Genomic DNA, 72,089 nt, shown 5'->3' on the forward strand with positions numbered 1-72,089 from the left:
TGAGTCATGCAAGGGAACTCATAAACACGTATAATTAGTAGTAAATAATAATGTTCCCAAAAACATAGGATTTTACATATCTCGTAAGCATCAATTGTGGGTAACATTACAGATGGTGATGTGATATTCGGACATTCCTGGCATTGTAAGATGGAATCTGATTATGCTTGGAGAGAATGATTCTTTACCGAATCATCCCAATTTTTATATCATGTTGTACAAGAATGAGACGTATCTTGCATCCACAACGATTTTCCATACTTGACATTTCCAACACCTTCAATGACCTTAGGGGCGAGCCTTGGTGTGTTTAGAACCAATTGATGCTTACGAGATAGGACAAGATGAAGCCGTTCTTACGACGATAGATCGTGAAAAGATCTATCCGGTGGTTTCAGTTTGAGCTAAATTCGAGTTGTCTAGGTCTAGATATGGCCAAATGTGCATGAATGCATTAATTAATTAGTTTCTCTCAAGTGAGGGGGTAGAGTGATTTATTAATAAAAATTGTGTAAGTTATTGGCCAATTAAATAATTGACCTAAAACTAAAAAGTCAGAATTGGTAAATAACTAATTTTAGATCTAAAAAGTGCTTTTGCTAAAAATAGTTGCTTTTCATGCTTTTGCTCTCAGATTTTCATAATTTTTACTGTTTTTCTCTCCCTATCTATTCCTAGGCACCTATCCTTTTCTCATTTCTGAGGCTGGGCGACTTGGCTATCATGTCTCTCCATTGTCTTCATCACCATGTGTTCATCATATGCTACCCGAATCATCATCGCGTATCTATTTCATAAGTTCCTTCTCTGTTCTATCAATTGGTCGATTTCCTCTTGATCCATGCTCACATCTTTCCCTTGTTTTGCTCCTGAAATCTGTAATTTTCTGTGCTGATCAGTCTCCTTATCTCCCAACCTAATTTCGCAGCTCTTCTTGGCCTTTCCCTACTAAATCATATTTTAAGTCCTCTCTACAGTCATGAGCAAATATTTTCCCATGTATAATGTTGCCATGTTTTCAATTTTTCATGCGTGGGATGCTCCTTTGATCGATTTCTCCAACTGGTTCTCTGTTGTTGTTGCTGATTTTTAGTTTCGTTTTCATACCTAATTTGGCCGTGGAATCAACCTTAAAGATATCTTTTTCGGTATTTCTATAGCTTAAAGTGTTGGAAATTATATATATATATACCTCTAGTACTACTTCCTTGAGAATTTATGTTATTATGGGCTAATTACTAACCGTGGATGGCATGTGGGTGCTATTTTGTAGATTTTCACCCAAGATGGAGTTTTTGTTGAAGGCATCCACTACCAGGGGTTACTTCCTTGGGATTGATACTGTCATCCTTGGGATTGATACTGTCATACATTGTATCTAGATTTTGTCTGCCAACTTTGACCCAAAATTACCTTGTAACTATCTCGAATAAGCATCAATATTGATATTCAAATATGGCTGTCCGTGTATTCTTTAAAACTTGGCACTGCGGGGGAATTATGCCCATTCACATGCAGACGGTGTACATGCATGTTATTTGTCTTATCTCGTGATTGTCATTGATTATATGCTATGGATGAATGTCTTGCTATGGTTGTCTTGAGTGTTTAAGTATTTCAATTGGAATTTACGTTCTCGCATAAGCACAACTCTTGATAGGTATCAAAGCTTAATTGTCCATTCCAATTGATTGCTTGATTTCAACCTACATCATCCTAGCAGATTCAATGTGACTTGTGTGTTTGCTTGGAGTCATCATGATCAATACCAGAGGAAGATCGGCAGTATCCCTAAGGAACTAGCTAAGGAAGTACCCCTGGAAGCATGAAAGAAAGTGACAACTGAAAGACGGGGATCGAGATGCAAAGAACCAACACCAACACCAGTGATTCCAGCCAATGAGCCATGGCAAGAGATGCAGATGCTAGCTGCCCTTACAGAAAGAATGGCATCTTTTGAAAAGAGATTACATGTCCCAAGTAGAGGTGATCAAGAACGAAGTGAAATATCTCCAATGCGTACTCGATGAACCACAGGACCCTTAGTATTCACAAGGATCAAAAATATCTTGGAAGATGTAGCAGAGCGGAAGTGGAAGCAAAAAGGCAAGCAGTAGCTGAGACAAAGAGAAGAATTGAATTAGAAGAGAATAGAAGGGAGGAAGAGGAAGGAGAAAGAAAGTTTATTAAAGTCTTCGGGAGACCGTGAAGGTCTACGAGACCAAAGATAACTGATACAATGCGCATGACAGTGGTGTCTCAAACGAACCAACCAGACCGTATGTACCGAAAAAATGTATCAAGGACAATGTGTCTAGTCCTAATACTGATACTGATACAAAAAATGTCTATCTAGCTCCAGATGATACAAAAATGGTACAAAAAAGAGCTGATGCTACAAAAATAAGGGGTGATAGGGCGATCGTTAGAGGCTAATCACAGAGGGGCCATCGGGTAGGTCGGAAAAAATCTTATGATGGATGATTGGCCTCTGACGTTGTGTTGCCTAGTAGCGGTCACTCGTCAGGGGCGGCAGGTGGCCCTATGGCAAATGACTGCGACATTGACCCCAGTAGGGCAATCTGATAGCTTGGACAGAAGGTCACAAACTCAAATGTCTGAGTCTGTCCTCGGTCATAACTGTCGTGGCTCGGGCTCTCGCTCACATCTGTGCCATCTGCTAGACTGAGGAGAGGTATCCTATGACTAGAAGAAGTCGGTGATGATCCGCTGGGAGGTATCTAACAATGTAGGCTAGGCGCGCTGTCGTACTATGAGAGATGTATCTCGAAGGCAGGTTATCTCATGTACAAACGCTGCTAGGCACCGCTGGTCTGGGTACTACAGAGTCTGCGAGAGGGGACCAAATCCATCATAGAAAGGCAATGGTATCAGCCTCGGATGGCATAATAGATAGGGCATCTAAGGGCAAAGTGCTTCTCCGACTCGATCTCCTATAGGTCGCAAAGTGTACATATGCGGCCCTCCTGAGGGATACCCTCTGCGCATCCACTCTCAATCCGCAGTTTTTGTCATGACACCCTGAACTGGCCCAAGGCGATCCGAAGCGCATGTGGTAGATGAACCTGTGACACCCAGGGGAATATTGCAAAATATGGACGCAGTACCGGTGGTAGAAATTGAGCTTCAAATGAAGCTCGAGGGGGAGAAGCCATGTCCTGAAGGTGTGGACTTGGAGCAGATCCTCTCGTATAATCCGGTTGACCTCCTACTCAATGGGAGAGGCATAGGATGAGGGAGCATCGAGACTACTAAAAGGGAGGCAACCGATCCATGCCGAGGCCTAGCCATGTAAACCAACTGGTGAGGTGATTGTATCAACATCTCTGGTCCCCCTCGGCAGATAAAGCCATGGAGAAGGATAGGGCTAACCATGGTAGTCGAAGGCAGCCATCACATTAAGAGCCGAAATCTCTAACACTATGTAGATAGGTGATAGCCTGGAAGGCCACATCTAGCTGCAGTGGTGAGGCGCCAAACTCTGCTAGTAGGATCTGATGGGGTACAAAGGGTTTGTTGCGAATCATTCGAGCAACATCAATATCTGTAGGTGCTCCACACGTGCCCACTCCATATCTTAGAGATCAGGGCTCCCAACAAGGGCTGTCGTACATGCCTACTAGGCGGACCAAAGAATCAAAGAGAAGAGACTCAGTCCGCAAGTCTTGAAAGTGTGAGTGGTAACACTGTTGCTCCGGCCTAGCAAGTGCTGCACTAGCCTCTCTGGAGTTGGAGGGTTCCAGGATCGGAGTCCTCAACATTTATGCACCCACAAACCTCTAGAGGAGAGCTACGTTTTGGAGGACACTGGCTGATGCAATCCCGGATTTGGACTCATGGATTGTTGGAGGGGACTTCAACAGCCTGGAGACTATGGAGGACCAGCAGGGCAAAGGGCCAAAGTTCATTGGCATCTCAAATGCGGAGCAGACCATGTTGGAGACATTATTGTTCGCAATGGGAGGTTGGGACAGTTGGAGGGACCCTTCCTTCTGTCGGTAGCCAGAGAGTCTGAATTATTCTTGGGGCTTTTGGCGCAAAGGAGGCCGACTGTTGGAGCAACTTGACAGGTTTTATGTCAATGATTGGGCTATTAGTAGAGGAGGACAGGTGGGAGTTGTGCCTGGGACAACACTCTTAGACCACCCTCTAGTGATCCTGACACTGGACTCGATGGCACAGTCATTGCCCCCCGGTCGTGCAAGATTCTGGATTCCATCTTTACCAGAGAGAAGGTACACAACCACCTCACTAGTTTGTGGGACAGAGAGTGGGATGCTTGCGGGGACATGGTAAGTAAGGTAGCACAAACTTTGACAGAGACCAGTCATATATGCTAGGAAGCGGCCTTACAGGTGCGGTAGGAGTGGTGTGAGGGAGAGAGCCCTTCGCAAAGACTTATCAACATCTACAGCAAACAACGCCTAGCTCGGAGGAGCTCCGGCTTCAGGCTCTTCGGGTCAAAGTTCTCTTTCCATACTTCCTCGTCCTACTGGGCTAGGAAAGGCGATAGAATGAGCATAGAGTTCTTTCACACCCACGGCCAGAGGGCAGCAGGGAACCAAGTTCACAGCCTTAGGACAGCAGAGGGGCGTATTTGCACGAGCCAAGAGGAGTTCATGCGTATTTTGCAGGTATGATTTGTCTCATCTCGAAAGGGGGAGACTGGCAAGAGATTCAGTGGTGGCGCCCGATCACTCTCCTCTCCAAAGCTTACAAAATTCTCGCCAAAATGATCAGTGCTCGAGTACGGCCACTTCTCCTGGACCTGATTCACAACACACAAACAGAATTCGTCCAGGATTGCAGTATCTTGGACAATGTCTTCACCTTCTCCGAGGCGACGGAGTGGGCGCAACACAATGGGCAGCACCTGGCAATCCTACTTCTCAACTTCAAGAAGGCATATGACAGAGTTGACTGGTCGTTTCTCGAGGGCACCCTCGCAAGACTTGGCTTTCCACCAACTTGGATCAAGGGCATCTCAGCCTTGTAAAAGACGGCCTCTAGCAGGGTCATCATTGGCGGGCGGATGGGGGAGCGATTTCACTTAGAGCGGTCAGTGAGATAGGGCTGCCCACTCGCCCCTTACCTGTTCCTATTTTTTGCCAAGGCGATGGCTCACTTCCCCCCTGCCCATACAACCGGGCTTTGTGGAGTCCACCTACCCATCAGGGATGAGACCGAGCTCTTGGACTCTGAGTATGCAGACGACACGGCATTGTATGTTCAGGACAACGACATGACACTGGAGAGGGTGAGGCTGGCGCTGGAGGTTTTTTGTTTGGCTGCAGGTGCAAAAATCAATTGGCATAAGTCAGCTGGCTTTCTCACAAATCCAGGGGCCAGTTCTCAGTGGGGGATCTTCCTTGGCTTCAGATGGATCTCACGGGGACAGACTATGCGATATCTTGGGTTCCAAGTGGGCTTGGACGTCACCCTAGCCCAGCAGTTTCTCTCTGTGCTTGATTCCATTCGGCAGAAGCTTGCATTTTTGAGCACTGCGCGGCTTTCACTGGCAAGGCGGGCCCTAGTGGTCAATCAGGTTCTAATTGCCACGTGTTGGTGCTTCTCTTGTTCCTACGTGGCAGAGCTCATGAGACTAGTTTGGAACTTTCTATGGTCAGGGTCGGACAGCACCAGAGATATCAAAGCTACGGTAGCTTGGCAAATAGTCATCCTTCCACAATCATAGGGTGGCCTGGGCATCATTGATATGAAGCTCCAAAGTTAGGCCCTGTTCAGCAAGCTCGTTATCTGCTGTCTGACCCCAAGGGGCAAACGTGGAAGCTCTTGCTTCAACAAGGTATTAGCACTTGCATCCCAAGGAGAGGAGGTGAGTGGCTGCCTTCGGTTCGGTGGATCTTCAGAGTTGCCCTGCTCATTCAACCTCACTCGCCTTTCCTTCACAGTCTTCTTGCGGTCTAGAGACAGCTGCAGCTTAGCCTCACTCAGACACCCCCAGTAGTCGGGAGGAGATTGATCAGCAGCCACTCATCTGGAATGGCAAGGTGGTGGATAGTATAGGGCAGCAGCTAGGAGAGCAGTCACACATAGAGTGGGATGACTAGGCGCGGGGACCATCGCGATCCCTACGGGTTTGGAGAGATACTTTCAGGCACTTGGAGACGGCAGTGCTAGCGACAGCAGCAAGCGGGGTTCAAGGTGCTCAGGCCCGACGGACAGAGATCGACAAGGCAATTCTTGCAGGGTGGATGATGCTGCCAGTGGTGATGAAGCGCATGCCAGGAGATGAGCAGTGGCTAGGACAATTCACCCTACGTGGCATCCTGCTAGTGATGGCAAGGCAACTAGCAGACTCTACAACCTTCTTCTTCGCAGTCGCCAAGGATAGCTGGCTTAAGAGGGATGGAGTGGTGATAGACCCCCTTCTCCCCTGGCAGGGGATTCCGGTGGTTGGTCTTTAGGGGAAGGCTCGGCAAGTCGACCCTGTGATCGAGCAAGCACAGGTGCAGCTGTGGCAGCTATGGTTATGGGAGGGGTGGGCCCTGACAGAGGTAGACTGGTGACCACCAATAGATCCATCTCAAGGGTTTAGGGTTTAGGGTTTAGGAGTGGTGGTGACCACCAATAGATCCATCTCAAAGTTTCTCCTACAGTGAGAGACTTGGCAGGCGGATTCTTGGGATGATGCAGAGTAGACCGCTACCCAGCGGCTGAGGTGGTACGCCCAAGGGATCTCCAAGATGTTCTTGCAGGCGTTCTGGAAGGCCCTATGGGCAAGCTGGCATCCGCGACGGATTTCCTACTTTCTCTGGCTGCTAGCCCATAGGGGCCTTCCAGTTGGGAGCTGGCTGTGGCAAATAGGACAAGAGGGGTTGTGCCAGGTTTGTCAGGAAACAAAGGAGACACCGAAGCATTGCCTCTGGGGTTGTGCACGCACCCCAAAAGTGTGGAGGTGGCTCTTGGGATTCTGGCTAGCACGGCACCCGATCTGGGTCTGGTCACTTGGGGTGCATTCTATTGGTTTACCACGACGGTTGTATACCACCAGTTCTTCAGGGAAGAGCCCCAGAACCCTGTTTATTTCATCACACAGGGGACTTGGGGACCTATTGAGGGTCTACCGCAGCACATGGTAGAGATGGACACAGGCTCACAGGAGTGACCTCCAACCTAGGAGATTATTGGCAGCATAGTGGGTTGGCACATCTGGATGTTGCGCTGTGCGCAGGTCCTTCGAGTCACCACCCCCTCAGTTGCCCACATCAAAGATCAATGAAAGTGCATGTTTCTCTGACTCTGAATAGCAGTGCTCTATGTCGAGCATCTGACGAGAGGCATAGCATACCGATCTTCTCCTTGTTGAAGAAGAACGCTAGCCAATGTGTGCGTACCAAATCCAGGGTTGATGTAGAATTCCTTTAACCAATCTGGGTTGCGGAGAATGGGTTTTGAAGCTAAAGCATCTTTAACTTGTGTGAACCCACGGTCACACTCTTCATTCCAGCAGAATACAGTGTTGTCTTTCAACAACAAGGTAATAGGTCGAGTCATAGCAGCATACTCATCCATAAAGCATCGATAATACTGAGATAGGTTGACAAAGCAGCGAACCTGGCACTTAGTGGAGGGAGGAGTTAGCTTGAAAATGGCATCTACTTTTTCAAGATCAGGGCATATACCATTTGCAGATACAATATGCCCAAGAAGTTGTCCATGTGTGGCCCTGATCATACACTTCTCTGGGTTGAGGCTGCCCTTGGCCTCATCAATTTTGTGGAAGGCCATGCGAACCTTGGTGAGGTGCTCTTGCCGTATAGAGTAGATACAAAAATCATCAAGGAAGACTTCAATAAAAAGTCATAAGTATGGAGCAAACACCATCTGCATGAAATGTTGAAAACTGGCAGGAGCGTTAGTGAGCCCAAATGGCATCACCTTCAAAGCAAATGTACCCCACAGTGTAGTGAAAGTGGTTTTGATGACATCTTCCTCATCCTTTTTTGGAGTGACAACGATCGGTGACACCCATTCGGTGTTGTGAACGGGTACGATGAACCCAACATCCACCAACTTTGTGATCTCTAGTCTCAAAGCATATGTTTGTACTAGTCTTCAGCATCTGTAGCATTGTACCATGACCTTGCATCTGGTTTGAGCTCTATCTGGTGCTCAATGGCTCTCACATGTCTCAAATCATGATAGCTTGTAGCAAAGAGATTTGGGAGATCTTTGAACAATTCGAGGAACTCATCCTTTTTCTTGGAACTAAGGTCATTAGAAAGCATAGATTGGAGTTGTTGGGAAGTAGCAGTTAAAATTTCTTTAGGTGGATTGGTAGCATTCAGAACAAATACCTCCTCATCAGTGAAGTCCTCCCTCCCGTCTGTGTCTCCAGTTGATTCAAATGAGGGTGAGGGTGAAGGAGAGGACATTGAAGAGGAACTTTCTTCGTCCATAAGGGGATCATCTTTTGGTTGTACTGGGATCTTCTCTTTAGATGACCCAAAAGACATGTGTCCCATTTTCCAATAGCTAACGGCATCACTTCACCGCAACCATGGTCTCCCAAGTATTGCCGAATTGTTCTTCCCAGTATTCTCAATGTCTACCACATAGAAGTTCATCGTGGTTGTAACACCATTAACTATGATGGGTAGGTCCTCAATAACACCATGTGTGTGCAACCTTCGTTCGTCTGCTACTTTGATTTAGGTCGATGACTTCCGAGTGCACTTGAGGTTGAGTACATTCATAATCTAGGTACCATTACATTGCATGCAGCACCACCATCCACATACACATTCTTTACCCAAAAATTATTGATAATCATATCAACCGTATGAGGGTAGCGGTTGATATCTTCAGAGATGGCAGAAATATCACGTACCTTTCCACTTCTCTTGGACTTCCGGGTGGATATGCTTTGTTGTAATTCTCTTCGGACTCGTGGACTGAGTGCGACAAGTTGAGATAAAGTGATATTCATGGTGCGATGTGCAAGATCATCTACTATTGAGTAGTCTTCTTGTCCTTCTCTAAGAGGAAAGTGAGAAGGTTTCCACTTACTTCTTCACGTCTTCGGCACCTTAGGGATGGTAGAATATTCGGCCATCTCCACTTCTTTGGCTATGGGCAGATTAGCAATCGTCACCCTTTTCTTTGGACGACCAGATTTTCGACTTGAAGCTTCCTCATCATGTGCCCTTTTACCATGGTTCAGTACCTCTATGTTTGAATCTTCAACATCTATTCACCAAGTAGATTCAATCGTGGACCATTTGGGCATTCATTTTTGTAATGCCCTTTTTGATTACATCCATGGCGAATCACATTGGCATGATCTTGAGGAGATCGATTGGCATGATTCATCATGTTCACCACTTTTAATTGTAGATCATTGAGAGCTTTAACAATCCCATTAATAGCTGGGTCTCTGGGGATGTATGATGGGGGGGGATGGGAAGTATTGGAGCCTGGGGATGAGGTTGGGAAAAAGGAGCTTGGGAAAAAGAGGATTGGAGTTGAGATTGCATTGCAAGTGGAGGGGGCGGTTGGGAATATGGAGGGGAGGTCTAGCTGATGAAGAAGGATAAGGATGAGCAGATGGATGAGGGAAGGGTGGCATAAAGCTCTTCTTAGAAGCGGGGTCAAAAAGCACCTTATCAACCTTTTGAGCAATATCTTGTGCTTGTGCCATAGTAATAGGCTCCTTATACTTGAGCTTCAATCGAAACTCATCCGATGCTCCATTTGTCAAGCAACTTAGCAAATAAGTGGTCATTCTTGCTTGGAATACTTTGTTATCTAGTTGCAAGGTAGTTAGACGATCAAGTAGCTCAGTCGCATGGTCCACATACCATCGTGCTGACTCTCCCTATGACTGTCCTAAGTTTGCCACCAACTGAACATTCTCGCATTCCACCTCTGTTTAGAAATGCTCCACCATTGCTGCAGATAGCGGGCAAACTTTGTTGTGTAGCCTCTGATTACTTCTCATACCAAACTTGTGTAAAGCCCTTCAAAAAGGTTGGTAAGATCACTAACCAACGATCTTCAGTCAAGAAATTCAAAGAGACACATTTGCGTTTAAATGCAACCAAGTACCTTTTTTGGGTTCTCATCCATCCTCCCACAAAATACAGGGATGTCTGCCATCGAAAAGGAAGGAGAAAAAATGAGAGAAAGGGGAGGTGAAGTTTTATCTACCGGCAAACAATCGAAAGAGGTAGCTTCAATTGAAAATCAGGTGAAGATACATCCACAAAACACACATAGGTAGGGACTAGCCTATTATGATATACTGTACGAGAAGAGTTTTCAGCAAAGAGTAGCTCATAAACCACCTTGAAAGGACCAACCCTTATTGGTTGAGGCACTGTATTCATTTCAGACTGGTCTTCATATGTGAGGATTAGGGGCACGATGTTGCATAAGGTTGTTCATCAAAGTAAACAAGAATGCCATTACAAATGTCAACAAGTGAAGAGCTTGCACATCACCTTCAGCTTCCTCCAGCTCTTCGAGCCGCCAGGTTATTTCTTCAAGGGGTGTGTGGTTTGGCATTCTTCTTTTGAGCAATTCCATGAGGACTTTCCTAATGATCGTCTGAAGACTAACAATGCATTGTTGATGGTTAATCTTCAATCCAAAAAGAATTACAACATGAAGTTCAAAATGTGGTTGGAAAGGTTGGTTGGGTACAAATGGATTTCTTGGACGGAACATCACCAACCATATCCAATTCCTAAGAATGGTTGAAGTGAAGTTGAAAAGAAATCATCCAACATAAGCTTGTCCACAGGAACTAACAAGCATATACACAAGATTTCACTCTAGTTTTTTGGGTCATTCCAGCCTTTGAAGGTTATCCGTTTGATTACTTCAGATGCCGCAAGAACCTCGATGACGGTGCAATGTGTAGACATGAAGTCAAAGTCCTCCCAATGTATCACGAGCTCACCACCATGAACCATCCATGGCGAATAATCCCATCCATCATCTCCTCGATAAATGTGCTCAATTATAAATTGCTGGAGGTTGATGTGGAGATTTAGGAACAAATCATGCCAATTGGTTCCATCGACATGCTGGGGCCCAAGTACCAAGTCTTTGAATTTGGCGAGAACTGACATGAAATTTCACCCTCCTCGTGTTGCATGCATTGAAGCAATGATCTTGAAAATTTTCAAAATATATGTCAACATTTGAAGAAAGCACATAAAATGAAGCACTTTTTCTTTTTACATCAAGAGGAAATTCCTCATGGTTAAAAAGTTACGGTTCCAAGAGCTTCACCATATAAGGAATATCCTCCCAATTAAATCACCAACATCTAGCTAGCTTAGTGATAATGTAGGCTTTTGGCATTTGGGAGGTCATGGGTTTAAATCCGACTCCACTTCAGATCCTACTGCTTTAATATATATTTAGTTATATATATAAAAGGAGAGGAAAGGAGAGGAGAGGAGAGGAGAAGAGAGGAGAGAAGAAGAAGAAGAAGATAGTAGGGCGAAAGGTGTGGAGAAATCAGTCAAAATTTTTTTCTATAGTAGATCTGCACGCGCCTCGCCACACAAGATAGTAGGGCAAAAGGTGTGGAGAAATTGGCCAAAATTTTTTTCTACAACAGATCCACACGCACCTCGCCACACAGTCGTGTGATGCAAAATAGTTTTGAACACGCAGGCAGAGTTGTAGTTGTAGCACGAGCGCGAAAGACCAAGGTGAATGAGATTGTTTCTGTGCCTGAGTTTGATGTTGATATGCCTCCTGGACCATCTAATTTTGGTTATGATTCTTCTGGCAATGACAGTTTGGATAGTGAATTGAGTATTCCATCCATTTCTACACCTAGTGTGAAGAGTGTGAAAAGTAGTATGTATGTGCCTCCTCATGAGAGAGGAGAGTCTGAGAAGCTTGTGAGAAGGTCTCAGAGGGTTAGATACCCTATGGACATATTGACATATAGTGGAATTACTACAAAATACTTTGCATACATGGCAAAAGTTGTGGGAGATACAAAGCCATCGAGATTTGATGATGTTGTGCAAGATGAGCAATGGCGGATAGCCATGGATGAAGAAATGGATGCACTTACTTTAAATCAGACTTGGGATTTGGTTAAGTTTCCTACAGGAAAGACATCCATTGGATGTAAATGGGTTTACAAAGCGAAATGCAAGTTTGATGGTTCAGTAGAATGGTACAAAGCAAGGCTGGTTGCAAAGGGTTATGCACAGAAATATGGCTTGGATTATGAGGAAACCTTTAGTCCTGTTGCAAAGATGGCTACTATGAGGACTATGATTGCTTTGGCGGCTACAAAAGGCTAGAAATTACAGCAAATGGATGTTAAGAATGCCTTCCTCAATGGTGATTTGCAAGAAGAGGTATATATGTCGTAGCCAGATGGTTATGTCCATCCTAACTTTCTGTAATATGTTTGTAGATTGAAGAAAGCTTTGTATGGGCTTAAACAAGCTCCACGAGCTTGGAATGAGAGGATCAGTCAATACTTACAAAGTGTTGGTTTTGTGGTTGGTAAGGCTGATCATTCATTATTTGTGAAGAAGGCTGATACCGATTATGTGGTGATTGTTATCTATGTGGATGATTTGATCTTGACAGGCAGTGATGAGAGCATGGCATTGCTGATATAAAAGCTAAGTTGAAGAATGAGTTTGACATGAAAGATCTTGGAGATCTTAAGTTCTTTCTTTGGATTGAAGTGATGATTACACCTATAGGTATATGGCTTGTGCAAAGGCAGTATGCATTGAATATGCTTGAGAAGTTTGGCATGAAGGCATGTAAGCCTATGGATACACCTCTAGATCAGAATTTGAAACTCATGGCTAATTCTGGATTTGAAGAAGAGGATGTCACTATGTACCGACAAATGGTTGGTAGTCTCATATATCTCACCATTACTAGGCCTGACTTGGCTTATGCAGTTGGCTTGATTAGTCAGTTTATGCAAAAACCACGAAAATCGTATTTGGATGCTGTAAGACAGATTATGCGGTATGTTAACGCTACTTATGAGCATGGATTGTTTTATGAGTATGGCAGAGATATTGAGCTGGTAGGATATACAGATGCTGATTGGGCAGGTTGTGCTTATGACAGATGATCTACCAATGGATATGCTTTTAGTCTTGGTAGTGGTATGGTGAGTTGGAGCAGTAAGAAGCAACCTATTGTTGCACTATCTAGTACAAAGGCTACGTACAGGGGTGCTGCATTAGCTGCTTGTGAGATTTCATGGCTTATGAAGTTATTGGTTGATTTGGGCATTGAAGTATGCTATCCTATCAAGTTGTTTTGTGATAATATGAGCAGTGTGCAGCTTGCTCATAATCCTATTTACCATGCTGGCACCAAACATATTGAGGTGCATTATCATTTCATCAAAGAGGTGGTGTTGATGAGGTGGATTGACCTCATACATGTGAAGACTGAAGACCAAATTGCTGATATTTTTACCATGTCACTGGATAGAGATAAGTTTACATCCTTCAAAGAGCTTCTTGGAGTTATGCTCCCTGCTTAAGCTTGAGGGGGAGTGTTGAGAGTCAAGCTTAGATATTTCATGGATATCTGGATATGATTATCATTATTGTGATTGGTTAGACCATTCATACTATGGTTAGTTCTTATCTCATCAGTTAGGATTTATGTATGGCTTGAGTTCATTTGGTTAGAACTAGAGGAAAGTTATGTTCATGTACTACTTCTTCTTCATGAGGGAATAGATTGTGTGTTGGAGGTTGCTTGCTCTCCTAGTGTTCTTTATCATTCCTAGTTTGCTTCCGTTCTTTTGACACTTGTCAGATCTATTATGAGTGGATGCATTACATTTGTACCCTTTGCTCTCTCTAACAAACAATCCAGTTTGCTTGTTCCATGTGCATTAATGGGTTGAAATAGGTTATTTGTAGATGTCCATTAACTTGTGTGATGGCAGTCAAACAAACGACCGTGCCTATCCTCACAAAACAAGATGGTTACACCACTTTCATGTCACATCATTGGCTCTCCAATTGTGAGCCAAGATAGATCCTCACATCATTCACACCATTGGACTCACCCCCTACCATTTGAAGAGGGATGCAGGTAACTAGAATGAGAGAGAGAGAGAGAGAGAGAGAGAGAGAGTTTATTAAAGTCTTCAGGAGACCATAAAAGGCCTATGAGACCAAAGTGAATCCAGTACAATGCACTAGGTGGGTGTGGTCTCAAAACGGACCCACAATCTCACAACATAAGATAACTGAAAAAAGCAAATAATATCATAAAGGATAGAACTATCCATGTACATCCATATGTTTATAAATCATAGAATCAAATCCCTAGATAGCCTGATACAAGAGATAGCTAGATATCAGTGATCCTCTGGCATGGAATAGGGGTGCAGAAAAGAGAGAGAGAGAGAGAGAGAGAGAGAGAGAGAGAGGAGTTTAGGGTTTAGAGATGGAAGAGGAGGAGGAGGAGGAGGAGGAGGAGTAAGGTGGAGGAGGAGGAGGAGGAGTAAGGTGGAGGAGAAGGAGGCAGAGAGAGAGAGAGAGAGAGAGAGAGAGAGAGAGTTTTGTGGGGGGTGAGGTGGGGATACTTATATAGATAAATCTCTCACATCATGCATTTAATGCAATATTACAGGATCAAATCATGGCTCATGCAAAATTTTCACTTTAGTCGTGTCAAATTGAGATATTAATTTCATTACTGAGATTATTGATGTGTTAAATGAGATATATCAACTAGATTCAAAGTCTATAGACCAAGGTGTATGATGCCTTCATGTCATACCTCTCTTTATAGAAACATCATTTTGTTGTCTTCCTATGCTCACCCAAGGGAAATGAATGCCACGGAAGGCAAAGGGAGTAGAGAGGGAATGGGGAAGACTGGAAGGAGAAGGGATTCATCACATGGCCTTGACCCTATATTATTTACTAGAGTCCAATGAGAATACTTCACACATAGCATTTAATGACCGTTTGATAAAGTTCAAATGGAACAACAAGCAACATAGTTGCCACTAAATACAATTTATGACTCCATTGATTCTAACACTACCATTTCCACTGAGTGATGAACTCTTTAGTGAGATTATGTGTTGAATAGTTAGTGTTTGTGATTGCTAAGGCATTGTAAGTGTCTAATCCATAAGGAACATAAAATATGGAGATTTTTTGTTCGAAATGTCATTCAGTTGTCACAACCACAATGGTGTTGCGACCTCCAAATCACTTCATTTCTATGTGTAAAATGGGGAATAGACTTCATGGGACCCATTAGCCCCACTGTAAAATCCATATGAATTGTCTATGACAATGTATTGAAAAAATTTGCGCCTCTTGAGGTACTGTTCTTGAGGTACTGTGGATGCGCAGCGATGTGGTGGCATTGTTGCGTGCATACACATTGGGGATGCCGTAATACATCAAGGCGTATGTGGAGCCGTCAATTTTGAGTTGCAATGGAAGAGGAAGAAAGGGAAGAAACATGATACACATGTAAAAATAGGAAGTGACTCAAAGGATATTCACATCAAGTTGAAGCCTAGACTTGATGTTCAACATCAAGTTGAAGCTTAAACTTGATGCTGAACATCGAGTTTAAGCTTCAACTTGATGTTGAACATTAATTTAAAGCTTCAACTTCATAATAAACACGAGATTGATGCTTTAATATGATATTCAACATCAACTTGAGTCTTCAATCCATTCATCATCATATGCATGTCATGTCACTACTTACAGTCATAGCCCATATGAGACACTATACACCCACATCACTGAGCTCTCCAGACAAGGTGAGATCCTATTCTTAGGGATTTCAATGCCTGCACCAGTGATAGACAAGTGGGATTGCTAGACTTTGATGATGATTCTCTCATTGTACCTGAGCTAGATGCTGCAAAGCTTGGGATCTTAAGATACTCAGATGATGCACATGCACATGTCACAAGATATGGACACCATCTACTGGAGTTGGGGGCTGTACATGACTTGATTATTTATAATGGGCTCTCTAGATGGCCACTGTCTAGAGGACTCACATGCTTCCCACATGGTGGTGGCAGTAGCACAGTAGACTACCTGATGGAGGACAAGGCTTCCTTTCGAAACAATTAGAAATAGGATATACATTCAATACATCCACCAACAGTAGCCCGAAGTCCCCCAATGATGCTTGGGAGGATTGAAGATGATAAAGAGGACAAAGAGGAGAACGAGCTTGCAGAACCACAATGGCAGCAAGCCAATCCTAAAATGGGTAATGTAGTTTTTAGATGGCAAAGAACCCCTAGCTATTGAGGAGGTACCATATGAACACCATTGGTCTAAGTGATTGGAGGAGCAACAAAGGGCACAGAAGCACTTGGTCAACCAGACTTTGATGACTGAGGTGATGCACACTGAAGAACCCAAAAGCCTTGAAGAGGCATAGGGTGATCATAGGTGGATGGAGGCCATGCACTCACAGTATGGCTCCATAATAAACAACACTTGGGACCTTGTGGATCATCCACCAAAATGCAAGGTAATCAGCGAAAAAAGGGTCTACAAAGTCAAGTACAAGTTTGACATCATGTTTGATAAGTACAATGCTCGTGGTGAATGGTTCCACATAGGTACATGGTTTTGATTATCAAGACAACTTTGCTCCCACATCTAGAGTAACCACAATTCATAGTGTGTTGGCCTTTATAGCATAGGAAGGTTGGCCCATTTTTCAGATGGATATCAAATCTACCTTTCTAAATGGAGATCTCAAGGAGGAGGTATAAGTGGTACCAACCACCATGATTTGTAATCCTTGGTTTAGAAGGTAAAGTTTGCAAACTCAAGAAAGCACTTTATGGGATAAAACAGGCTACATGTGAGTGGTACCAATGGATTGACACTCTACCAAATGGGTTCAAGAGGATCCCATCTGATGCAAGCTTGTGTATCTATAGAGAAGGAGGCATGTGTATCATCATGGTTCTTTATGTCAACAACCTTGTCATGACATGGAACCATGCAGAGAAGATCTCATGGAGACAAAGCACGTGCTAGGAGGAGAGTTTGAAATGACAGAACTTTTGACTCATGCATTTCTATTTAGGGATTGAGGTTTGGCAAGAGTCATATTAGATCTTCATCTTGCAGCAGAAGTATGCTAGAAAGATACCAAAGGCATTTAGCATGGTTGAGTGTAAGTCAGTTTTGGAACCCCCATGGAGGATAGAGTGAAGCTCTTAATAGAGGATTCATCACCATTGGTGGAAAAAGCAAAGTATACAAGGCTTGTGGATAGTTTGAGTTACTTGTGCAACACACGACCAGACATCAGTAATGCAAGTGTTGTGCTAAGTAGTTTTTCCAATAATCCCCAAATGAATAGTGGAGGGTAGGCATGCAAGTGCTGAAGTACATCAAAGACACAATATAGTATGGAATCACCTATACCAAGGGAAAAAACCTTGACCAAATTTTATGATTTTGTAAAACGGGAGATTCACTAAATCTTTTTACTTATGTTGTGTCTAATATTAAGAATTTCAAATGCTTAAAAGTATTTGTCTTCTTTGATAAAACAATTTGCATGTTCATAAAATAAACTATAAGTGCATACAACAATTTATGTGTTGATGTTATATGTAGCATCTTTCAGCCTGCATTCGCATAGTACATCTAAAAGTGTTATGTCTACCTCTTGCATTCATCATTAGATGTGGTGTTTGCATCCAACACGTTGCACATTGCACATTGCGATAGCATTTTGCATCTTACATTACAAAATATAACAAGGATCATTGAGGAAATCTTTTAGAATCATAGTCTACAACATAACATACATCTTAGTATGTAAAACAAAAGGCATATTGATGTAAGGAATTGATTTGTGGACATGCCTTTGACACATGATGATCCCAATTTAAAATAAGAAACAAGTCTCATGGAGAGGCAATGATGATTCCTTTTGCATAGCATGGTTGAAAGCTACATGAACATTGTACACTACAAATGAACATAAGATTTTGTAGCTAGCAGGGATTTCACTGACGTAAACGAGAACATGTGAACATGTTAATAACATATGTTAATAACACAAAAAATCTTGTGATCACATGTTATATTCACAAAGCTTTCACAAGGGCCTAAAAAAATTATCTTTGTCGGGCATAAAAAATCTTCTTAGGTGGCCACTGACCTGCTATTATGTGAAGATGGTAACATGAGAACATGTGAATAGCTTATTCCCATGTGTAGCCAAGCTTTTAAGGGGTTCCCAAATGGCAAGTGACCTGTTATTTTGTGAACGGTAACATGAGAACATGTGAATAACTTGTTCACATGTGTTATTATCACAAAAAATATTGTGATCACATGAATATTAAATCCCTGGTAGCTAGACTTAACTTTAACATTTCTTCTTTAAGTTTAACATTTCTTCCTGAAGTCAATTCATCAATCCATTTAACCCCATGGTGGGCTCCCAAAGGGGCCTAATCCTCTAATCAAGTGTGTTAAGCCTACAATTGAGCCCACCACCTATCACCTTTACACCTCAGCAAGGGAGGGAGCCAATTGTTTGAAATTTCAAATTTCAAATTTCACTCTCCCTCTTCACCCCTCCTCCATCTGTCCCTCCATGGCTGCTCCTCCCACCCTCCTTCCTTGTCCTCCCACCAACCTCCATGCCTCCTCCTTGCTTGCTCATCCTGCCTTCCTCCTCCATGCCCCATTCTCCTCTCTCCCTCCTCCTCCATTCCTACTCCTCCTCCTTGGATCCTCCATGCACCTCCTCCTCCCCCCCAACTTGCTTGCTCCTCCTTCTCCTCTTCCTTTCCCTACTTGCTCCTATCTATCATGTTTGTCCTGCCCTAACTTGCTCCTCCACCTTCCTCTCTTCCTTCTCATTCTTTATCATTCTTGTTGTTCGTCCATCTTTCTTATACTTGCAAGCATGTTCTCCCTATTTTTAATGCATAATTGTAGCTCATTTTTAAACCTTAATATCGTGTGCTCCTTCATATTTCCACTTGATCCTTCTCTATTCCATATTGTCTCCCTACAGTCTCTAACTACTCATGGTACCATTTGAGGACACCTCCAACAAGAGCTATTGCTGAAGGCTCAATATGCAAGCACATGCATTTTGTGATTGAAAGGGACTGCTCTACGGACTTCTTTTGCAAGTAAAGAATCATGTAGACTCTTGGGTAAATAAATTCTATCAAACTTCCACTTATAATTGCTTACTATAGGATATCAGCAATCTTATGTTGAGATATCAAGCTCCACCCTTGATGTATATCTTGGGTGACTCTTATTTATGTCACAATCTTTTGTTAGCTATACTTGTGGCATAGTTAGATAGCCACGTATGCTTGGATTGGGCTCACATATGAATCGTGTACTCTAGGGTTACACATGTAGTGTATACCCATCTCTCATTGTATTGTTGTTGTGTGCTAAGTGAAGATAGGCTTCAGCCTCCAACCTTATGTCCTCTCTCTTTTGTGAGTTGTGAAGAAAGCTGTAGTTGAAGTCTCCTCCCTCTCTCCCTACTTCTTTACATGGTATCAGAGCTTGGTTCGTGGTGAGTAGCTCATGCCATAAGTAGAGGCAAGCGAAGATCGTGATACCCTGGTAAGAGAATCAACATCCCCTTTCTTTCGAGCTTTTGCACTCATGATTGTGGTACCTATAGATAGATATATGATTCTCAAAATAGAAACGAAAGAGACTGAAGTCCTTACAACTTGAGTTCTTTGCTACTTATGGTTTTCACAAGAGACGTTCTTACACAAACCAAAGGGGAGAGACATGAGACAAGAGAGTGCGATTTGTGAAATTATTACTCCAAAATCCACACAACACAATACACCTAAAAAGGATGTAGACACTATATCTCTATCTATTCTATTAGCCCTAGATTACATCTTGCACATATCCTCAACAACTTTTGTCTTTTAAGTAATGCTAATACGATTTTCTAAAAGCCCAATATAAATCAGAATCGAGGTTGCACTAGTATATTGTTCAAGTCTGATTACCCATACTATTATATTTCAAATGGCACAACATTTACACATAATGTGGTGTTACACTCCAAACTACTAAAAAACATTATAGAAAATTACAGAGTGCCATGGTTACCCCTACTTATGTAGTAGTGTAGGGTCTCCCTAAACCATTCACACCAAAACCACGATCTCTTAGAAATCAATAACTTGGAATGAGCAAAGAAAGGATTTAAATTGTAGCATGCCACATGCAAAATCATCATCACAAGATGGCACATTTTACATGTGATTGCAAGCACAATTGCCATTGGCTTAGAAGTAAATTTTAATATTTTGCACTACACATGGCCAATTCTAGTAATCTTCATCATCACTATCCATTGCCTATGAAAGAAGCCCTTTAGAATGACCTGCATTCCCTTGTCTCTTTTGTACATTACATCCTCATTTTGATCTACATGTGTAGAAGAGGATACATCATCCATGGATAAGTCAACAATCTCCTAGGATCCTAAAATCATTTTCGCAACTCTGGCCTTCTTTGGTTGTGGTTTTACCCTAACCAAACTTGTTAGAGGATTTGGTGGTGCATATCGTTTCTCCTTATGAGGAGCCTTTACTTGTAAAACACAATCATCCTATATTAAACATGCTTCCATATCAAGATCACTTGTGAATTTCATATATTTATGTACTCAAAACATTTGCATACACCCCTTACTCTCACACCTATGTCTACAAGCATGAATGCTCAAATGCAGTGCTTAGTCTATGTCAAAAATGAGAGACTAGTCTATTAAAAAAGGAAAAAGAGCAAGAGGTGTATATGCATCCTTGACACCTAATAATGCAAACTACAAGAGACTAGAGTAGAAAACATATGCAAGATTCAAGCTACACCTGAGAGCTTACTAGTGGAGGTACAATCCAGGTAGTAATAGTCTATATGGAAATGAAGATGACATACGAGTTACTAATTGGTGAGCATTCTAGCTAGGTCAAGCATATAGGGCCCACTAGGTGATGTATGGTGGGAGAGGCCCACTCATAAATTGATGTGTTGTGAAGCATGCAAGTTGGAGTGGTCTAAAATGGGTCACTAATCTACGAGGCATAAGCACAAACCCAATTCAAAAATCTTGAGTACTTTAGGACATGTAACTAGTACAAAATGAAGCTATTAGTCACTTTCAATCTTGCAAGCTCATTCTCTAATTTGTCGAGCCAAAAACCTAAAATCAATACCTACTTAGGGATCCACACTAAACTGAGATTTAGCTAGCTTATTGCACAAGTCCTAAAATGCAAGAGGTTGCACTAAAACTCTTAGAGTGTACATGGATGTGATGATCCATAATTATGATGTAGGATCTCTCAAGGACATGCTTCTTTTACTTCAAGATGGAGCTAGAGAATCCAAGGAAGGGTGTTGCATGCTGAGCTGAGACTTCAAGGTCATGGAGTTACTGGGCATCTATGCCAAGTACACCATAGACCACATCAAATTTCCACAAGTGCCTACACTAAGATTGAACCCATGGCCATTGTGTAGATGGTGAATGGATGTGGCTCAAAGAAACAAAATCAACTACTTCATTAAATCCATTATGACAATGCTACTAAAAATGAGCCCATGGCCATTGTGTAAATGGTGAGTGGATGTGGTGAAAAGAAATAACAACACGCAACACCAACTACTTCATTAAAATCCATTATCATAATGCAATAAAGAATCTAAGAGAAAAAGCATGGGAACCCCTTGAGAACCTTTCCTCAACCTTGTATAGCTTAATCTAGAAAAATATATTGGTGCAAGGATTTGAAAAATAGATTTAATACATGGTTATTTATGGTGTATACATGTTCCAGAGAAGACCCATTTTTAAAATCTCTTAGCTGCTTGAGGTGGGCTGCTATTCTGGGTAACAATCTTAGCATTTTTCAAGCTACCCCATTACATATAAGAGACGATTTGACCCCAAGCAACACAAAAAATGCATAGAATTTTGGGCTTCAAAGAAGCTTGAGGAATAAAGGTAAGGCCATCCAAAGTTCACAGGGCAACATCAATTGTAGAGCGCATAAGAGATGGGGCATTTACATTCCAATGAGTCAAGGACACATGTAGTGAATTGCATGTCCAGTTTTTACAAAACAAGCTCAAGCACCTATATGTGTGTTCCCTCGATCATGCCCCTATATTTGGCCTCATAAAGGACATGACCACGTTTCAAAGGAGTTTCACACTACGAGAGGTTTAGGGAATACCGACATTAGAACGACGCAAATGTCGAACGTCAGTATGTACGTCCTAAACTTGGAGACGAAAAGTCGGGCGGGTAATTTTCAAAAGTTCGTATACCGACGCTTATACCGACGGGTATACCAACGGATATACCAATGGATATACCGACACATATACCGATGGATATACCAATGCCCGTAAGTTTTTTACAGCCGAGAACCTATTGTTCTCTGTTTTGCGCGGCATCGAATTACATCCAGAGAATGTATGCATCCATCTCCCTCAAGCGTTCGCCTTCTTCCATTCAACCCACTCTTGTTGTGTGTGTGTGTGTGTGGAGAGACTTCGTAAAGTTTGTGTGTAGATCTCCCTCTCTCTCTCTCTCCTTGGACGGTTTGCCTCTCCCCATCTCCTCATCTTCTTATGGCGTTTTGCCTCTCCCTCTCTCCTCATCTTCTTATGTGTGTGTGTGTGTGTGTGGAGAGATTAGGGTAAATGGAGATTAGGTTAAATGTGTGATGTGTGTGTATATCTCATTCCCCTCTCTTCATCCTTCTTCTTACCTTCTTAATTATGTATGGAAGAAGATTTGTATGTGTGTGTTGTGAGAGATGTAGAGAGTGAGAGAGCTTGTGTATGTGAATCTATTACTAATGTATGCAATGTGTGTGTAGGTTTGTTTCTTCCACGTGTGTCCTATCTTGCAGATCTGCTTCGAACACGCACTATCCAATCCACATTTGAGAGGTAAGCATATTACCAATTATGTTGTTTTATTAATATTACTTCTCTTTTTGTTTTAGGCAAGCTCCATATGCACCAAGGGAGTTTCACAAGTTTCACCCTTAGCCTAAAGTTTGAGAGCAATTTCTCCGAATTTTGAGGGGTTTTCAAGATGTTCCTAGTCCAATTGATGGAGTTTTAAAGGGTTTCTAGATAGTAGAGGAAAGTTTTAAAGGGTTTCTAGATAGTAGAGGGGTTTTCAAGATGTTCCTAGTCCAATTGATGGAGTTTTAAAGGGTTTCTAGATAGTAGAGGAAAGTTTGAGGGATAAAAGAAGAGTTAACTTTTTTTTCAAAACAAGCTCATTTCAAGCAAAACATTTTGTCTATGAAATATTTTGAGCTTTCACTTTGACGAAAATGTGTTTGCGTGTGGCTTAGGGACATGTTGGACATGGCACATGGAGTAATAGCTCAATAATCACCATGGGGTTGAAGCTACACTATAAAAAGCTCTAAATAGTGCCAAGCAAGTTGAGGGAAAACTTGGGACACGTGATAAAGGCAGGTCACTTTTGCAAGTGCAAGATCTTTGCAAGATTATACAATATTGTGCTAGAAGAGACTGAGAGAAGTTTTTCCATTCAAACAAAGGTTTGACAAGAAAAATAGGAGGCCCATAGCAAGGTAAACCGAATCCATAAAGTGAGCTAATTTTGACAAAAGTATACCACCTGTTGGAAATTGAATTTTCAACATGCATCCGTGCTAGTTGATTTGATTTTTCCCTCCCTCTATATGCTAATCCTTCTCTCTCACTACCTTTAAAATTATTTTTTCCTTAATCCTAATACCTCCTTTCATCCCTCTAACCTTATTTTAGGCCTTGCTTACGTAAACCCTTCTATCTCTCTTCTACCAAATATATCTTTTCTAATCCTATCCCCTCTCAAATTAATATCTCTCTAAATACCCTCTCTCTCTCTCTCTCTCTCTCTCTCTCGCACACACAAACACACACTAGTTCTCTCTCTCTCTTTCTTCTCTCCCACACACTAGTTCTTTTATATATAATTTTTTTACTATTAAAATGATGGTTTTTAGGACCATATATTCCTCAAATAAATCTCTCTCTCTCTTGGCTCTTCTAGGTTCTCTCTCTCTCTCTCTCTCTCTCCTCTTAAGGATATAATCCCCGTCCTTCCTTTTCCCTCCTTCCTTTTCACCTTGATGTAATTCACTCTCTTCTTGTCCCTCTCTTACCACTGTAACTTGCCACACTTGTCACAATAACTCATACCCTACATTTTTCTTGCTTTATAAAGCTTGTTGTTTAAAGTGCTATGCTTATCGTTACATTGATAACAAGGGAGGGGTGTTAATGACACATGCCTTCCCTCAAACACAATACTAGTTCTTACCATTATTTTTCTCGTTGGATGGTGGCAAGTATGCAGACTCCCTTCATCAATAAACATGATGCTTCACACAACTTTATCAAAGCTTCGCTCTACCTTTCAGATCATCCGTGCGCTAGGACTTGCGTCATTGCACCTTCCATATGTAATGCGTCACCGGTACCTTGACTATACAATGTAGCGGTCTTCTTACCCCAGCATATCTGATGTTGTGACTCTTTGCTTATGTGCGGCCCAAACTCTAGTCCATTTTGTCAACTTTGTTGCCGATGAAGGTCAGGATTTGAATTGCACGCTTCACTGAAGCACATCTCAGGATTTTCTATCAAGCTATCAACCCAAAGCATCCCGTCGGTGTCCCATTGGATGCATGCAGCATTGTCAGCTATGTCCATACTCCAAAACAGCCTTTGCCTCATCAACGATCTTTCTCTTCATGTTTGAATGTCAATTTTTGAGTGTGGAAAGCTATTTTGTTAATGTTGCTGGCTACGCTGGGTATGTTGAAAGGATGATGCGTATGGGAATCTGACTTGGTGAACAAGGACGGTAAATCCCAAGCTCGGATATGTGAGTCAACCTGTTGGCTTATGTGAGTCAACCTGTCAAGGCTTCAACTCTCCAATGCATCCATGATGCCTAGTAGGCTGTGGTGCTGGGGCCTATGTCTTGAAAAAATCAGAGATAGATCTCTATGTAGGATCCGGTTGTGCTACCTGGTCACACTGTCATGATCGAAGTGATGCATCTTGATGTTGAGTCATCTTGTGTAGGAAAGATGCAAGGCACCACTGATCCAAGTAGTGAAGGAGCCGTGTGAGGGGGCCAAAGCCATCACAGAAAAGACAATGGTACCACAGACTCAGATAGCATAGTAGATGTGGCATCTAAAAGCAAAGTCCTCCTCTAACTCAACCTCCTATAGATCACAAAGTGTGCATATGCGTACTCCTGTGGGACACCCTATGCTCGCCCACTCTCGACATAGTTGGTGAGAGGAGACCTGGTACTAACCAAGATATATCCAAAGCGCATGTGGTAGATGAGTCTGTGTATCCTAGCATGATAATGGACCCCTTAGGTGAGATATGAAGGCAATGTCTATGATAGAACTCAGGCTTCACAGGAAGCTCAGCGGGTGCCAGCCAGGTCTTGAAAGTATGCAACTGCAATACATCCTCTGGAATGATCCAGTTGATCTCTAGGTCAATGGGGGAGGCATAGGTAGATGGGGTATTGAGACTATAGTAGAAGGGGGGTAGCCCATCAATATCTAGAGATATGGCTTTACCAACACTACTAATCTCCCTCCAAATATAGAGCCATAGAAGAGGATAAAGCGAGTCAAGGTAGGTGGAGGAGATTGATGGATGAGTAGCCAAGCTCTTCGAACCTATGTAGGTAGGTGATAACCTGAAATGCCACGTCAAGCTAGAGTGGTGAGGACCCAAACTCAACTAGAGAGAGAGAGAGTGTGTGTGCGTGCGCGCGTGCAAACTATATTAACATCCTTTAAGACATCTTAAAGGTATATAATACAAAAGACACACCTTTAGTTACAATCTACTTCGAGGTGCCATTGGCACAACAACAAGAAAACAACTATTATAACCATAAGAGTGATTGAATACATCATGGCCATTAAGTAAATCAATGCTTAGGCCTTCTAAACTCCTCCATGATGGCTTTACTTCTATGATAAACTATCCATTTTTCCTCTTTTTTACCCAACTTCATCTTGGTGATTTCACTTGGTCGTGCTTTGAGTTGTGCTGGTGTAAGCTTATTTGTGAAACATTTTGATTGCTTTAATACATCTTCCATGTTTCCAAACTCCATAGCTACTTGATTCTTACCTTGCTTGCTGCCACACCATGGGAACACCCATTCTAACCCTTGTTCTTCCAATATTGGCCTTAGTTTGGTCTCCATACTATATGACTTCAAACATTCTTGGCGCTCTTCATCAGCTTGTTCCTCTTTTGTTTCTTCATGCCACCCATCAATAAGGACTCCTATACATGCATAGAATTCAATCTTCTTTTGCAATAAGGCTTCATTAACTATTGAAAAGATATTGTCTATCATACCTTGTTGATCTACCTCCTTCCGTGTTTTTGTATCTCCTCTTGCACATTGCTTCCCTCCTATACCTAACCTAAGAAATTAATTGAGGGCTGGTGGGTGGATCCTTATAATATTTGATTAGCGCTTCAATAACTACCTATTTTATTCATCCTTCAACAACTTGAGTTCTAGCATGTGCATCTGCCAATTGCCTCTTCAGCTCTCGAACCTCTTGTTGTACATTATAAATATGTTTATGATGCCTAGAAAGCTCCTCATACATATGTGGATGCAGAGGGCACCATGGTTGTAACTGTGGAGTATCTAGTTTTTCTTGTTATAGGTGTTGCTAACTTCGGGGAAAAGCTATTCTTTGGCCATGTGTGCTTCCATGCTCAAGCTAAGCTAGTCCCCTGGTTGGGCTTGGGGCTCAATGCAACTAGGGGTTAGGAAAAAGAGATAAACGTGGGGTAGAAAGGCAGTTGCATTTAATAAAGTTAGAGGATGAGAGAAGGGGTGGAGCTATTGTGCAAAACGAGATAAATGAGGGGTAGAAGGGTGGCCCTGCTTCATAGAGGTAGAGGTAGAGAGAAGGGGAAAAAGGCAAGGCTATTGTGCGAGGGGCGATAAGCATGAGCGTATAGTTTGAGATAGGACTCATGGGAATCACTTGTTATTGAGTTGTGACGTATTAAGACAGAGGTGACCTGCTACTGGAGAAATTCCTTGAAATGGACTTACAACAAGCAGAGAATAGCTTCAAATGAATCTAGAGAAACTACTTGCCAAAGAGTTGTTGTAATGTTATTGCTTACCAAAGAAATGAATTGATGATACGCTTGAAGGTTGTTTGCCAAAGTGTTGCTTGGAGATACAAAGAACTGATTGCCAAAAAAACGATTGAAGGTTTCTTGCCAAAGGGTAGCTTGAGATTCAAAGAAACAAATCTAGAGGCTTGGAAAAGAGTCACTAAATGTAGGTTGCTACTTGCCAAAGATTTGATTGATGAGTCGTCGGGTGATGCATTGGAGAGAAGGTAGATTCTTCCCTTCAAAGGATGTTGCTAGCCTATTTCCAGAACGTAAGAGAGAAGGGAGGAAGGAGCGACCTAGCATGATGCAAGGGAGGAAGGGCAACAATAGATCTCACTAGTTGGAAGACAGTAGAGAGAGAGAGAGAGAGAGAGAGAGAGAGAGAGAGAGTCTGTGTGTGTGTAAGGTGGTGATGGTGGTAGTGGACGGAGGTGGGTGTAGTGCTAGTGCCAAGGGTGGAACAAGTAGAATTGGTGCAACAAAAAATGTCAGTTGCCAAAAAAAAAACCGCACCTAAAATCCTTCAAAAACTCATTTGTTTCCCTTCCCCAAAAGTTTCAAGTGCTGTCAACCCTGTATAGGTTTTGGGGAAGGTTAAGATGGAAGCAAGGAATTGCCAAGTCAAGAAAATTTTAGGAAAAGGACCAACATCAAATTCCATGCAGGGAACTCCCAGTTCTATTTGTCAAACTCATTGGTTCCACATGAAGGGAATTGGAACTCACCCTTATGCATATCTAGCAAATCCCAAGTAAGTGGCAACATCACTTGTTTGAAATGTCACTTCAATAGCTCAAGCAAGCTTTGCAGCAAAAGCTACAATTTTCAAGTTGGACTAGGAGTGAATTTGACATTTGGATGGCCATTGCTACGGAGTTAGAAAAAGTAGATATCACATTCAATAACATTAACCCCTAAGAAGAGGTTGGTCCCATGAAAATAAGCAACTCAACATACAACCCCATATGGGTAACTCAAATTTCTACATGAGGAATCAAAGTTATACTAGAAGTATATCTTGCCATAGGATTCATCAACAACTAAGGTATCAACCCCTCCTTTCCTTGATGCTGCCTTAGTATATCACCATTCACAAGTAGCAAGCTGCACTACTAGGTCAAGGACTAAGCTACACACAAAATCGATGTAGAGAAAAACCAAGGGGAACACACGGTAGCAAAGCACATCTACATCCATCAATATGTTGACCAAAAGGTGTTGAAGAGTAACTAAAAGGTGTTGAACAAAAGGAGTTGCTTTAAGGCCATTTTCCAAATCATTTAAAAATCCAAAACTAAAAAGTACACCTAAAAATAGCAAAGGCATAGAAATTGCTCCCCACCAGCCTCCCACATTATGCCAAAACATTAGGAAAAAAGGGAGCTCATTTTAGGGCCTTTTACGGTTTGGAAAAATAAGCTCTCAACCAATGAATAGAGGGCCAACGTAACGTTGGAAATTCACAACAATAAGAGAAAATAGATAAAAGAAACAATATTTTATGTAGGTACAAGCATGCTACATTAATGTGGAGATTGGTTTTTTATTCTCACAAGATCTTTGGACATGAAGATTGAATCTAGTCTGACATTTTCTCTGACAAGGGCCTTCCCGCTTCCACCTTCCTTTGAACTTTGAAATGTTGTGCTGCCTTTCCTTCGAAAGGTCTACCATTCTACACCACTGCCTCATTGTGCAGCAGCCTCTTCTTTTCCAAAACTGCTCCCTTGATCCTGTTTGGCTTAGAGTAAGATGTTTCTTGTCAACTGTCTGTCTGCCCACTTTCTCTTTCTTGAAACTTCACTTTGTTATCTTGTTTACATTACTTTGCTGTGGTTACAGATTCACAAGGTCTCCATGGTGAATAAAAACTATGGCCGTTCTTGTGGAAGACGCTCTGTGGATGATAATGCTATGAAGGCAGAATTATACCACACATCCTTACCCCGTCGACCTGCTTCTTCTATTTCTTCAGTAGAGAATTCAAGTACAGTCAAAATGGAAGAAACTTGGAAAAGGTTTAGTGTTTCGAAAGGAGCATGGGTGCTCATGCAACCTAGCAAAAGAAAGAGATCCCAGACAAAAAACATTTTCTTGGCATCATGGAAGGGAAGAGTATGAGATTTTAAAATCACCAGAGGGAAGATATCGGTGAAAGAAGTTTTGATTCAGCATGTGTACATGCATAAAGAACTTGTCTTGCGAGACTATCCAAATGATCTTCCGCAACACAAGCCTAATTGTATATTTTTCTATTGTGGTTTTGTTCTTTATGAGGTGTATGGATTTTTAAGATAAAGCTTTCTTTCTTTGCTTATTGACATTCTTGTGTTATTTTATTTCAGATTTATACCCTTCATCGTATGAGACATGGCAAAACATCGATTGTATTCTGGGATTTATAGATGTTTTGCATGGATCGATAGGAGAACAATAATACCAAGGTCGATGTGCAACAGAGCTAGCTCAATCCGGTATATTTTTTACTGATCATTTTTATCAGTTGCTGGACAATGCAAACACACATGGTGTGTTAAGAAAACAAGACCTTACGACATGGAATTCAGTGGATTGGCCTCTCCCACATTTTAGTGTTACAGAGGCATATAGGGCCAAGCTTTTCAAAGAAGTACAGAAAGCTCTGAGGCCCAATATTGCCACAAGGATAATAAAAATTTCTTTATGCATGCCTCTCACAGTTTTTGTAGACTTGTTTATACCTTTCCAGTGAAGGTTTCAAAAACAATGTTCACAGTTAAAGCAACAAGTCTGGCATGCATGCCACAATTTTTGGATAAAGGTTGGGATAAAAAGACATGTAGTTCAGTGTTTTGTGAGGTTGTCCAACCTTCTATGCAACTGAAGTACATGGTTGCATCACAAAATTTTATTTTTTCTTTTTATTATAAGCGCAGTCGAATGCTAGGTACAAAACTAGTCCCAATGGATCAAGATGAAGATTCTTTTGGTGCAGAAAATAAACTTCTTGATATTGATGTTGTTGAGAATGGTGATGTGCTAGTCAATATCTCATTAAGACAATGTTGCTCCCTAGCTCAATTGCGCAATGACATTCTATTTGAGACAGAAGGTTCTATTTCAAAGGACTTTTTATTTATCTACAACAATAAGAAGGTATACCATCTGACTAGTTTACTTTACCCTATTGTTTCATATTGCTTTTTTGCAGGTGCTCAAAAGAAGAGAGAGTTCAATAAAATGCAAAGACATTGAAAATTTAAAAATTGAGATAACACAGACTCCATAAACAAAGGTATTATATTCAATAAAGTAAAATTCTGTACAGAAGTATTTAATTATATATGTAGAACATATTCTTGACAACAATTTTCTATTTATCTACAGGATGATCTAGAGGCTGCTCTACATGGTCCAAGCTCACCGTATCATCTTTATTTGGAGAATCTATTTTCTGCTGCTCCATCCTGTCGTGTATAGTCTCTTGGTGCTGCTCCATTGTCTCCTCTACTACCCCTGGAGCATCTGTTTGCTGCTGCTCCATCATCTCCTCAATAACATCAGCAACAACAGGTCCTTGTTCTTGTGGCTTCTCCTCATCAGCACTAGGTCCTTATTCTTGTGGCACCACATCCGCATCATCTGTGTCATCAAGGTGTATGACACCTTCTCGGACTTTAGAGCTCTCACCCAACTCGACAGTAGCTGGTACAATAGGTTTGGGGAAGGCATACTTCAAAAACCTCCAAATTATATCAGCTCTGAAACTATATACATAGTTCGAGCTGAAGCTATCTTCTCTCATCTGCAATGAGATATGATGATTTAGAACACTTTGTACCAATATCAAATTTTTTGAAGCTAAATGAAAATTATTTTTTCTTACAAGCTCTGGCTGTCCTATCTCAAAATAGCTTGAAAGTATATATTTGGCACTAATCAGCACTCTCCAGCCGCCGCAGCAGCTACTTGAATCATCTTGTTGTGGTGTCTGGATAGTTGGAAAGATATGTTAGAAACTGTTAATATCTGAACAAAATAAAATTATTCAATAAGTTCAAAGGCATAGTATGAAATAGACATCAGTAGAGGGAACAACTTTCTACCTCTAAATCTATTGGCTCTATTGAATCCAAAAGATTGACATTAGGAGGACAGTGATCCAATGCATCTAGAAGCCTTCTAATACAACTGCAATACATATAATTCAGTTAGTGTGTATTAAATCAAAATAATGAAGTTTAAAGTTAAAAATAGCACACAAACCACTTACAATTTCACCTCTCTGTGTGTGTTTCTAAGAGAGTTGAATAAAAAGCATTGCTTCTGCTGGATGTCAATAGAAGCAAAGCTCCAGTGGTCACTGCATAAGGAAAAAAGCATTAAGAAATCAAAGGCTACAAGAGTTCTCAATCTTGAAGAAAAATCCCAAAAGAAGCAGTCACCCACATACTTGTTATGATATGGAAGTAGCAAAATATCGACATGATCAAAATCACAGTGTCTGAACCAATTGAAAATATCCATGGGAGTTTCCTTTGGATCTCTTAACTTGAAGGAAATGGCAGGATCAATAATATGAACTGTATGCTGTACAACATGGTTCAGCCAGCTTCTCATCATGCTACATTGGACAAAACAATAATTAGGGTAGGGTGTAAAGGAGGAGGTACAATAAGGATTGTTTTAAAAACAAATGTAAAATAAAAGACACTTACTAGAGCATTGCAAGAATGATAGTATCTGAGCAATACTCATTCTTATGAGCCAATGCTGCCAAGCATGGTTTTGTCAAGTCAAAATTATTCTCTGAAGTTTTATCTTCAATATGGACAACTATGTTAGGGCCCAGCTCCTGCAACCTTCTCTGTATCTGCAGCTCCATCTGTACAGTCTCCACATCTCCTATAGTAGATTTGGATTCTTCTATTTGCTGCTTCAGTGACTCCTCATAAGCAGCTTTCCCTCTGGTGCTCTTTGAGTGGGTTACTTCAACAACCTTCACCTTATCTACCTTCAATTTTCTTGTAGGTGGAATTAATAATATGTCTCTCATTTTTATGTCCTGCCATTCCACAAGATGGACCAGCTTGTCATACCTCCATCTCACTCTGGACAAAGTGTTGAAGTCTTTGGCCATCAGAGTTACCCTGTGAGCATGGGCTGCTACAAGCATTACATCTTCAAAGTATTTCTCCAAGTAATCCTTTGCCATTTCCTGTAAGGAAAGAATGGCAGTCCTGTTCCACCTGAAACCAAGGTGCCAACTATCACATATTTCTCTCACTAGTCTCTGAAAAGGTGCCTTGGGGATTGCAAAGCCTATAGCTTTTTGTTGCTTCCTGATCTCCTTTAGCACACCTGCAGAATGTTTCAATTTCGTGGACTTTTACTGGAGCAGGCTCATTGGCTTCCCCTTCCTACCATGTGCAACTCTTCCCTTTGGGAGGCACACTAGATTCCTTGATATCTGCCCCAGCTGCTGCTACTGCTGCAAGCCCTGGCCCCTTGCCAGCCCTCCTTGCAGTTGCCTTGGTTCTTGCCATCACTCTGAAAAGCTGCATACAAAAAGCAATGGAAAAAGATTACAGCCATGGAGAACATGGAATGATACAAGAAGGCAATGACAAGGTGGATAAAGCAACATTTATAAATTTGTAACAAAACGCGATTTTCATAATTTGAAATTCCTAATAGCTCACCGTCGCGTTTTCCTGCAAATACTTGAAACAACATGCTATTACATTCCTACAGTGAATTGTCTGTCTTTACAACTACAAACAATATGGATTGAGTTTATGCAAGGAGTATACAGCCTTGAATAGCCTAGAAAGACACAAAATCACAATGATAGGGGTGGATGAAGCAGCAGTTTTAAATTTGCAACAAAATGCGATTTGGGCTGTTTGAGATTCCTAAAGCCCCCTCCTCGCGTTTTACTGCAAATTCTTGAGGCAGCATACTGGAGCATGCCTTCAGTCATTTCAGTGTGTTTCCAACTTGGTACAAGATGGATTGAGTCTATAGAAGGCAAGAAGTGATCAAGCTCTCACTCAACAAGCCCAATTCAAAAGTCTTCTTGCTTCTCTTTGCAGTGGAAAAAGCTAAGGAATGCATATAATATTTATCATAATATCTTTAGAAGCTACATCACATCACTCAGTACCTTACCCTAATATATTATTAAACAAGAAGAAAAGGATATAGAGTGTCTTACTGACCTGGAAGCTATGTGTCGGTGTGCTATGCTAGTGATGAGTACCCTGTGCTGGGGATGAACCTGTGCTGCTAGTCAGGATGCTGATGGTGTAGAGTAGGGAGGTAGAGAGGCAAGAGAGCTGAGTTAGGAGAGATTAAATAGGAGTGAATAGATTATTGCAAAATACAAATAAAGTAGCTAATAAATACCACACGTGTGGAATATAGTCGTTTTTTCACACGTGTGGGTCCCACCCAGATCTTTTGGAATTTGAAATTTGACACGTGTGAAAGTCACTTTTTGCCTTGGAAATTGTGCCAATCATGATTTCATAATCAGATCCATTGACACTCTTTCCTCCCCATCTTCCATCCCTGCCAGCACCCTCCCATCATCCTTTTCCTTCCCCCTCTGATTACTTCCTACCCAACACACTCCATCCACTCTGCAACCTGCCTGAAGACTACTACCACTGCCAGATCTCTAGGTTACCTAGGCTCCAGCTCAAGTTTGGAAGAGAGCAGGAGAATCACCAAGGCAACTCCAACAGTATGGAAGAGGAAAAGAAAGGTCAGAGATCTATATTCTTTTCAATGTTTTTTGATATATATTTCTTCCATCTATAGAATTCTTGAATCTTACTGCCTAGGAATCTGGTACATCACCCTAGGATTTGATTAGAGATGGATATGAATAGGACTTAGAAGTTTGCAACAAAATGCGAGGAGAGTGCTTTACATTTTTCAAATAGCCTAAATCGCGTTTTCCTACAAATTCTTATATTAGTTTTAGTTTTCATTTCTCCCTCTTTGTTTTGCTCTCTTTTGCCCTGGGGAATTCCTCCTAGTATCATTTACTGTCTAGAACACTGTAAGATGTTCCTAGCATTTGATTGGAGATGAATGTCAATAGAAATGGAGAATTTGCAACAAAATGCGAGGAGAGTACTTGACATTTTCCAAATGGCCCTGCATCGCGTTTTCTTGCAAATTCTTGTGTCCCTTTTGGTTTTCACTTCTTCCTCATTGTTTTGCTTTCTATGTCCCTGGGGATTTCTTTCTTGATGATGAGAAAAGTTTTTGCTTTGGAACAGTTGATTCTCAGGCCCCTTCTTTCAAGAGGAAGTTGGACTTTTCTGCTGCTATACTCAGACCACAGCAATCACCAGGTGATTCATGTGTGCTCATGAAGGGAGTTGTTTGGTGATATCCTATACATTCCCTGATTCCATATGTCAGCATATAGGATTCATGATATATAAATTTTTGTTTAGGCAAAAGCAAGAGACTGGAGCAGAAAGGTGAGTCTTCCCTTTCAAAACAAAGGGAACCAGAAGAGGACAAATCTCCAGATTTGCTCCTATTTGACTTTCTTCACAAGTGCAAGGCTCAGAGAAACTTCCACATATACCACAGTATTTTCAACAGGGAGTTCACTATGAGCTTTGTATTGGAGCATCACAGAGATTTTCTTTCAGACCATTGGGATACCTTCAAACAACTGACAGAGGCAGGAAGAATTGTGGAAGGTGAAAAGGTTTTTGTGCATATAAATCATATTGTCTCCATTGACAAGCTGAGGTACCATGTGAATAGAAGATTTGACAGCCTGCCTGAGGAATATAAATTCAGCTGTAACTTGCACACCAGAAAGTGTAGAGTGCTTGAGGAAACCATGGCATTCCTTATGTACATTGTCTTCCATCAGCAATCTCTAGAAGAGCAAGGGCAGGAGGCTGAAGAAGAAGATATATCTGTAGTGGAGGAAAAAGAGGATATTCCTGTGTGGCAACAGATATGGTAGAGCAGGAAGAAGATATCAACCTCGAGGATGAGGGGCTGCAAGTGGCTGCTCTTGACCTTGTTCAACTGAGGACTGAAACTCTTAGGGCAGCACAGCCAGTTGAAGATTTTGATGTTCAGAGCAGCAACTATGCAGTGCCCATGCTTCCAGGTGTCTTGATTGGTGGTAAAGATTATGTTTTCCTCCATGATATAGAGTGTATGCTCAATTTGAGGGAAGACTATGCCGTTTCCCTTATTGCCCAGGCTTCAAGGCTTGACAAGGAGGTTGGCATAGAGGATGACCATTCACTACTGGCTTTGGAAACAACTTTTGATCCTGTAGAGGCCCTTACTATTTGTTTCAAAGAGGCTGAAAATTTCCAAGAGCCAGATGAAGCTGCCTTCCAGCTCACCCAGAAAGCTATGAATCTCTCAGCACTTCACAAGGAAAAGCTTAAAGAAGAGGCTGGACTGGAGGGGAGAGGAATAAATCTTTGGAAAGATGAACTTCTTGTTGTTGCTGATGAAAATGAGAAGGTATGATCTTATTACTTCAAATCAAATACTTTATCTTGTGTTTAAATGTTTTGTAGTTGTGTATTATTATCTCACTCCAATCTTTTGATACGTGGCAGCTACAAATTGAGGATGACACATTCCTCCAGAGAACAAGTGGAAGCAGGCCGGCTGGGTTTGGCAAAATGTCAAGCCTAGCTCATTATATTCATGATCTAGGCAGTGCTAAGATCTTGATTTACCATAGGCAGTTGAGCAACAATGGAGAAGCCATTGTTTACTTCTTTAAATGTTTGTCTAGGGTTTTAGGTAGACATGATCTTCCATGGCAAAAGGAAAAGATCATTTTAATAGAGAGGTTGTCCGCCATAGATATATTTGGGGATTATGTGAATAAGCAGGCCTCTAGGGTCTCTTACTTTTTGTCTTACACTTCTTATGCATTAGCATGTGGTGTTAAGGAGCCCAAATGTTTGGAGGGCTATGGAAAACACAAGCTCATAAGGTTTTGAGAGCCACCCATGATTGCATCAGGCCACACAATCCAAGAAGAAGAACACGTAGAGATAGCTAAAGACAAGGATACCCCTCTCAGATAAGCAACAGAGGCAAGCATTGATAAACAGACAGTCGACATCAAGCCAACAAGGAAGAAAAAGAGTCCAATCAAGTTCAAAAAGAGAGTTCCGACTGGCACGCCCTGGGAGTAATAGGATTTAGTCATCAAATATAGCACAAACATTATGTTGAAGTTGAACTGATTTGTACAAAGTCTTTGATCCTCATCAGTTCCTTGTCCGTACAAACGATCAGTACCCTTTTGCATTTGTCCCATCACCATACGGCACTTCAGTACTGTTCCCACACTCAGTAGCTTCTAAAAGCGTTTGACACTCAGAAGCATAATTAAGTAGTATTGATTGAATTTTTTGTGTGTAGCTCATGGATGTATTGATGCTTGTTAATATAGATCACATGTTTCACAAAAGAAATACTTTTGATGGAGTCTCAAAACATATAGGCATAACACCAAGAGTCACTTGTTCCACAGAATAAAAATCTATTGATTGAGTTTGAAAACATGTGGACATAACACCAATAAGTTACAAACTGCTATTCATGTTTACTTGTCCATTTATGGTTTCTAAATATCTTCGAATCCCTCCATTGTCTATGTCTCTCTACTGCCATTGAATTGTCCAAAGTTTGTCTTCGTCTTTGCTTTTGGGCTAGAATAAAAGCAAGCTTGACTTTGGAACTAGCAACTTTTCTTTTAGCATGTAGCCTCTGTAGAATGCCTCGGTAAAACCATTGGAAGACTTTCTTCATAATATTTGCCTTTTGACTCCCTCCATAGTGTTGTGTGTGTCTGAAAAATGCATTACGTGCCATGTAGTGAGACTTCTTCATGCCTTGGGTAGACCAAATTGCTGGGCATCCATACTTTTTGACAAAATAGGGAAGGTGGTTGTAGATGATATGCTGTTTTCACAGAGACATAAGAATGCATAGTAAGTTATAAAAGAAAAGAGGATCACACTAAGTAAAAGAAGAAGACATCACTTTACCATGTAGTGAGTTATATTGCAAGCTGTCCACGCGTCTTTCATTGACTTCCCAAAATGTTTAATTGCCTCTTCAAAGTTCTTATAATCACTCTTTGTCCATGTTACATTGTCACAGAACATGAAGAGTTGATCAAGAGACCTCCACACCTCTGCCTTCACATTTCGTGCTTCCCCATCTGCCTCATGATCTTTCACGGCATTATGGACGCATTGCTTCCACAATCCATAATTAATCCTTGAAACTGTTCTACCTTGCCTTACTTGCTTACTACTGTGTTTGGATTGAGACAAGAATCTTCTTGCCTTAACACCACCAATAGAGGGCTTGATTGGTACCTCCTTGCCATTGGTAGACTTTTTAAAATCCTTTGTGATATGAACATCACCTCCATGCAGACCTATATCGGATGACACTTTTTCCAATGCATGAAGAGCATCCTTTCTATTTCTTTTGGGACGGAGTTTCCAAGCAAATCCAATATACAAAAATACCAATTTCTCAATAATTCGACATAGAGCATGCAATGTGCATATGTGAACATTACATAGTGGAATGTCAAGAATGGCCTTGAAGTCAGGGTCAACTTTATCTCTATTAGGTGCTCTCTTCCACCATTTGGAATCCATTACTTGAGTTGATTATTTGCAGTAAAGACAAGGAGACTTTGAGTTACCTCCTTTACTAACATTATACATGCACTTAGTGTTTTAAGATCCCCCGCCATGTGCCACTCTACTTAAAAATCACCTTTTCCTGCAACATGGAGATTCTCTCCTTGCACTTATCTTTTAATTATTCTTGATATTTCCGTGTGGCGAGACACCCAATCTAGTGTTTCATGGTCTTCTGTCTTCACCTGTGATTATAGAAAACAAAAGTCTTACTATAAAAGATTTGAAAACATTGACTAAAATCAAGTACAAAACAAAAAATGATCATACCTGGAACGAGCCTAACCACCATATTTGTTTCTCCGACTTTACACTAAAATACTTCGAACTCGCTTTAGTCAATGATGTATCAAGTGCTCCATTCATCAATGTAATAGTAATCCTTTCCATTTTCTTTTCCTTTACAACCTCACACTCATCCAGTTTGATAACAAATTTCAAAATACCTTTGCACTCTTCAAATGTTATTCCATAAAACTCGACCATTCTTCTTTGAAGTTGTTGTAGATCTACAAATATATTGTTCCAAGGGTCATATACAGTGGTTCCTTTACCACCATGAAATATTTCTTCAATATGGATATATTGTCCAATAAACTCATCTATACTTTCATTCAAATGACCTCTTATCTTCCACACGGTTGCTGGATTTGGCAGTAAAACTCGTTTAATCCTTTGATCTCTCAAAGTTGAGGATATCGCATGGAAAATCGAACTATATCCCTTCCTGCTAACTCCACTAACATCAAGAGGATTGTAGTACCATCAACTTGATTATTGGATATAAAGTCCTCTACAACATTGCGTTTGATTGTTTTGTATTTTTTTTCTTCAATCAAACCTTTTGCTACACCACAAGAAAGCAATCCTTTCATTTGTTTAACTAGAAGAAGGTTGGGATCCATATTTTCTTTTGCAAGCTCCAATAGTTTCCTATAGTAACAACACAATATGCCTATATTATTCAACACTTCCAATCTTGTTTTGCGTTAATGGACAAAATAGATATAGTCATTTGAGAGCATTTTTTAGTATAAAAAATAAAAAATTACAAACTAGCCTTGCTTCCTGAATTCTTCGCTTGCATCCACCGGTCCCAATCTTCAAATTTGCAATGTTTTTAATCTTCCTGCTTCGTTGTCTGTCTCCAAGCACGGTTCTCTTCCTTCTTGATCTTGTCAACTCTTTTTTACTCTTTGAATGCTCCTCAATTTCATTCTGCAAACTGCTGCTCCAATTTTGCACGAATGGCTATCTCTTGAATCCTGGCCCCCTTTTCTTGTAGGTACATCGTTTTATATGTTTCTGCAAATGCAGACTGTGCTGAAATATAACCAAGAAGTCCATTTTGTCCATCGCCTGCAAACCTCAGTAGTGTGGTTGGATTGACAAATGGAGGTGTAGAGTTTTTTACTAGACATTTTGGATATATGCTTCCATCGCACCATAAGTCAATATGTTGGAGCCCTTCTCTTCTCATATTTTCCCGTTGTTGAGCATTCAACACCGTATCCTTTTGTCTTTTTTGTGCTGGAGCATATTGTTCTTCTAAGTCGATGTGAAGATGGTGTAATCGCTTCTTCTGAGATTGTGACTCACTAGTATCGGCCATTTTTTGTGCTTCTAAGGTTGCAAAGTTTGCTTGTCAATCTCATAGTCTTTTTGTAACATGAATCATGGAAGTGTGGTGGTATCCATACAATCATTAAGTTCAGTGATAGATTCTTTATGAGAGGCCTACACACGTCGTCAAAAGAGATGCGGAATCTTCGGGAAACAAAAAAAAAAACTAAGGAGATATTTAATGCAAAATCGTGTTCATTAGACAAAAGATTATCTTATTCTTTTCTGAATTGACAGTTCGGTAGTCCTTACTGACAGTTCTGAGCCACGTTTCTATATTTTATTATTTTTGAGGTCTTTTAGGAGAGAAATAAATCGAAAAATAGTGAGTTTCTTACAGGGCCCTAAAATGAGCTCCCTTTTTCCCTAATGCAACTTTTGATATCTTGGTAGACATTCTCTCCTCTGACCTCCCCCCACCACATCATTCTTTGACCTCTAACAACTGCCCCAACCATTCTTATTTCTTCACCCACCGTTCTTTGACCTCTAACCACAGCCCCAACCATTCCTATTTCTTGACCCACCTTCCTTCCTACTTCTACCATCCCCCAACCCACTCCCTCCCCCCAAGGAGCAAGAAAACCATCAAATCTATCATGCTCACCACTAAGAGACATCACACATCTTGCAAGGTGACACCAAACAAGTCAAAGCAAGCCTCGCTCTCCACATTGAGTCCATTGCCAATATCTAATATGAGTCTCCCTTAGGCCTCATTGGTGCACATACTTTTGACTCACATACCATACAATGTAGTGCCACTCTGTTATTCATAGTAGGTACTCGTGCAATCCAAATTTAGACTTTCGATTCAAATACCAAATGGTATAGTGCTACAAGGCACTGAAGGACCTTGTGGAGTACAACTTTCAGTAGATGGGCTTTGCCAACCTAGTAGAGGTCCTCCTCACCATCCACAATTTAGCCAAGGCACACAATCACAAGATCAGGGGTGGTGCTACGAAGAAACCCTATGTATAATGTGCATTCAATGAGTATTAAAAAAACCCCTTACCCTTAAAACTTTTATGTATAAAATGGCCCCTTTTTCTTTACAAACATGTTTTTTCCGAAATCAATTTGCTCAAATTTTCCAACTAGATGGTGGATTTGAGTATGGCAAAGGATCATGTTGCTTTCATGAAAAGATTTGAGGCATGAAAATACTCTTCCCAATCAAGAGAGAAATCTTGATGTGCAGCTAGTGCTCCAATATTATGTAGCCATTGATAATATGAATTGACCACAAATACTGTTTTGTCTAAGTATGAGACTGAGATCATGCTCAAGGATACTACAACCTCTATTGATTCTCTTTTCACTAACATAGTATCCTTGTTTCTATACAAACATCCATTAGAGCCAAGGGATGCATCTGATTCTTTGAGTCAATAGGCTTAAGGAGAGGTACATACCATAGTTCTTGAACTTCCTAGACCCCATAATAGGTGAGGAGTTGTATATCATTTAAGGAGTTGGTTCTGTTTGTGGTGATTGCCTCTTCCACGAAAAGATCACTTATAGGGCAGAACTTCTAGGTTGCAATCTTGACCTGCATGATGTCATCACCCTTTCATAGATATACATGGTTAGTAGACCAATTGTGGACTATTCAAGCATGGCTCATGAAAGGAAATCCTTGGATGATGTCATATGGACCTTAGTTCTTCTTGAGGTCTGGTAGAACAAATAGGTGTCGAAAAGTGATGTAGAAGATGGTGATCCTTATGTGTTGCTCATGCCTAGTGGCCTTGTGATCCTTATGTGTTGCTCATGCCTAGTGGCCTTGTGAGACTGTTCCATTGTCTAGCTTCACTACAAGGGTGGTAGCCTCAAACTTGGGTGTCCCCAAGCTTCCCAATATTTCTTCATGATGGCTATAGATTTGTGGGTATGGTAGGTGAGAGGAATGGTGGTACTGATATCATCACTTTTGTAATAGTAATCTAACCTTATCATAGTAACCTTGGGTAAATTAGCATCACCAAGGGTGTTTGTGCTATTGATGGGATGATTTTGTTCATCATATAAACTTTCTATCTCAAGCGGTTTGATGTTTGGAAGGTTTCCATTCATCCAATTGGAGAAATCTCTTCAAAGGGTTGGACATCTTCCTAGTAGGGTGGCTATGGGAATTTTGATGTCCATTGATAAGAAGGCAAAAAGACATGCTATGTCTCTAGGTGTGTTTTCTCAACCCATGTGTATCTACAATGGTATAATATGAGGACCCCCTCGTTCTGTCATTGGAAGGGCCTCTCATCAAACATACTTCCCCATGAGTGGAGTTCTAGGATGGTATTGTGTGAATTGACCTCATGTCAATTTGATGGGAGTTTGAATGGTGGAACACAAAGATCAAATCCTTGTTGGGACTGTTTCCTCTCAAACACCAAATCTAGTAGATTGAATGGTTTATTGGGTGGAAGGAACACAAAGATCAAATTGACCTCATGTCAATTTGATGGGAGTTTGAATGGTGGAACACAAAGATCAAATCCTTGTTGGGACTGTTTCCTCTCAAACACCAAATCTAGTAGATTGAATGGTTTATTGGGTGGAAGGAACATCATAACTCTTGAATGGACTAGGTCTGTCTCCTTACTTTCTTTAAGTCTACAGTCAAACTGAGCCTAACATTCTCTCACTATATACTGGGCCTCGAGTAAGCATTGTTTCTTAGTGAAGGGATTAGGATACTCACCAAGACCATTGGGCATTGATGGTACTTGCTCCTAATTCACTTAGGTTAAAGTTGGACCTTTCTAAGGGATTGCCTTAATGATTCTGTGTGAAGACTTGCTAGCTAATTGAGAGGATAGCATAGTGGTGTCTTTGATGGATCCTTCCTGGATCACAATTTTGTATTTCCCTTTCCATTACCATTATAACCTTTTTTGTTTTGGACTGGTTTACACCCTTGTTCTTAGGCTCAGAGGGACTATCTTGTGAAGCTTCCTTGATTTTCTCTTGCAAGACATTGGCTTGCAAATAGTATGTTTAAATAGTAGTGATCCCATTAAAGGTGCCACTAACATTGTTGAGCTTAGCTTGATGTCATCCTTCATGTTGTAACTAAGACAAACAACTAGTTTGCAACATAACTTGAAGGATGGTGGGTTGTTATTCAATATTGATGTGATTGTCATGGATCTTAGCACTCTAAATTCCTAAATAAATGTGGGCAATAGTTGAGTATCGCTTAATCTCTCTTGTTGTTCATAGGAGGAATTCAAATATCATATTTTAGCAAAGTAATCATGAATGCTTTCACTACTTATTTGTTCATCATTGTAGAGCTAGGTGATAGGGCTCCATTTGTGGCCTTTAAGTGCAAAGCCTAAAAAGAATGCCTTTCATAATCTTTCAAATGTGACCATCTCAATGGGGCTAAGGGTGTAGTACCACCAACCTACCTTGGACTCTAGCATAAGCCTGAATTCACTAACTTTAATGAGGTCATTGACCTCTTCAAAGGTTCTGTTAACCAAAAAAAATGAACTCTTGTAAATGTAATAAGTAAGTGTGTGAATGCATGTGTGGCATTAGTTTCATAGAATAATACATGTCCATGGCCCCATGGTGGAGGTGGCAAGGAGCTCCATGTGCCACCCTCCATGTAGGCAAGTATCTTTTCAATTATGCATATAGGTTAAGGTGTGTGCATTATAATATGCATAAATGTGATGAGATGGAAGAGCATCTTGAATGGATCATGCCTCCACCTCACCCACATTTAATGAGAGGGAAGCTACTCTATGGTCCAATAATAATAAATAATATGGGAGGCCAAGAATCATGAGTCACCCATGGGCCAAGGTACATAAAATATTAGGAGAGAGGGATTGAGGTGGTAGAGCATCTTTGTGCCAACCCATCCAAAATATAAAATAAAGAGGATCAAATCAAAGGATCTAAGATATGGTTTGGAGCATAGGGAAAAAGAAGCCCAACTATTGTCGCTTACAATTCATGGTGCAGCCGACTATGGGCTAGGAAGAAGACAAACTTGGAAAAGTAGCATTATTTTATTTGGGGGATTACAACTTCACCTTGCCTATTTAAGAAGTCTCTTTCTTTGTAATGGACACACACTCCTCATTTGACACCCAACCTTCCACTTGTAGCCATGCTCCTTTCCACCTCCTTAGTCTATATCCATTTCCTTTGATGCCCTCTCTCTCACTTAGTTTCCTTCATCCACATAGAATGCTCCATCACTTCACTTCACTTGGATTCCTTCCACTCCTTTCCATTGTACATGAGCCACCCTTCTCCATGAATGTAGTTTCACACCATTACCCTTTCGTTGTGAATATCCTTCAAGTCACTCCTTATTTTTACATTTATATCATGTTCCTTCCCTCTCTTCCTCTTCCATTGTAATTGGAAATTGACGGCTCCACATATGCCATGATGCATTACGGCATCCCGAATGTGTATGTTCGCAACAATGCCACCACATCATTGCGCATCCACATTTTTGGTGCGGTTGCTGGGATGCGTAATCTCCATGGCCAGCAACACTGAAAAGAGAAAAACATCTCCTACGACTATGAAGTGCGGGACTGTGGGGACTGTGACTGTGGTAGTCCGGCTAGCTGAAGCACAGTGCAACAACTACATTCCCATGACTGCATGAGAGGATTGCACGACTACAATTTCGCTTGCGTATTCAAAATTATTCTGTACTCTGCACGACCGTGACTGTGTGGCGAGGCGTGCATAGATCTGCTGCTGCAGAAAAAAATCTCAGCCAATTTCTGCACTCCCTCTTTTCGCCTCACTATCTTCTATCTTCTTCTTCTTCTCTTCTCTTCTCTTCTCTTCTCCTCTTCTCTCCTCTCCTTTAATATATATAACTACATATATATTAAAGTAGAAGGATTTGAAGAGGAGTGGAATTTGAACCCATGACCCCTCAAATGTCAAAAGCCTACATTACCACCTAGGGGTTGGTGATTTAATTGGGAGGATATTGCTTATATGGTGAAGCCCTTGGAACCATAACTTTCTAACCATGAGGAATTTTCTCTTGATGGAAAGAGCAAAAGTGCTTCATTTTATGAGCTTTCTTCAAGTGTTAAAAAATATTTTGAAAATTTTCAAGATCAGTGCTTCAACGTGCGTGACACGAGAAGGGTGAAATTTCATGTCACTTCTCTCCGAATTTGAAGACTTGATACTTGGGCCCCAGCATGTCAATGGAACCAACTGGCATGAATCCCCACATTGACCTCCAGCAACAAGTTATAATCGAGCACCTTTCCCATGGAGATGATGGTTGGGATTATTTGTCGTGGATGGCTCGTGATGGTGAGCTCGTGATACATTGGGAGAACTTCAACTTCACGTCTACACATTGTGCCATCATCGAGCTTCTTACAGCCTTCAAAGTAATCAAACGGGTAACCTTCTGCCAAGGCTAGAATGACCCTGAAGACTGGAGTGAAATCTTGCATATTTGCTTGTTAGTTCCTATGGACAAGCTTATGTTGGATGATTTCTTTTCAACTTCACTTCAACGATTCTTAGGAATCGGATATGGTTGGTGATGTTCTGCCCAAGGAATCCCTTTGTACCCAACCAACCTTTCCAACCACATTTTAAACTTCATGTTGTAATTCTTTTTGGATTGAAGATTAATCATCAACAACGCATTGTTAGTCTCTTGGGGGCAAAACGTCTTGTGGAGGTTTTAAGATCCCCCCATCCTCTCCTTCTTCCTATTCTGGACTACTATGAAACTTGGGATGTCTGCATTTTGGTTTTGGTATAATATCATCTTGGATATTGCAATTTGATGGAGCTTAGAAGCCCTCAAAAAAGGCCGCTAGCATGGGTGTAAAGCTCACTTCACCGGGGGGAGAGATATATTGTTATAGCAAATCTTCACCTGCAAGCACCTGCAACCAAGCTGAGTATTCAACACTAATCTTTGGGCTACAAAAAGATCAAAAACATCGCATCCAACAACTCGAGGTGTGAGGAGACTCTCAACTTGTGTGTGAACAAGTTAGTGGGAGGTGGAAAGTATGAAGTGAAGGCTTGGTTCCACGACATCAATAAGCTCTAGAACTTTGCAAACAATTCGCCGACGTAAAGATTCAGCACATCCCTCGATCTCAAAATTCAGTTGTTGCTGATTTCTTAGAGCATGTGAAGCTTGTACATTGATCGCGCATGAAACGAGTGGTAGCACTACTGCAATGAAGCCGCAAGCCACGAATGAGGGTAATCATCTGTAAAGAGTGTGGAGGGAGAGTGGAGGCTGTGGCCATCAGGAAACCAAGTGTTATGCATATCTGATGCGAGTCTACCAACTTCAGACAATCATCAGGAAAGTCCTCAGGAACATTACTCAAAAGAGGAATGCCAAACCGCACACCCCTTGAAGAAATAGCCTGGCGGCTCAAAGAGCTAGAGGAAGCTGAAGGTGATGTACAAGCTCTTTAATTGTTGACATTTGTAATGGCATTCTTGTTTGCTTTGATGAACATCCTTATGCAACGCCGAGCCCCTAATCCTCGCATATGAAGGCCAATTTTGCTGAAAACTCTTCTCGTATAGTATATCACAATAGGCCAGTTACACCCTACCCTGTCTATGTGTTTCGTGGATGTATCTTAACCTAACTTTTAGTTGAAGCTACCTCTTTCTATTATTTGCCGGTAGATAAAACTTCACCTCCCTTCTCTCTCCTTTTTTTCCCTTCTCCTTCCTTTCCGATGGCAGACATCCTTGTATTTTGTGGGAGGATGGATGTGGCTACCGATCCATATACACGAAGATACACGCGCTTTTACCTGTGACAATCTATATCAAACCTAAAACAAAACCCACGGCCTACCCCAAATATCTTTCATTTTCACTTCTTTCCTGTTCTTTGTCGCCGCCAAATCTTCTCTCATCCAATAGACAACAAAAGGCAAGTGCAAGGAAGATCACACGGGTGGAAGGAGCACATACGGGTGAAGGAAACCTCAGCACAAAGGCCTCTTTGTTTGTGGCTTTCATAGTTTGCTGCCCCTTCCAGCTTGTTGCCAAGCTTCCTTAGGTCTACGTATGATTCGGCGACCACTTCTAGGCCAAAAGCGTTTCGTACCACATCGATACTGCCCCTTCCAGCTTGTTGCCAAGCTTCCTTAGGTCTACGTATGATTCGGCGACCACTTCTAGGCCAAAAGCGTTTCATCCCGCATCGATACTGCGTGTCAACACTTTCTCCTACCCATCGTCAGCGATGATTCTTGTTTGTTTTGTGTTCCTGTGTAAATTTTTTACAAACTGAACTGCGTATCGCATGTCTAGTTTGCACGGTAGTTTGTACCTTATCCTGCCCAGCCCGCACGCATCAAGATGTAGTATAACCTCTGGGTCCTGCAGTGCCTAGTAGCATTTTGATGTGTGATAGATCACTTTGAATCGAGTGGTGGGATTCAACATATAGGTTGAATGTGCTACCATGCCCCCCAACTGTTCTACCCATTCTTGCCCTAACAACGAATGCGTTGTAATTGTGATTCCCCTTTCAGTCATTGGGCTAGATGCGCTTGTGTCGGAGCTGGCTTTGCATTTGTGTGGTATTGCACTTGCTCTTGAGGGTTCTCCATCCTCTTGTGGTGCAATTTGCGTGGTCTTTCCCTTTCTTTTTTGTCTTTCCATTGCCCCCTGGGCTAAGATTCTGAGTGCTTCTTCGATTTCTCTCACTTTGTCTTTAGCAGACTGACCAGGAAGCTGGGATCGGGTTTCAGATTGCCCACTCATGAATTTGGTTTTCTCGTCTTAAAGGGAGCTGAAGTGGCGGAGGATATATTCTTCGGTGTTAGAAGACATCTTTTGGAGGGTTGTTTTAGGGTGTTGTAGAAGCTGGGGTTGCTTGGGATTGTTTGGTTTTTCAGTAGGAATTTCAACAGCATGCAGTTGTAATCGGTAATGCAGCACCCTATTCTTTTGTTATTTATTGCAGTGTGCTGCATTAATCTGCTACTATTGGGGCGCCCCCGTAAAATGCTTCTTGTTGATGCTGGTAAGTGATCAGTGGTACATTATTATTCTCTTTGTTGGAATTAGGGTTGCAGGAATGCACACACAACTTCAAGAAGATGAGGAAGCTTGAGCACAACACAGTAGTGTATTATGAGTGCCAAAAATGAAAGATAACAAGCCCTAGAAGATAATGGGCGTATATACAATGCACGGGGGAAAAAACCTCCTAGTGAGGGAAAAAGTGCCCCGGCGGTCCTAAGTGTGTTCACACACATCACTACTATAATATGGTAACAAATCCCCCCTGGAGTGATGCGGTGAACAAGAGCTAGCACTCATGTATAGGGAAGTGTCTAGCTATGTGGACGAATCCACAAAAGGGAGTAAGCCCAAAGCTTTGCGAAAAGCTTCGAACTTCTCACGAGGCAGAGCCTTTGTGAAAAGGTCTGCAAGGTTATCCTGTGTTGGCACATAAGCCAAACTGATCTCTCCTGCAGAGAGTCTCTCCCTGACATAATGGTAGTGCACCTCAATGTGCTTCGTACGAGCATGGAACACTGGGTTCCGCGCAACTGCCAATGCGCTCTGACTGTCAGTGAAGATGGTGGTGGCAGATGGCTGCCCAACACCCAAATCAGCCATAAGGCGTCTGAGCCACACACACTCAACCGTAGCTGTGAAAGCTGCCCTGTACTCAGCTTCACAACTAGAAGTGGCCACAGTAGGCTGCTTCTTGCTCAACCATGATATGCATGAGCTTCCAAGCATGAAGCAAAAACCACTCGTGGACACGCGTGTGTCATAACAACCAGTCCAGTCAGAATCTGAAAAAACATGTAAATCTGGCGGCAATGATCCCCCCTTGGGATAAAACAACCCAAGATGCCGAGTACCACTCAAATAGCGAAAGATACGCTTCACTGCCTGCCAATGCTTAATGCCTGGGCTATGCATAAATCTGCTCACCTGTGAGACTGCAAACTGAATGTCTGGCCTCGTAATGCATACATAAATGAGGCAACCAACAGCTGTCTGATAGAGTGTGACATCAAAGTGATCTCCAGCATCATGAAGACTCAACTTCAAACCTGTCTCCATTGGAGTAGCAATAGGCTTGCAGTCTTCAAGGCCAAATCTCCGCAACAATGTTTCAATATACTTTGTCTGACACAAAGCAATACCTCCATCACACTGCTTAAATTGTATCCCCAAATAATGATGCAAATGCCCCAAATCTGACATCTCAAAAGAGGCATTCAAATCAGCCTTAAAATCAGCAATATGACTCTCATTTGGTCCTGTGAGCAGCATGTCATCGACATAGAGAGCAATGATTAGATGTACACCATCCACACGTTTAACATACAAAGTGCTTTCTGTTGGACTATTCTGAAACCCATGTGCAGTCAAATATGCATGTATTTTTTCATACCAAGCTCGTGGAGCTTGCTTTAAACCATATAAAGCCTTTTTTAACCTGCACACTTTGTTTTCCTGCCCTCTTTGAACAAAACCACGAGGCTGCGATACATACACCTCCTCATGCAAATCTCCATTTAAGAACGCAGTCTTTATGTCCAGCTGATGTACATTCCAACCATTATGAGCTGCTAATGCACATGTAAGATCCCTGTTCCCACCGAGCAACGGATTCGGGGTACTGGCAACGGAAGTAGCGCTTCTCGCGCGGGACAGGGGTCCCACACTCGGGGCCTCGCCCACGGATATCCGGATAAGAGACTAGTCCGTCGGTTGTTCCAAAACCGAACCCGGAAAAACTTCCTTTACCGGAAAGCACGGGCGATTCCACCAGGATAACTTTTTACTCTAACGTAGTCAAGATCATTTCTGATCGAGATGATCCAATTACATCTATAAGGTACTTAGTCAGTTCAAGGAAGAAACTTGCACTTGGATCATTGGGATCAACGCTTTTTTCCCCATTCAAGAGGCACAGCCGTTGATTCCTATCCATAGAACAGTTACTGTCCGGGATTTATTTTTTTTTTCTATCGTAAAAACAAAAGTTTGAGTCTCGATTTACGGATCCATCAGTCCAGCCTAACCCCATCCGATCCCATGGGTTAGCCAACCGCCCAACCACTGTAGTGATGGGATCCAATTAAAAATTTGGTTAGGTTTTGTCCCGGGTACCAAGGAAAAGAGTTCCAAGGCCCCCTAGCCGGATGTTCATGCAAAATAAAACTAGTCACACCACTCACACACCCAATATGAAATTGCCCTTTTTCAACCAGATTCAACCAGTTTAAAACAATCCTTTAATAAAACCATAGTATCATTGATCACCATCTTCCAATTTATCCAATTGATTCTTAATTTTCCATCATTCCTTCATCAGAGTATCTATGGCATCATTGGCAACTAGAACGCTCAGGAGCCGTTTCGATAGTTCCTAGCCCATAATACTTGGCAATATAATCACTTAACAAGATGGACTCTCGTTGAAGATCAGCAAGATCAACCAACAGATCCATATAAGGAGCCATGGACTCATCCATTGAAGACCAGCAAGGTCAATCAACCAGATCCATGCTCGATTTCAGAAAACAACTCCAACTCTGTTCCAATATCTTCCTCGACGCACGCGTGGGTATCCTAGGCGACCCAGAGCCCGAGCACCGTATGGTCAGCACCCTCTAGGATCCTTCGCAGGTAACCTAGCGCTTCACGCATAGGCCGCTTCCTTGGCCCCTCATCCACCGTACCGGAAGCTCACCATTTTAATCGCACCGAGGCTGGTCAAGACCTCGGCCGACCTTGCTACGCGAGACGTCCTTCATTGACTCCCCGTCAGCAGTTGCAACTTTCTCATCACGACCTTAATCACAAGACGGTCAAAATGCTCCCCCCAGCATTCTTGACATAAAACAATCATTTACAGACAGCATTTACAAACAGCATTTACAAACAGTTTACAATACAATTTCTATTTTAACTTTCATTTTGCCACATTATCCCTCCTCAATCTACATTACTTATTCCATATTCCATTTATATGTATACTCATCCCATCACATCATTTCCATCTCATCACTTCAGATTCCCTCACATCACAATCGTATATTCACATCCATACATCCACAACTATATGCGTACATTCACATCTACATGCATACATCTACATCCCTATGCATACATTCACATCCACATTCACATTCACCTCCATACACCTACATCTACATGCATACATCCACTCCACATTCACATCTACGTCTATACACCTACATCTACATGCATACATCCACCTCTACATCCACATCTACGTCTATACACCTACATCTACATGCATACATCCACCTCCACATCCACATCTACATCTATACATCTACATCTACATGTATACATCCACATCTCCATTCACATCTACATCTATACCTCTACATCTACATGCATCCATCCACATCTCCATTTACATCCTCATCTACACATCTATTTCTACATGCATACATCCACGTCTCGGGGGGGTCACTATATGTAAATCCTCTATATCACGTGCGTTCAAGGCCTATTTAAAAAGTCCCTTATCTGTGAATTTTTTAGTGAATATAATGTATCCTTTCCTATTCAAATCTGTAAATTTTTTTTAAAATACAATAAATAAATCCCCTCTGTAAATATATTTCTGTAAGTTTTAAATATTTAAAATGTCCTTCTGTTGAACCCACGTGATACTTACATATTTATACGAGTGACCCCCCCGAGATCCACGTCCCATGCATACATCCACCTCCACATTCACACTCACATCCATACATCTACATCTACATGCAACATCCACATCTCCATGCATAATAAAATTCTTTTAATTAATCTAGGATGATAGTTCCTAGAATATGGTAGGAATTCCTCTTTTTATACTTTGAATGAATTTATTTTATGCGTAATTTCTATAAAAATTTTGCCATAGCTCCGCTACTATGACTGATAAATCTCAATTTTTTTCTAAGGGATAAAGCTCATTATTAAAGAAATAATTAGAATGGTCCCTAATTGGATCATCAATCCATAATGGTCTCTAATTGGATCATTAAGAAAACAATTAGAATGGTCTCTAATTGGATCATCAATCCACAATGGTCTCTAATTGGATCATTAAGAAAACAATTAGAATGGTCTCTAATTGGATCATCAATCCATAATGGTCTCTAATTGGATCATTAAGAAAACAATTAGAATGATCTTTAATTGGATCATCAATCCATAATGGATTGAATCATCAATGTGCATAAACTAAAAGCATAGCAAAAAGCCATTAATTTGGCCTCAAGCATAGCTTAATCTTGGATTAAGGAAAAGCTTTATGAAAAGCTTCATTTGGATTGAGAATGGGTCGTGAGTATGACCATTTCTTGAGTGAGAGAGAGAAATTATAAAAACCATTAGAATTTAAATATAAGTGGAAATTAACTTCTATAGCATTTATTAAATTATGTAACTCTTCACTAGTATTCACCAATTAACTTCAATAGCATTTAAAAAAAAACCATACCAATTAAACTTCTCAAGCTTAAGAGGGGTTGAGAAGAGAGAATCATTGAGAAATCATAGAAAAGATCAACATTCAATATACTTACCTTATGATTTGCTTGATTCTTTATTCACGGTAGAGGCCCCCAACCAATCAATTGGTTTAGTATGTTGATGGAGCCACCAATGGGGATTGAAGAAAGAGGGAAGTATCAAAAACTAGTGAAATATTAAAGAATTCACAGTTCTTGGCTTAGGTAGAGTAGAGTAACAAGGCATAAGACACTATATATTTTAGCTTAGGTGGAGTAGAGTAACAAGTATAAGACTCTATCTAATTTGGCTTAGGTGGAGTAGAGTAACAAGCATAAGAGACTATATATTTTGGCTTAGGTGGAGTAGAGTAACAAAGCATAAGAGACTATATATTTTGGCTTAGGTGGAGTAGAGTAACAAGCATAAGAGACTATATATTTTGGCTTAGGTGGAGTAGAGTAACAAAGCATAAGAGACTATATATTTTGGCTTAGGTGGAGTAGAGTAACAAAGCATAAGAGACTATATATTTTGGCTTAGGTGGAGTAGAGTAACAAGCATAAGAGACTATATATTTTGGCTTAGGTGGAGTAGAGTAACAAAGCATAAGAGACTATATATTTTGGCTTAGGTGGAGTAGAGTAACAAAGCATAAGAGACTATGTTTTTTTTTCAACAAGGGGAGGCTTCTATTTATAGGAAAATTTGAGCTCCTAACCAAACAAACTGATTCTAGAATTTTCCAAGTCAGTTTGGTCACTTTTTTGACCATTTTTAGGTCAGTTAAGCTAACTTTTTGGAACTAGACTTGGATGAGGAGAGAGGAGAGATGAAATATCTTAATTTTTATGAGTTTAAAACTCATTCAAGCATGTGAAATATGCACCTCCTTTAAAGAATTCCCCTTCCTTACATATGTGTCAAAATTGTATTGCTCATAGTTTTTTACTAATAAACCTTGTACATTTTCAACTCTTCATCTCATGTGAAATATGCACCTCCTTTAAAGAACTCCTCTTCCTTACATATGTGTCATAGTTTTTTTACTAATAAGCCTTGTACATTTTCAACTCTTCATCTTATGTGAAATATCACTACAAGACAATGCTGCCATACACGCGTTTCATACACGCGATAAATTACGAACGCGTGTATGGTCGCGCCTGTATTTGAATAGAATCGGGCGCGTGTATTTTTGCATTTAAATTCGCGTGTATATTTGCATTAATAAACGCGTGTATAAAAGCGTCTATATACACGCAGTAATACACGCACCTATACACGATAATATTTACGGGGTAATACTCGCTATTATACACGGATAAATACACGCTACTATACACGGATTAATACACGCATGGCAGAGAAAAACTGAAAAAAAACTGAATTCCTTTACAAAATTAAAAACTATTTTCCTTAAACCATCTCATAGTACATTACAGTATAGATCATTACACAATCCCACTACATGCATTTACAACAATGAAATATATTCAAGAATAAATCATATTGCATATGAGATGATGGAAATGTCATCAATTTAGAACATACAGTGACGGATTGGTTAGGGTTCGATCTCATCTTCAATAAGATCCATCCTTGCCAAACGATCAACATCAATATCCATTTGATCAATTGGTAAGGCTACGATTAAATTTATTCCACTATCGATATTCTGTACTCCATTGATAATGGTATCGATGTCCTGATCATCCTCATCAACATCACCATCATCCTCAATGGTAGGGTCATTCTCATGATCATGAGAAATGGCATGCTCATCCTCATTATCACGATCATCTCTTATTTCTTGATCATCGATCACAACATCTTCAATGGCATATGCATGTTCGACGTCATCTTCATTGCGGCTTGTTACATCCTCCATATGCTCCATATCAGTGAATGTATTATACATCACTTTGGAACGTGGTGCAATAGGGATGACGTACCACCATTTGATGTCATGCACCATTGGTAGATAGATAACCTACTCAAATACACACAGTACAGTAATTAATTAGCATATCAAAAGTCAAGGGGTACGCGAGCTTAGATATATATGTACATGAAACACATTAGTAAAAAAATGCATACCTGCTCACATTGTTGTGGCAATACGAGCCTATCTTTCTTTGTTTGCCAGAACTTTGTAGAGTCAATAGTTACATATCCACTTGCATGGCGTTTTATCGTTGCATCAGGCCCTTTTTCCACCACGTTCATTTGCCATTTGACATCCAAAACATACACAAAGAAGCGACGAAAGTCAAGCCTAAATATGTCTTGGATTATGCCACAATAATCATCCATTTTTCCATTAGCTCCCTCAAAGCTACTAATGACACCGCAATCTTGTGTATTTCTCTTTTCATCAATTCTTTGTGTTCGAAAATGCTTGCCTTCACACCATATAGCATTGAACATAGTGCACTGGACCAAAATAGAAACAATATTTGTGTAAGCAATGTGAATAAATATTAAAAGAAAATCACTTACAACTAATGCAAAACATTAGTTCTATGTACCTTTGACATGCATCCTCGTGCATACTCCCATTCTTCCGCCGTGATATGCAGCCCCTCGTCACTCTCTGCTCTCTCCATTTCCTCATGCAACCAATCAACATGGATATCATTCGGAAGTGTTGCTAGATGCTTAGGGTACGCCTTCCGAGAGCCATGTTGCCTCCGAAAGAGAGCTCTTTCTGCTTGCCTTTTTGTCTTTGCATCCTCATATCTTGTAACCCATCTGCTCATCACATCACTATTAAGGATACAAGTGAAATTGAGATCATCAATCAACGTTTTGTCAATTACTTTACTCTGTCCTTTTCCTTGAGGCACAATAGAGGTCATCCTCAAGTCCTCTTCATTGCTCCATAGTCGTGGCAAAGAGCTGTCCACCTGACCAAGAAATTCTGAAATATATACAAGCGACTCTTGTATCAACCAACCCTCGGCCATGCTTCCTTCAGGCCTTGCACTTTGCCTCACAAAGTCTTTTAAGGTCTTCATGAAGCGCTCTAGGAAGAACATCCAACGTGCATGCACAGTACCACATAAAGCAATTTCGTCCACTAAATGCACAATGAGATGTAGTTGACTTGTGAGAATGGTTCGCGGAAAAGTCTCCTCTACCAAACAAACCACCTCCACTGCCATAACACGCGCATCATCCAACGTGGCTGGATCAATTGCTTTGGAACTAACATATCTGAAAAATAAATAAATAGTACGTTATACCTCATGCACGTTCATTTTGCAAGGTATAATGAAGGGTGATCTGAGCATGGGTTTTACATACCTCACAAGCTCGCCCATCTTATAAATACATTTTTTCAAACTCTTATTCGCACAATGGTCGATGCGTCAAGACTTGCATTGCTCCATCCATAAACTGTTTGTATATTAAGTAGTTCAAGGGAAGCACGTAAAACTGAGAATGTGCACCCTTCAAACACCGGTGTCGATGAAGCTTTATAAAGATGCTCTTGTTCCATATCATCGTCGTCCATACCTTTGGGATCATCCTTAAAAAGATTTCGCACCATATCATCAAGCACCTCCTCTTCCACAACTTCGTGAGGTGCAGGGCTATTGTCGTCCCTTTCCCACTCATCTCTGACATTAGATCCCGAAGCTCCAGCATCATCTCGTCGACGCTTTACGTGCTCTCGTCGCGCGTAGGGTACCATGTTAGGGTGTGGTACTGCATCCTGCTTCAATTTATCAAATTATATGTTACAACTCTATTAATTTAATTTGGATACCATGAGTCATTTGAATACCATCAATTTACATCTACTCACCTCCAAACCTGTTTGATTCCATTCTCCATACATGGAGATATGATTCAAGGTAATTCGACGTGCTCGTACAATGCATCCTTGACATCGATTACACATACATTTGATCCGTTGTCCCAACCACACATCGCGATTACGATGACGCATTGTCTCATCTTCCTCAGAACTGCTTGAAGAGGTTGATGACATCCTGTGTACAAATCAGAAAACACAAACTCATTATATATTTTTAATGAAAGCACAAAAACGCGTGTATTCACGCGGCTATCTCCTACAATTTGCGTGTATAAACGCGGCTACTTCCTAAAAAACGCGTGTATTCACGCGGCTAATATCTGCAAAACGCGTGTATAAACGCAGCTACAATCATGTACACGCGAATATACCTGCGTTTATATACGCCAATATAAACGCACACATAAACGCGGCGGCATATTTAAACTAAACATAGCCCGCCTTCCCCAAATATAGATTTTGAACTTAGAAATCAACAGTGCGCCTGTTTTCGCCTCTTCCAACAGCAAAGAGGGAGCAGAGAAAGGAGCACACACACGGGAGAAGGAGGGAGCAGAGAAGGAGCAGAGAGGACTCACTTTTTCAGAGGTGAGTCACTTTGTCCTGTGCCTTGTCTCTTTTGTCAGATTTGTTTACTTTGCTCTTTGCTCTTTGGGTTTGTCTTTTTGCACACGATTGGGTTGCTGCATCCTGACAGGGGCGACAATGGCTGGTCCTTTTGTAAGGACATTCTGTTTTTGTCGGGGGGTCGGTCTTTTCGAGAAATTTTTTTCGCAGGTCGCGTGTAAGAACGCGTGTAGGAGCGCGTGTAACCTGTCTGCAGAGTTTTTCCACGCGCATATACACGCGTTTTTTGCCGGGTATATACACGCGTTTTTTGCCGGGTGTATACACGCGTTTCTGCAGACAGAAAACTGCCGCGTTTCAGATTTCAGGGTTTGCAGGCATTTGACTTGTGTAATGACAATGTGTGAGTCAAGAGACAGCCCATGATGTACATGATGATGTTTGTTGCAGGTTCTTTATGGATATTCCAGGTTCTTCATCCGATCCATTTGCGTACAGCAATTGGTTGATGGAGATGATGAATCACTTTGGGCGCCAACCTGGTCCGGTTGAGCTTACAGAGTATATGTATGTCCATCCCCCTCCTTCCCTGCCTGGTGTCTATACCCCTGTCGCGAGTATCCAGGGCACTCCAGTGCCGTCTATTCCTCCGAGTCCGACGAGACGGCATGCAGCTTCTCCTCTTCCACGTCCACCGAGGAGACATACCTCGTCCCAGACACACTCACGTACACCCTCACAGCCACCATCACGTGCTCCCTCAGAGCCACCGTCACGTCAGGGCTCACAGCCACCGTCACGTAGACAATCCCCCAGTCGTGACTCCACCCGCAGCAGTAGGAAGAGTGGGAGTGGGGGAGGATGCGGCGGGTGCTTTGGTGGGGGAGGTGGGGGAGGTGGGGGAGGTAGTAGGGCACGGGGTGAGAGAGGAGATAGAGGGAGAAGAGTTAGAGGAGACAGTTCGGAAGAGGAGGAGATGAGAGAGATGGAGAGAGTGGTTTGCTATGATGTGACGGATAGGGGCGGGATAGTGATGGATGCGAGGGGGAGGGAGGTAATGGAATACATGCGTGGGGTAGTATCAAACTCATATAGAAATTGTTTTATTAAATTTAAAGATCAAAATAGCCGATTAGTTGGGGAGGTGATAGAGGCTGTACACAGTCGGTACCCCAATCCCCCACATGCTACATTCTCGGATGTATGGGGAAGGACGCGAATAAGGGAGATCTTAAGTAATAAAAGATCTCACCTTAAAAAACTCGCGTACGATGACCGGCTAAATGTAGCTGCGGGTGGCTATCCTGCCGAGAAACCTGCCACTGCGCACAAACGCGAGTGGAAGGAGGCAAAGAAACGAGCAGAGGGTGGCGTGAAGAGCAGGCAGCATGTGGAGGCACGACGGATCCAGATGGAGACCGTTGGATCTTCGCATTTCGGATCTGGCGGCGTCGAGTCATGGGAGGCAGAGTTCGTAAGTATCCTGTCACTTTATTTGATTGTTTACTTAATTCATTGATTCTATGAATTGTTTTAATCTTACAAATTGTGTTGATTATGATACAGCGACGGGTTACGGGGAGGAAGCCCACAACCCACGATACTGCGTATGCTCGCCGGCATAGCAGACGTGACACGTGGGCCATCTTCAGAGCCGAGGGACGTATTACGGACGCGCAGTTTGAGTTGGCCATGAGACCATACGGTCGACAGGTACTTGAAAATTCGTAACGAATGGTTTTGGTTTATTGAATTGCATATATATATATATATATACTTATATACTATATATTACTTGAACAGGCACAAGCTGCTGATGATCCACCGGCCGCCGCTGCAGAGGGTGGACGTGAGCACTACTCCTCGGACATTCCGACCGATGCGAGCTCATCTGAGCATGAGGGGAGCACCGAGTCATCATCTGGGTCTGAGTAGTACTCAGATTTGTAGTATCACATTCCATATTTAGGATGTGATTGTATATATTTTTTTGTAAACTCAAGCCATGGGCTACTTCGAGATATGGACTCCCTTGTATACATATATGAAATTTTGATAGTAATATTGAATTGATTGATCGATAGTATTACATTCATGGCTGTCTTGAATCGTGTAATGACAATGTATGCATTCATGTCGTTCTTGTCTTAATCTCCCTCGTGCATATGTTCTTCGTGGATGGTCTAATGCACCAAAAACCCTAAACCAGAGAGTGCTATTGGGTGCTGGAATGCTGGAACAGTATTCAGGCACCAAATAGCACTCTCTGGATTTTTTTTTTTGCTCTCTGTTCGCGTGTATAAACGCGTCAAAACTGCTAAAAATTGCGTGTATCTACGCGGATACACTGGAAATAACGCGTGTATACACGCGTATAAACTGGCAGTAACGCGTGTATAAGCGCATCTAATAAAATAAACGCGTGTACAGACGCAAGTAAAAACGCGGCTGGGACATTGGAACTGAACAGGATGCGGCTATACACCCGTGTATAACCGCGTCTAATAGAAGAAGACGCGTGTATACTGGCGTGTATTAATGCGTCTGCAAAAAAAAACGCGGCTACACACCCGTGTATACGCGCGTCTGAGAGGTACTGTACACGCGTTTTTACACGCATGTCTGTGGCCGCGAGAATACACGCGCTGATACACGGGCCCGCTACTTTTTTTCACAAGTCATTTTTAGCGGCTAAGAGCGCGGGTATGAGCCCAATCCCTTGTAGTGTATGCACCTTCTTTAAAGAACTCCTCTTCCTTACATATGAGTTTATTTACTAATAAACCTTGTACATTTTCAACTCTTCATCTTATGTGAAATATGCACCTCCTTTAAAGAACTCCTCTTCCTTACATATGAGTTTATTTACTAATAAACCTTGTACATTTTCAACTCTTCATCTTATGTGAGCATTTACTCATTTTTGGGTATCTTCTTTTACAATTTGGATTTATCTCCTCCCTACACATGGATTGATGCTATTGGCCCATAGAAACCTTAATTGGACCATAGTCTAAAGATTTCTGAAAATCTAGACCCTTAGGCTAAGGTTCTTTATACCTATTTCCAATTAATTCCAATTGCACATTGGAAAATTCTTTTTAAATTTCTGTTTCAGGGGAACTCATCTGAATTATAAGATATATTTTTCTATCCAGAATTATTCAAAATCTGAATATTCTCTCTCTAGAATATTTTCTCTCTCTAGGTTAAAACAACCACAAACAAGATCTCTTATATTTCAGAAAAGGAATTGATTACAGGGGAATATGCTAGATATCAAAAAGGGGTTGGGGGAGGAATCTTACATTCTACCCCACTTAAAAAACGCGAGATGTCCTCATCTCGCAACTTGGAATAATTTCGCAAGATGCACGAATATGAGACTTAGAGAAAAATTTTAATCACGATTAACCACCAAGAAAAGTCTTAAAGAGAGCAAGATTCAAAATAATAACAAGATTTAAACTTTATTCATTCTCGGAACTTATACAGTAAAGATAGAGAAACTCTTTACACTTCCATAAGCCCGTCCATCATATGGTCACAAAAGCAGTCCTCACAAGCTGCACAAGTATAGGGTAACTCATCTATGGGAATGATTCTACTGGTTATTGCCGCACCTATCTCAGTGGTATGAGGTGATCTAACAAAAGGACCTCTGAGAGGCAAGCCAAAAACGGGGTAAAGGCATATCTTCTCATGAGGAAGAAAACACGCCAGTAAGAAGACCCGCTCAGAAAACCCAAGATGCCTTGATCTCATGACGCAGTAGTATCGGGGACCCAAACCCAAGGCTTCGATAACCATGGCCAAGCGGACATTGTTACGAAAGTGTTGCTGACCCCAGGGTGTTACCCTAGTTATGTTTTGATAGGTCCGCCATTTGGTCTGCGCTACAGAAGTTCCTAGGTGAGGAAAAAGTGAGCGCTCATACTGTTCTATAAAGTCTTTCTTCACAGACTCTCTTGCGTCTTGAAGGTGAGAAATCATCAGGGATAAAACTAATTCCTGTTGCCAGGCCGCCATGAAGGAGATTAAGAAAGAAAGGAGATTGATGAGAGTAAGATTACTGTGAGCGGCAAGTAAAAGTTACGACTTATATAAAGGAAGGAGCTAGCGTAACCTAGAAGCCAACGGTAACTTGTCACTGAAGTTTTACCGTCTTTCCATGATTTGGGTTTGGCACATTTTTCTATAAAAGGTATTAAGAATTTTGAGATGAGGAGATAAAAGAAACTTGTAGGCTAAGTCACCTACTTTCTTTGAATTCAGATATAAGGATCATAATATCTGGGGGATAACTTCTTATACTCCCCAAGAGATAAAGAACTTCTTTTGGGCCGTACTCGAATGAAAACCAAAACCTTGGTATCCAAAACACCGATTCTCACTTCTAAACTCATTGTTCTAAATCCTTAAAACAGGTGGGACTCCTGAGAGTATTCTAGGGAAAGGTCTTCCTTTTTTTTTTTAAACAGAAACTTTCTTTTATTTTAGAGAGGGAATAATTATAAGATCAGAAAGGGAGATTCTTACTCCTGTATACCTCGAAGACTGGGGAGGAATCTTACATTCTACCCCACTTAAAAAGTGCGAGATGTCCTCATCTCGCAAGGTAGAGGATAACTCTTTTTCTTAAGATCCAATTTTTATTCTGGGGTTGCTTATATTCTGGTCAACCCAACAGAACACTGGGATAAATATCCCTTATATAGAATTCATCATTAAATAACAATTCATTTAATATGATAATGGTCCATTAGACAGAAAAATTTCCTTCGGAACATTCCTCCACGGAAACTTCAGTCAAGCAAGTTCTCAATTTGACATCCCTTAACTTGATCTACCGGTCAAGTATTAATAGCAGCAATCTGAGAGCACAACCCACTAATCTCATAGTGATTTGCTGAATTCATTATCATCATTCTAGTTATGAATATCATCACAGGGATTCGTCCCATTCCCCCTCATTGTGGTTTCATTATATTTCAACTAATTTTTAAAAATCAACATTTTTCAATCAGCATTTTCAATCAGAATCCAAATCAATTCATTCATTCTCAAACAGAATTAAAAATCATATCAATCACATTCGAAATCATCATCTAGATAGCATTAACGCTTATAATTTCAAGTCTTAGATTTACTCGTATATACTGTCAGTAAAGAGCTGCAGTATACTCTCGATATATACGGGTAGTCACGGCCCTTGGAATTATAAGGTAAATACTATCATGTCTAGGCCTCAAGCAAGTCCGGGTTTCTATATAATTGCGGTACTTCCATCTGAAGAACCAATTACCAAACTATGAATTTCAGTTTGAATATCAAATTGTATGAGTTATATCACACAATTATAACCTTTTTGTGTTCCTTGATAATTTTTTTGACATATTTGTCTTCTCAGTTGATCTTTATTAACCAAATGCTCTGATACCAACTGTAAGATCCCTGTTCCCACCGAGCAACGGATTCGGGGTACTGGCAGCGGAAGTAGTGCTTCTCGCGCGGGACAGGGGTCCCACACTCGGGGCCTCGCCCACGGATATCCGGATAAGAGACTAGTCCGTCGGTTGTTCCAAAACCGAACCCGGAAAAACTTCCTTTACCGGAAAGCACGGGCGATTCCACCAGGATAACTTTTTACTCTAACGTAGTCAAGATCATTTCTGATCGAGATGATCCAATTACATCTATAAGGTACTTAGTCAGTTCAAGGAAGAAACTTGCACTTGGATCATTGGGATCAACGCTTTTTTCCCCATTCAAGAGGCACAGCCGTTGATTCCTATCCATAGAACAGTTACTGTCCGGGATTTTTTTTTTTTTTCTATCGTAAAAACAAAAGTTTGAGTCTCGATTTACGGATCCATCAGTCCAGCCTAACCCCATCCGATCCCATGGGTTAGCCAACCGCCCAACCACTGTAGTGATGGGATCCAATTAAAAATTTGGTTAGGTTTTGTCCCGGGTACCAAGGAAAAGAGTTCCAAGGCCCCCTAGCCGGATGTTCATGCAAAATAAAACTAGTCACACCACTCACACACCCAATATGAAATTGCCCTTTTTCAACCAGATTCAACCAGTTTAAAACAATCCTTTAATAAAACCATAGTATCATTGATCACCATCTTCCAATTTATCCAATTGATTCTTAATTTCCCATCATTCCTTCATCAGAGTATCTATGGCATCATTGGCAACTAGAACGCTCAGGAGCCGTTTCGATAGTTCCTAGCCCATAATACTTGGCAATATAATCACTTAACAAGATGGACTCTCGTTGAAGATCAGCAAGATCAACCAACAGATCCATATAAGGAGCCATGGACTCATCCATTGAAGACCAGCAAGGTCAATCAACCAGATCCATGCTCGATTTCAGAAAACAACTCCAACTCTGTTCCAATATCTTCCTCGACGCACGCGTGGGTATCCTAGGCGACCCAGAGCCCGAGCACCGTATGGTCAGCACCCTCTAGGATCCTTCGCAGGTAACCTAGCGCTTCACGCATAGGCCGCTTCCTTGGCCCCTCATCCACCGTACCGGAAGCTCACCATTTTAATCGCACCGAGGCTGGTCAAGACCTCGGCCGACCTTGCTACGCGAGACGTCCTTCATTGACTCCCCGTCAGCAGTTGCAACTTTCTCATCACGACCTTAATCACAAGACGGTCAAAATGCTCCCCCCAGCATTCTTGACATAAAACAATCATTTACAGACAGCATTTACAAACAGCATTTACAAACAGTTTACAATACAATTTCTATTTTAACTTTCATTTTGCCACATTATCCCTCCTCAATCTACATTACTTATTCCATATTCCATTTATATGTATACTCATCCCATCACATCATTTCCATCTCATCACTTCAGATTCCCTCACATCACAATCGTATATTCACATCCATACATCCACAACTATATGCGTACATTCACATCTACATGCATACATCTACATCCCTATGCATACATTCACATCCACATTCACATTCACCTCCATACACCTACATCTACATGCATACATCCACTCCACATTCACATCCACATCTATACATCTACATCTACATGCATACATCCACCTCTACATCCACATCTACGTCTATACACCTACATCTACATGCATACATCCACCTCTACATCCACATCTACGTCTATACACCTACATCTACATGCATACATCCACCTCCACATCCACATCTACATCTATACATCTACATCTACATGTATACATCCACATCTCCATTCACATCTACATCTATACCTCTACATCTACATGCATCCATCCACATCTCCATTTACATCCTCATCTACACATCTATTTCTACATGCATACATCCACGTCCCATGCATACATCCACCTCCACATTCACACTCACATCCATACATCTACATCTACATGCAACATCCACATCTCCATGCATAATAAAATTCTTTTAATTAATCTAGGATGATAGTTCCTAGAATATGGTAGGAATTCCTCTTTTTATACTTTGAATGAATTTATTTTATGCGTAATTTCTATAAAAATTTTGCCATAGCTCCGCTACTATGACTGATAAATCTCAATTTTTTTCTAAGGGATAAAGCTCATTATTAAAGAAATAATTAGAATGGTCCCTAATTGGATCATCAATCCATAATGGTCTCTAATTGGATCATTAAGAAAACAATTAGAATGGTCTCTAATTGGATCATCAATCCACAATGGTCTCTAATTGGATCATTAAGAAAACAATTAGAATGGTCTCTAATTGGATCATCAATCCATAATGGTCTCTAATTGGATCATTAAGAAAACAATTAGAATGATCTTTAATTGGATCATCAATCCATAATGGATTGAATCATCAATGTGCATAAACTAAAAGCATAGCAAAAAGCCATTAATTTGGCCTCAAGCATAGCTTAATCGTGGATTAAGGAAAAGCTTTATGAAAAGCTTCATTTGGATTGAGAATGGGTCGTGAGTATGACCATTTCTTGAGTGAGAGAGAGAAATTATAAAAACCATTAGAATTTAAATATAAGTGGAAATTAACTTCTATAGCATTTATTAAATTATGTAACTCTTCACTAGTATTCACCAATTAACTTCAATAGCATTTAAAAAAAAACCATACCAATTAAACTTCTCAAGCTTAAGAGGGGTTGAGAAGAGAGAATCATTGAGAAATCATAGAAAAGATCAACATTCAATATACTTACCTTATGATTTGCTTGATTCTTTATTCACGGTAGAGGCCCCCAACCAATCAATTGGTTTAGTATGTTGATGGAGCCACCAATGGGGATTGAAGAAAGAGGGAAGTATCAAAAACTAGTGAAATATTAAAGAATTCACAGTTCTTGGCTTAGGTAGAGTAGAGTAACAAGGCATAAGACACTATATATTTTAGCTTAGGTGGAGTAGAGTAACAAGTATAAGACTCTATCTAATTTGGCTTAGGTGGAGTAGAGTAACAAGCATAAGAGACTATATATTTTGGCTTAGGTGGAGTAGAGTAACAAAGCATAAGAGACTATATATTTTGGCTTAGGTGGAGTAGAGTAACAAGCATAAGAGACTATATATTTTGGCTTAGGTGGAGTAGAGTAACAAAGCATAAGAGACTATATATTTTGGCTTAGGTGGAGTAGAGTAACAAAGCATAAGAGACTATATATTTTGGCTTAGGTGGAGTAGAGTAACAAGCATAAGAGACTATATATTTTGGCTTAGGTGGAGTAGAGTAACAAAGCATAAGAGACTATATATTTTGGCTTAGGTGGAGTAGAGTAACAAAGCATAAGAGACTATGTTTTTTTTTCAACAAGGGGAGGCTTCTATTTATAGGAAAATTTGAGCTCCTAACCAAACAAACTGATTCTAGAATTTTCCAAGTCAGTTTGGTCACTTTTTTGACCATTTTTAGGTCAGTTAAGCTAACTTTTTGGAACTAGACTTGGATGAGGAGAGAGGAGAGATGAAATATCTTAATTTTTATGAGTTTAAAACTCATTCAAGCATGTGAAATATGCACCTCCTTTAAAGAATTCCCCTTCCTTACATATGTGTCAAAATTGTATTGCTCATAGTTTTTTACTAATAAACCTTGTACATTTTCAACTCTTCATCTCATGTGAAATATGCACCTCCTTTAAAGAACTCCTCTTCCTTACATATGTGTCATAGTTTTTTTACTAATAAGCCTTGTACATTTTCAACTCTTCATCTTATGTGAAATATGCACCTTCTTTAAAGAACTCCTCTTCCTTACATATGAGTTTATTTACTAATAAACCTTGTACATTTTCAACTCTTCATCTTATGTGAAATATGCACCTCCTTTAAAGAACTCCTCTTCCTTACATATGAGTTTATTTACTAATAAACCTTGTACATTTTCAACTCTTCATCTTATGTGAGCATTTACTCATTTTTGGGTATCTTCTTTTACAATTTGGATTTATCTCCTCCCTACACATGGATTGATGCTATTGGCCCATAGAAACCTTAATTGGACCATAGTCTAAAGATTTCTGAAAATCTAGACCCTTAGGCTAAGGTTCTTTATACCTATTTCCAATTAATTCCAATTGCACATTGGAAAATTCTTTTTAAATTTCTGTTTCAGGGGAACTCATCTGAATTATAAGATATATTTTTCTATCCAGAATTATTCAAAATCTGAATATTCTCTCTCTAGAATATTTTCTCTCTCTAGGTTAAAACAACCACAAACAAGATCTCTTATATTTCAGAAAAGGAATTGATTACAGGGGAATATGCTAGATATCAAAAAGGGGTTGGGGGAGGAATCTTACAGCACAGATGCTACGAACAGTGGTCATACGACATGTGGGAGCAAAAGTCTCATCAAAATCAATGCCCTTCTCTTGAGCATAACCTTTTGCAACAAGCCTAGCCTTATGGCGATCCACTGTGCCATCAGGCTTACGCTTCAATTTGTATACCCACTTAGTGCCAATGGCCTTCTTGCCAGGGGGCAAGTCACATAAAGACCATGTACTATTCTTCATAATAGCATCGTATTCTGCTTGCATAGCAGCCATCCAATTTTCTAAACTTTGTGCCTCATCAAATGAAACAGGCTCACTTTCATCGCACATACTAGAAACAGCCAATGCATAACAATCTGACGCATAAGAGGCACCATGAGAGCCAGAACGAGTGCGACTAGACAAAGGGGCATCTAACTTGCTGTCACGCAAAGTCTGCACCAGCCATCTAGGCATGTTCCTAGAGCCCTCAATCTCTTGTCTCTCATCCTCAAGTGCATCATGCACATCTGCATCAGATATAGGCTGATCTGTGCCATCATTTAAAACCTGCATAGGCTGAAAAACTGCCTCATGAGGTATTGCACTTGACTGTGCACCACTGAAAAGAGGCAACAATGTATCATAGACATCACGTGAGCTGATATCTGTCTCCTTAGTACATGAAACCAAGGGCTGAACTGCATCTTCCACAAATACAACATCACGGCTAACCAAAATGCGCTTTGTCTGTGGATGATACAAACGATAGCCTTTGCTCTCAGCACTATATCCAACAAAAATACATTTGACAGCTTTGTCATCCAATTTTCTGCGATGTTGCACAGGCACTAATGCATATGCCAGGCAACCAAAAACACGTAAATGGCCAACAGATGGCTTGCGGCTATGCCAAGCCTCATATGGACTGACAACCTGTAATGCTTTGGTGGGACACCTGTTTAGTACATAAGTGGCACACATGACAGCCTCAAGCCAAAAACCATGTGGTAGACTTTGACTCTTAACCATACATCTTGCCATTTCCATGAGAGACCTGTTTTTTCTCTCAGCCACACCATTTTGCTGTGGTGTATACGGCACTGTACATTGGTGTTTTATCCCACGCTCAGCCAGAAATGCATTAAATTCTGAAGACATATACTCCCCCCCTCGATCTGAACGGAGGGTGCCCATCTTACTTTCTGACACATTTTCAGCCATAACCAAAAACTGTTTGAAGCACAAAAACACTTCGGACTTTGCCTTCAAAGGATATACCCATGCATGCCTGGTAAAATCATCAATGAAAGTCACGAAGTAAAGGTAGTTTCCAAATGATGGAGTTTGCATGGGACCACAAACATCACTGTGAACAAGCTGCAATCTGCGTTCAGCTCTCACTGATCCATCTTTGGGAAAGGAAGCACGCTGCATTTTACCCAATATGCAGCCCTCACAAACATGCTTGACAGGTGCCTCAAGCTTAGGCAAAGAAGACACCATTTCAGATTTCTGCAGGCGCAGCAAACTTGCAAAATTCAGATGACCAAAACGTGCATGCCACAGTTTTGCATTTGAAATAGCCTGCGTATCCATAATAGCACATGCTGAATCCTCTACACATTTGCCATCCATATTGAGCTTATACAGCCCTCGACATAGTGAACCAGATGCTACAATGATGTCACCACAAGAGAGATCATGAACAGTACATCTGTCATCCACAAATTTTACAACCAAACCTGTTTTGGCAAATGCGGAGACTGACAGCAGATTCTTTTTGATCCCTGGCACATACAATGCATCAAAAAGTGTAAAGGTGTTGCAATTTGCAACATTCAGCACAATCTGTCCAACTCCTTTAACGGGATAAGAGGAGTTATTGGCACAAGTGACAGTATTCCCTGTGGGAGCAGACTCAAGGAAAGTGAATAAACTGCGCTGCGAGGTGATATGCTTAGTGGCACCACTGTCAAAGTACCATACATCTGAATCTACTGCAGACATACATGTGTCATGCAAAGATGGGTCATAACTGCACTGCGCATTGAATGCCCATTCTGTATCTTGAACAACATTAGCAGATTCATTGTTAGAAGGAGAGGCATCTGCAACAGCCATACCAGCCTCTTTCTTCTTAGCCTCTTTCGCAGCCAGCTTAGGACACGCTTTGATGACATGATCATTTCCCTTACAGTACTTGCAAAATGTCTTCTGTTTGTCACCCTTCTTCTCATCTTTGTCTTCCTTCTTTGGTTGCGCAGCATTTGCAGATTTCTGCTTACTAGAAGAAAAGCCAGCTTTACCTTTCCCGCTTCTCTGACTAGCAACGAAAGCTTGATCTGCGACACGCATAATATTCCTGTTTTGCCTTGACTGGTCTTCTTGCAGCAAAACAGAAACTAACTCCTCAAATGATAAGGCATTGGGATTGCCTTTCATCATCAAGCGAAGAGTGGAAGCAAAACCCTGATAAGAATCTGGTAGACCATTCAAAACAGTCTGCACAAGTGAACTGTCTGACAGGATTTCATCTGCAGAAATGAGCTGCTCTTTGAAAAACTTGATCTTTGTCAAAAAGCTATCCATAGAATCACCTTCGTTCATATGCTCACTCTCCAACTGTTTTCGGAGGTAAGCAACACGAGCCTCATTTCTTGCCTGATACAATGTGGCAAGTACATCCCAAGCATCCTTAGAAGTCCTGCAGGAGCGAATATGTGGGATAATGGTACGTTTGACAGACAGCGCAATCAAGGCATGAGCCTGCGCATCTCTACCATCCCAACGAATCTGCTCTGCTGAAAGTGGTGGTTCTCGAACAGCTGCTACAGCACTTGTGCCTGCACCATCATCAACAGTACCTGTTTCTGATGTGTTTGCAGCATTCCCAGCCACAATAGGACGTGCATCAATACCCTGCACAATGTTCCATAACCCCTTTGCTACCAATACATGTCGCATCATATATGCCCACAATGGATAGTTGGTGCCATCCAACTTATCCTCAGCAGCCAACATGCGGAATACATCATTGTTGTCAGCCATGGCCAATGACTGTACTACTAGATGTAAATGCTGTCTGTAAGAGGTAAACCTGTATAAAATCGACCTGTGCTATGTAGCACAGCCCAAAACAGACGAATGGGCACCTGTCCTGCAGATTTTAATCTTGACAGAAAATCTGCACAGTAGGACGATTTTGCCTGCGCAGTACTTGGAATGCAAAAACGGAGGGCGAAATGACTTCAGATCAAAATTCTGAAACGAACGAGCCCTACGGGCTCGCCCACGGCATATACTAACCTGCAGATGCTCGTGAAACCTCGTCGCAATCGGAGGAGATGAAGCGGCAGGTGCCGGTGATGCTGCCCGGGAGGAGGAAGCCTGCTCTGATACCAATTGTTGGAATTAGGGTTGCAGGAATGCACACACAACTTCAAGAAGATGAGGAAGCTTGAGCACAACACAGTAGTGTATTATGAGTGCCAAAAATGAAAGATAACAAGCCCTAGAAGATAATGGGCGTATATACAATGCACGGGGGAAAAAACCTCCTAGTGAGGGAAAAAGTGCCCCGGCGGTCCTAAGTGTGTTCACACACATCACTACTATAATATGGTAACACTCTTGACCTTGATCCCTACTGCAAAACCCATACTTGGTCCTTCCCTGGATGAATTTGGCATAGGCTGATGCATTAATCCTGTTATTGCAACGTGCCCTAAGTTGCTGTACTTTTGGCCTACTGTGATGCAACACAGTTATGCTTGTTCTCATACATGCTTAATTGAACATATTTGTGCATGTATATCACTTCTGTTGATGAGTTTTCAAGCACCCGATGCATTAGCTAGTTAATGCAGTGCCCTGATTTTTAGCTGCACCAACCACTTTGTTGCCTCTTGAGTGGTCTCATAGCATTACTGAGATGTAGTATACCCATTGGGGACCCTTGGTTGCCCTCCGATATGTGGAATTGAGCATGCCGATGCATTAGTTGTTAATGCGCATCAAGATGAATACACAATGCATACCTGACTGATATTAGTGATTGATTGGCCCTGGTATACTTGATAGGCATGGTATATGGCTTGTCTGCCCCCTAGATGACATTTGGTAGCAATCTTCATAATCCCGATGCAATGCGGTATTATTGTAGCGCCCTGTATTGTGGTACCTGTTGAGCTGATTTTCACCTTCCATTGTGATAGACTTCCACTTCCCAATGCATTCCATTGCCAGAACAAGTTGGAGTTGATTTTGGTTGCCATGGATTATTGCAGCGCGCTGCAATAACCTTAGCTTCTTGCAGTCCTACAACTGTCCTGTAGTGTTCTTCCTTCATGATTTTGTTCTTGTAGCCGTGTGCTTTCCATCATGTTGACTTGATTAGGGCAGATGTGAGTGCTAGGAACATGTTGACTCTAGTTAGTGCTTAAGCTCTTTGATGAGTGTGCCATGCCTCTAGCACCTAACTTTGTGATTCACCTTGACCAGGACATGGGCTTGACCTTAGACTTGTGAGTGCTTGTGCATGAATGTACCTGCCCTTGTGAGGTAATTTGGCTAAGAACCCGAAAGTGTTGGCTGAATTAGATGGTGCCCTAGCTTAAGTATTGACCTACCTAATTGAACAATTGAGCTGCGACACTTGGTTCAAGGTAATGCATTGAAGATCCAAGTGGCATACCTGGTGGCTGATACCCCTAATGCTGGCGGTATTTTGACTTGCGATGTTGTGGCGATGACCGGGGCGGACCACCTCAAAGGAGGCGATGATGCATGAAGCCTGGGTGGAAAGCACTTCTAAAAATCAAGAAATTCCAGAAGTGCATTGATTTGCTACTTCTAAAGGCTCCTTTCACTGGGCTCATGAAAGAAATTTTATATTCCTACAAGGAGGAAGCAAGAGTGTCGAGTGAAGCCCTTGCATACTTGTAAGAAGGCGCTGACTAAGCCTTGGTGTCGCTTTTTGAAGACACACAACTGTGTGCGATACATGCAAAGCATGTCACTATTTTGGATAGGGATATCTGACTTGCAAAAAGAATATGTTTGGATCCAACATTCATGCTACGAAACTTCTTGTTGTATGCAATAGCATGTAGATTTTGGGACATATTTGTCCGGATATGTATATATTCCATGAATTCAATGGAATTTTTGCTACTTTTGCACTCATGAATTCCATTGCAATTATTTGAGCATGTAAGTTTGTTTGGCAACTTACGTGAATAAATTGTTAAAAAAGGTACCATTACGTGGTTATGTGTCGAACAACACACGTGCAACAAGAGTGCAACCGATGCACACAACAAACTAGCACAAAATATGTAGATTTTTTCATACCAAAGCAACCATAATCAAATGAGATTTTATTATCCTGAAGCAACTTAACAAAATATGTAGATTCATAGTTGGAAATTTTAGCCTGAAAGGCCCAAAAAAATGACCTGCTCATGTTGGCATGTAGGAGGCCAAGACAATAGAGCCGTTTGGCCCTCTTGTGTGCCAACATAAGCAAGCCAATTTTTTTGGCCTTCCGAGCCAAAATTTCCAGGTTGTGGAGTAGGTGGCATCGTAGAGAGACTTACCTGCAAGACTTAGCGCCCTCTGTCAAAGTTATTAGTGATTTGGACATCCTCTTGTGTGATTGTAAGACATGGAATGCCATCCTATGCGATTGCATTATTCCAATCATATGCGATATGTTAAACATTGAATGTGATACTTAAGACATGTTTTGTGATGCTAGTGACATTGTTGATTGTATGTGATGATGTGGACATTG

Source organism: Cibotium barometz, chromosome 45 (assembly GCF_041138505.1).
Source record: "Cibotium barometz isolate CiBa-2024 chromosome 45, ASM4113850v1, whole genome shotgun sequence".
NCBI lineage: Eukaryota > Viridiplantae > Streptophyta > Polypodiopsida > Cyatheales > Cibotiaceae > Cibotium > Cibotium barometz.